The 71,607-nt window shown below is 40.6% G+C and overlaps 3 protein-coding genes across 6 annotated transcripts; all 3 read left to right on the forward strand.

Moving 5' to 3' along the window:
* Window positions 1–563: 563 nt before the first annotated feature.
* On the forward strand, window positions 564–4,744 carry LOC138834624 (procathepsin L-like). 2 transcript variants are annotated; one of them, XM_070033122.1, is made up of 7 exons: window positions 564–689; window positions 958–1,080; window positions 1,179–1,328; window positions 1,526–1,747; window positions 2,211–2,373; window positions 3,466–3,583; window positions 4,645–4,744. In XM_070033122.1, exons 1-7 carry the CDS (start codon window positions 564–566, stop codon window positions 4,742–4,744), a joined length of 1,002 nt encoding a protein of 333 aa, XP_069889223.1. The 2 variants fall into 2 exon arrangements, with proteins under 2 accessions (XP_069889223.1, XP_069889224.1); XM_070033123.1 differs by lacking the exons at window positions 958–1,080; window positions 1,179–1,328.
* An 18,828-nt stretch (window positions 4,745–23,572) lies between these two features.
* Window positions 23,573–27,732, forward strand: LOC138834625 (procathepsin L-like). Of its 2 annotated transcripts, XM_070033124.1 has the most exons (7): window positions 23,573–23,698; window positions 23,974–24,096; window positions 24,195–24,344; window positions 24,530–24,751; window positions 25,212–25,374; window positions 26,476–26,593; window positions 27,633–27,732. In XM_070033124.1, the coding sequence occupies exons 1-7, from the start codon at window positions 23,573–23,575 to the stop codon at window positions 27,730–27,732; spliced, it is 1,002 nt and encodes a 333-aa protein (XP_069889225.1). The 2 variants fall into 2 exon arrangements, with proteins under 2 accessions (XP_069889225.1, XP_069889226.1); XM_070033125.1 differs by lacking the exons at window positions 23,974–24,096; window positions 24,195–24,344.
* Window positions 27,733–53,185: 25,453 nt separating this feature from the next.
* Window positions 53,186–57,186, forward strand: LOC138834626 (procathepsin L-like). 2 transcript variants are annotated; one of them, XM_070033126.1, is made up of 7 exons: window positions 53,186–53,311; window positions 53,855–53,977; window positions 54,075–54,215; window positions 54,402–54,626; window positions 55,078–55,240; window positions 56,182–56,296; window positions 57,087–57,186. In XM_070033126.1, the coding sequence occupies exons 1-7, from the start codon at window positions 53,186–53,188 to the stop codon at window positions 57,184–57,186; spliced, it is 993 nt and encodes a 330-aa protein (XP_069889227.1). The 2 variants fall into 2 exon arrangements, with proteins under 2 accessions (XP_069889227.1, XP_069889228.1); XM_070033127.1 differs by lacking the exons at window positions 53,855–53,977; window positions 54,075–54,215.
* The last annotated feature ends 14,421 nt before the right edge of the window (window positions 57,187–71,607 follow it).

Raw genomic sequence — 71,607 nt, forward strand, 5'->3', positions numbered from 1 at the left:
GACCTTGGACTTCTAGCTTGCACTCTGTGCAGTACATGACCAAGGGCATGAATGTGACAACAGGTTGTGACATTGGAAGCTGAGGTGTAAAAGCGAGAATGTGGGGTGTTGTCTTCCTAGTTTGTCTAGGAAGGGTATTCCGGAGGGTTTCACCCAAGAAGGGGAGAAGCAGTGCATGACTCATCCATCTTCTACTCTGCATTGGCTAAGGAGATGTCAGTGGACTCTGAGCTTTGGGGGATATCATTGCTCCTAGCTGAGATCAGATATCCCATTGGGTGAGATTTTAGCTGGAATCCTAACATTTAAACCAACCATTAACCTTGCACACGTTGCTTCAACTCCAAGAGCTCCGGGCAGGATAATGTTCATGCCAGTTGATTGACCACATACCTCCACTTTGATGTTTTAACCCAAGTATATCCTTAAGCCTTAACATAGCTCTGGACAAATACTGGAAAGTCTTATTTTAATATCTAAATGGTAGCTAAGACTAAGCAGACTGCTGACATGCATGAGTCACTGGAAATCCCGGCTTCATTTCCCTTTCTAGGCTTTCCAATATGGATCCTTCTCTGTTGCTGGCCATCCTTTGCTTGGGAATGGCCTCAGCTGCTCCAGTATTGGATCCCAGTTTGGATGCACAGTGGACAAAGTGGAAGACAGAATACGGCAAAAGCTACCATTTGGTGGGTAATATGGAAAGTGTTCTGAAGGACCCCACAGACGAGATCCTTGCTGATTTAACTTTATCCAAGCCAGGTCTCCAAGACAGTCAGCTAATACCAGTCATATAAGCAGGATGTGGGCAGATAGCCTGCTCTTCTCTGAGAACAGCTTCCCAAAATGCACAACATCCTGGACAGAGTCTCTCTCCATCTTTGTCAGCAATTCCATTCAGTGAACCAGGGTTGGGTTTAAGTAGGCAGAGCACTCATCCCTTGTGCCTATTACTAGGATGAAGAGGGATGGAGGAGAGCAATATGGGAGGAGAACTGGAAAATGATTGAAATGCACAATGAGGAAGAGCGCCAAGGGAAACATACCTACACCCTGGAAATGAACGCCTTTGGAGACATGGTAAGTGTCCTGTGAATTGTTTACAATGGAGCTTGCTCTCCTTACTTCTCCACAAAATGACCCTGCTTTTGAAATATCTTCTTTACTCTTTCCTGAAGACTGATGAAGAATTGCAGCAGGGGGAAACTGAGTTTCAGCCTGTTAGGCCCAATGAGGAGGAACAAATATATCCAGATCTTCTATTTGGTGACCTGCCTGCCTCTGTGGACTGGAGAGAGAAAGGCTATGTGACCCCTGTGAAGGATCAGGTATGACAGTGTCACTGTGGACCCTTTCACTGCCCAGAGCAAAGCCAGGAGTAGTTGTCACTTCCTTTGGCAGACTCTGCAGGACAGGGCGCTGTCCTGGAGTTCGTGGTTCTTTTGGAAGGCTGTTCACACACAGGAGCTGATGTCCATGTCTTGGTATTTGCTTTGTGTATGAGGGAATTTTCTTCTCTTATCAGGGTCAATGTAATTCGTGTTGGGCTTTTTGCGCAAATGGTGCACTAGAAGGACAGATGTTCAAGAAAACGGGCAAACTGGTCTCCCTCAGTGAGCAGAACCTAGTGGACTGTTCTCGTCCCCAAAACAACGGCTGCGGTGGTGGCCTACCACATCTTGCTTATCAATATGTTAAGAACAACAGAGGCCTGGCTTCAGAGGAATCCTACCCCTATGAAGCAAAGGTAATTGCAGCTCTGTACCTTGTTGTCACTCCTGCCTGCTTTGCAGACAGTCCACCAACTCCAGAGATAAGACTTGCTCTTCCCAATTCACACTTCAGATGATAGGATCTTTTTCTGTCAACTCTCTGTTTCTGTCACTTTCATCATTAGCTGGGTCAGAGTTCTGTAGACTGGAGAACATAGATGGGTAACAATCCCGTGATTTTTGTATTGCTTTGTGACACAGAGTATATGTATGCTATTCTGTAGCCAAGGATCTGTCCATGGTGAACACCTTGGATGAAGAGATAGAGATATACTGATTGGTTCAACAGAGCAGAGAAGATTTTCCTTCTCAAATTAGCTAGGAACAGAATTTCACCTTCTGGGTTCCAACAGTGCTGACTTAGAAACCCTAAGTTGCAAAGTGAAACTTCAGAGCTGGATGGCTCTAATCACGTCTGTTCCTTCTTTCCCTTCAAAGAATGGAGCCTGCAGGTACAAACCTGAGAATTCTGCTGCTAATGTCACTGGATACGTTATTCTACCTCCCAGTGAGCAGGCCCTTATGAGGGCTGTGGCCACGGTGGGTCCCATTGCTACTGGGATTCATTCGGCCCATTCATCCTTCAAGTACTATAAAGGAGGTAAGTGTGTTCTTTGTAGAAATAGATGCAGGACAAATGATGAAAGGGTCCTAACACTTGACTGATTTTTTGGTGTGCAAAGGTCAGGGAACATAGATATTTTGGTGTAGGAATGGCACTTGGTTTTTCAATATGTACATACAATTCTTTTGAACTTTATTTTCCCATTGGATATTAATATTATTATTATTATTGTTCTGTGGGGGGTATGGTCGTGGGGCCTGAGCTCTGGGTCTGGGCGCTGTCCCTCAGCTCTTCAGCTCAAGGGTAGCGCTCTACTACTTGAGCCACAGTGCCACTACTGGCTTTATTCTTTTTGCTTATGTGGTGCTGAGGAATCGAACCCAGGGCCTCATGCATGCAAGGCAAGCGCTCTACCACTCAGCCACTTTCCCAGCCCCCCATTAGATATTATTTCAAGCCTGTCTCCATATCCCTATTAAAATTTGTCGAAGTAGTTGTATCATGAAGTATAGGTACTACAATTGAAATTTTATTCAATTATGGAATATTTATAAATGGCCCAAAATTTTAATAGATTATATATTTTTTTGTTCACATATTCATTGATTTCTATCAATGCTGGAAGTTGAACATAGGCCCTCTGCTTTAGCCTGGCTTTTTTCACTCAAAGCTGATAGTGTCCCATTTGAGACCCTTTTCTTCATTGAGCTTTTTGCTGGTTAATTAGAGATGAGAGGCTCATGGAATTTCCTGCCCAGCTTGGCTTGGAACTGCAAGTCTGTAATCTCAGCTTCCTTCTAGTATTATAGATAGGAACTAGTGCACCTGGAAAACATTCCTTGGTTCAAGGAACTTTGAATTTTATACAGTGTCCTTGAAATAAAATGCCCAGATTTCATACACTGGTCTCCTCTACTATTAGACAAGCCTTTTTACCAAAGTATAAATGCTAACATGTATTTCTGTCAGTTTTCAGCCTAATTCTCTAGCTTTGATCATGTAGTTCTGAAGGCTTACCTGGACTTTACATAATTTTGGTGAATATAGAAATACTTCCCTTATTGTTCCTCAGAGTGGGGTGCTGTCAGGTTCCTGGAGCGTCCTATGTGGTTTGGTTTTCTTTTTTAGGTATTCATTATAATCCAACCTGCCCCAAGTACCTGACTCATGGCGTTGTGGTGGTTGGCTATGGATATGAAGGAGAAGAAGAAACAGAAAACAACAAATACTGGCTGATCAAGAACAGGTAAGAAATGGCCAAAATATGCAGCTTTCCAGGTTCATAACTGTAATGCTACTAAACACAAGGCTGAGCTCTGAGGTTCAAGGTTCAGATCCAGCCAGGCAGGAATGTCCATGAGACCCTTATCTTCAGTTCATCACCAAAATATCAGAAGTCATGCTGTGACTCAAGGGGTAGAGGACCAGCCTGGAGCAAAAAGAACAGCACCCAGGTTCTGAGTTCAAGTGCTAGCACAATCGTTAAAAAAAAAAAAAGAAAAAGGAAGGAAGCAAGCAAGCAGGCAAGGAGGCAGGCAAGCAAGCAAGGAAGCAAGCAAACAAGGAAAAAAGAAAGTTGGGAAGTGAAGGATGGAGCAATAAATTGCCTAACCTACTCGTAGTAAAAAGTCCAAAGAGAATTTAATGTGGAGAGTCAGTATTGGTATATAGGCTCTACAAATTTTTATTCTACTGACCTATGAATGTGGGACTATAGAACTAGATTCTGACATCAGCTCTCTAGGGACAAGGTTTTAATATGATATTTTTTACCATTTCATATACATTCCGAAAGTTTTGAAACAGAATGTCCTTTCTCTCTCTACTTTATATTTTATTTATCTTTTGTTGGTCATGGGTCTGGAACTCGGGGCCTGCACACTGTGCATTAGGTCTTCAGCAAAAGGCTAGTGCTCCTCCACTTGAGCCACAGTGCTACATATGGTTTTCTGAGTTGTTTTTTTTTTTTTTTTTTTTTTTTTTGAGATAAGAGTCTCCCAGTCTTTCCTGCCTGGGTTGGCTTTGAACTGGGACCCTCAGATCTCAGCCTCCTGAGTAGCTAAGATTAGAGGTTTGAGCACCAGGACCATCTACCTCTACTTTTGTAATCCCGTGTGAACTCGTTACATTGGACATGGACAAGAGGTTATGAGTAGATTTAGATCAAGGAAGGGTGAAAGACATTGGCCCATCTCAATTCTCTCTGCTGACTGTGTTGTGTTTAGCACAGTTTTGATTGCATGTGACTGTTCCTAAAGCCTTTGCAGTTTATGTTATGTATTAAAACTAACACTTGCTCTTCTTCAGCTATGGCACAAACTGGGGAATAAACGGCTATGCAAAGGTGGCCCGAGACCGAAACAACCACTGTGGAATTGCCTCCTTTTCCCTCTATCCCACTGTGTGAGATATTAGATGGAGATAAGTCTGGGACAGCCTTCTGTGAAGGGGGCATTGTCTTCACCGCAACCCCGTCCTACTATGTAGGACCAAATCCTTGATGATCCAAGTTGTGATGTACATTTTAAGATCTTTTTCTACTTGTAAGATGATACCACGCGTATGATTGCTACCATAAATTGATGTATATTACTGATTCACTTAATAATGTGCTGACTCAAATGACTAATTTGTTTTAAGTTTTCTGTTTTATTTCATTGTGTGTATGTGTGTGTGTAATCAAGTTTGCAATTAGTTCTGTCAGAAACATAGACATGAAGAGACTAATCATCCACTAGAAGAAGTGGGTGGTCTGGTCTTCCAGTCATGCAGATCTCTGGAATCAGCTTCCCAGGGCTGTGTCTAAGGCAATCATTGACTGGAGTCAAATTAGACAAATATTGATAAAGGAAAATAGTTTTAATAAATAAAAAAAGATCACAAAAGAAATGAGAAGCGTGCATTATTTTACTACTACAAAATGATCTGAGGAAATACATGCATTACATTCAAGATGGAGGCAGTCGAGTTGACGTATGGCACCAAAGACTCAGACCTAGCCCTTAGAGCATCTTCTCCAACTACTGGTGAAGACCTCTGGCCATCTTGCAATGAAGCAAAACAGGACACTGGTAGATTGCCCGTGTGAAATAGGACACAAGGGAATTAAGGGAGAAAGACCTGGTTTTGAGACTTGTTGGGAATCATAGTTCCAGAACTTGGAAGGTAAATCCTAGAGGGAAAATCCTAAGTGAGAATGAGAGCTTCCTTATGCCCAAGCTAGATACAATCCTTACATTATGAAAAAGTTACACAGAAATGACTTCCAGACATTATTAGAATGCAATAAGGAGGTTCATCATCCATGTGTTTTTAAAAGCTTTAAGTGTCCCAGATAAGCATAAAGGAATGCTAGAAGTAGTTAGTGAAATAATTTCATCCTCCCTGAGGGGATAGTAAAATAAAAAACTGGATCCAGCCCACAGAGCCTACAGCACACTCCATCCTCATCCCTCTAGACTGGGCGCTATGTGGTGTTCGATTCTCTTTTGGCTTTCCCTACTACTTGAGATACTGTTTGTTTTTTAACAAAAGGACAAATGTCACACCAGAAGTGAAGCTCCTTGGGTTTTGAATACCAGCAGGCAGTGTAGTAGGGAGACTTGGGAGAGTCACCCTGCCTCTGCAGGATGGGACCCAGATCTGATAGAACTGAAATGTGCATAGCACCCACTGAGTACCAGGCATCACCACTGTGGAACACAGTCCTAACCTCAGTGCGCAGGTGCTGCTCTACTCAGGGCTTGAGGTGGGAGGAAGGCATCAGCCAGAATAGTGGTCAGTGGGAATAAAAGACCATCTTAGCAGAGACCACAGGTCAAAACCCTTGAGACAAGAGATGTGGTTAGAGCCCTTGAGGAAGATACAGGGTTCAGATGTGCAGGATGATACTGGTGATGGGTGGGTTTGGGACACAGAGGCTCCAGCGTGGCATGGAGTACAAGAACATTCCAGTCTCTTCTAGGAAAACAATTACCTAAAACCCAGCAGCCTGAAAAATAACAATGTCCCCCTTTTCTGGCTACACTCAACTTCCTAGTTTGTCACTTAGAGTTCTTTCTTCATGCTGGAAAAACCTGGAGGTTATGCTGGGTTGAACATCCATAACATTTATTCATTGAGTAGCTGAATAAACTGAGAAAACAACCCACATCATTACGTAGATGACAAGCAAAGAGGAATTGGAAAGGACTCACTGATTGTTCCTTCTGCTTCCTCCAGCTGTAATTGCCCCAGAGCAAGGAAGTATCTGGATTTTGAATAACTTCCAAAAACAGTAAGTGAAGAAGTAGCAAATTGCCCAGATGCCAGTGGCTCACACTTGTAATCCTCACTAGAAAGGATGCTGAGACCTTAGGCTCACAGCTCAAAGCCAGCTTGAAGAGGAAGTTCCTGAGAATGTAAACTATAACTACCACCAGCCAGGAGTAAAGCTGTGGCTCAAATTGTAAAGCACTAGCCTTGTGTGGAAAAGGTAAAGGATAGTGTGCAGGCCCTGAGTTGATGACCCAGTTACCAGCACAACCACCAATATGTATAGACACATTAGTTTGTGTATATATGGACAAAGACCCATTCTAAATAGAAGACAGGCAGAAAGGTTGCTCTGCCCTTTTCAGGGTTTCCTAGGACCAAGATAAACTGTTGAATCTTACTACATTCCAGCTGTGAATGACTGGTAAAATCTAGGCAAAAAAACAGCATCAATATAGTGGGTTTTTTTGTTGTTGTTGGTCATGGGGCCTGAGCTCTGGGCCTGGGCACTGTCCCTCAGCTCTTCAGCTCCAGGCCAGAGCTCTAACACTTGAGCCACAGTGCCACTTCCGGTTTTTCTGCACCATATGGTGCTGAGAAATCGAACCCAAGGCCTCATGCATGCAAGGCAAGCACTCTACCACTGAATCTTCTTCCCAGACCCAATATAGAGTTTTTTAGAATCTACTGCAGTACTAATATGCCTTTGATGAAAAGTCATTTCTCGAGTATACATATAGTTCAAATGAAAAATCAGCACATGACTGGTTACACCAGAACTTTCTTGTCTCATTAAATTCTCAGAACAATTCTGTGTGGCCACTGGTGTTATCCACTTTTTATACTAGATACGATCAACATGCCTAATAAATGTACGATCATGCCTAATAAATGTACGATCATGCCTAATAAATGTAATGAAAATGATTTACAATTGAAAACCATATAATCAAGTAGATTTGGGTCAAGCTGCCTGGACATGAACTGCTTTACTCATGGCAGTTTTTAAATTCATTACATATAAATGTAGACATGAGTATGGAGCTTAAAATTTATTTAAGTAGAAGCTTCTTGATGTTGGGTAACTTTGGTTATCAATGTTTAGAATATTCAGTAAACATGTTCTTATTTAACAACTCTAACAAACATCAATAAAATTAACAAAGGAAGCAGAAAAAGCATACATATTCTCACCACTCTGACAATCCACATTGAATAACGAAAAGATCAAACTGAAATAAAAATTCAGACAAGTCTCCAATGACCTTCTCATCCATGATGTGGCTGAAAATTAAAGTGAAAACAGGACAGTTTAGCTACTGTAGAAATAGTCTGGCAGTTTCCAGAAAGTTATGCAAATGATTACTATCCTGGGTATTCAAAGGGAAATGAAAAAGTCCTTTCCTGAAAGTCTGTTCACAAATGTTGGTTGCATTGTCACATTATTGAAGAGAGTGGGAACAAACAGTTGTGCAGAGGTCACTCTGTGCCCATTTTACATGTGAGGTTGGTCAAGGCAGAGAGGAATGCAGAGGTAAGTCTGGTAAGTGTTGGGGGCAGGCGGCACATGTAATTCTAGCTGTAATTCTAGCTACCAAGGAGTCTAAGATCTGAGGGATCATGGTTCAAAGCCAGCTGGTTGAGGAAAGTCTGTGAGATTTTTTTTATCTTTACCAACCAGCAAGCTAGAAGAGGATCTGTAACTCAAGTGGTAGAGTGTCATCCTGCAACATGGCCAAAACCTGAGTTTCTGCACTAGTTCTGGGGCACAAAATCAGAAGGGTGATGAGGGTCAAATCCCTTCTAAAACTCAGAAATAACTCTAGTGTAAGCCAGCAAATGGGGTTTAGTAGAGGAAGCTCAGGTTTTGCACTTTTCTTCTCTATACAGCTCCATTCACCATCTACTTTATGCCAGCAGAAATGGAATGCAATGTTCAGGACATTGAGGTAAAGCCTCAAGGCTCTTAGGGGCCAGCATCAAGACTTTGGTGCAGATGTGGGTTCACCTATTGTCCTGCTGAAGAGGAAAAGCAGGCGTATAGCTGTTAGTCCCAGGGCAATAATGATAGGCCCAAGCTTCTATCATCCTAGCTACTTGGAAGGTAGAGATTGTGGTATCAAACTTCAAGACTAGCCCGGGCATACAAGTTAGACAGACTACTTAGTAATGACTGGGCAAGGTGTCAGGTCCTTGTTATCTTCCTATCACACTGGGAAGCAAATAGTAGGAGGGAAATTCATGCCAGTCTGGCATAAAGCAAGGAACCAAGGCCAAGAGGTGGCTGGAGGCATGGCACAGGGCCCTGAATTTAATACTCAGCACAACAAAAACCATGAAATAAAATAATAACATGAGCTATAGAATGACACTTGTCAAAGCACAGCTAGGAATATTTGTTTAAAGGCTTTGGGACAGGTATTCCTGTATTACTACTGTATTGGGTTCCTGTAGGAAGGGATAGAGATTTGCCTGAACCCCTAATGCAGCATGGGCAAGATCTAGTGGGAATTCATTTCCACTCAACAGCAAAGGGTCAGGAGGGAAACACCTCATGGAAAAAGAACAGTGGGTGACTCTGTCTCAACAGTCCTGACACAATTCTTGACAATGGCTGGCCAGAGTGGTCAGACATCACAGGTGCATGGTGGAAGAGGAATCTGAACCGATGTGAAGGATGATCAAATATGAAGAACAGGATCTTTTTGTCAGGTGCAGTTGGTCAAACCTGCAAGTCTAGCTAATCTGAAGGAGAATGGTTGGATGCTAACAAAGGAAAGAAAGAGGGAAGACACTAGCTGAAAAACAACTAGAGCAAACCAGGTTGACAGTGTGACTCAGGTGGTTGCAGAAATTGCGTAACAAGTACAAGACCCCAAATTGAAGTCCCAATTCTGCAAATATAGAAAGAAAGCTAGCCAAAAAGAATGTAAGAAGGAAAGAAAATTAAAGAAAGAAAGAATGAAAGGATGAAATAAAGAGAAAAAGAAAGAAAACCAGGACTAAAATATGATTCGGAAGTGTGATCAGTGTAACCGTTACCAAAATGTGAAGAGTTGTTTGTAGAGAGGATGGGGATTCCACACCTGTCTGGCTCAAGGGCCCAATATGCCACTTGCCTCATGACTGATTCGACCCTTGCTGCTTTTTAGGATCCAAGAGCTCAGCCCCTTGCTAGATTCAATTAGCTGCATGCCTTTAAGTCTAAATCAAGCATAAATGGTTCAGTTCAAGGTAAAGGTATTAAAAACATGCTGTTCAGCATTATTTACTATAGCTAAGATATGGAACCAACCCAGATGCCCCTCAGTAGATGAATGGATCAAGAAAATGTGGTATATATACACAATGGAATTCTATGCCTCCATCAGAAAGAGTGGCATTGCCCCATTTGTTAGGAAATGGAAAGGCTTGGGAAAAATTCTATTAAGTGAAGTAAGCCAGGCTCAAAGAAACATAGGTCCCATGGTTTCCCTTATTTTCAATATCTAGTATATGTCTGAGTCAAGCAGAAAAGGTCAGATAAGTTGATGTTAGGGAAATGAACCCTAAGATATGTATTCAAATGGTTTTTTTCTTTCATGTGATTGTTTCTAACACATTTTTAAGATTATTTCTTTGTTGCTTTGTATGTCCCTCCCCCTCAGTGTAACCCCTGCTTTCACTATATTTGATGTCAATATAACTTGTGGAGGAGAAGTGGAAAAACAAATCGTTTAACTAGGTATACAAGTGGACCCATTGCAACGATGAGATGTACAAGTCGTTATGTCGAAAAGGAACTTTCCAACTTTGGAACTTTACAACTTTGGTACAGGGGAGCGGGGAGGATTGGGTGAGGGGAGGGAGAAGATGGGATGGGAAGGGGAAAAAAAGGAGGAGGCTACAATGCTTGATAAGAAATGTACTCAATGGGGCTGGGAAGATGGCTCAGTGTTAGAGCTCTTGCCTTGCATGCATGAGGCCCTGGGTTCCATCCGCAGCACCACATAAGCAAAAAGAAAAAAGCCGGAAGTGGTACTGTGGCTCAGGTGGTAAAGCGCTAGCCTTGAGCTGAAGAACTGAGGGACAGTGCCCAGGCCCAGAGTTCAGGCCCACTATTGGACCCCCCCCCAACAAAGATATGAACTCATTATCTTGACCATGTAATTGTATAGTATTTTCACAATAAAAAAAAAAAGAAAAACATGTTGCTCATTCATTCACCAAGTCTAAAAACACATATAAATCGCTTTCTATCTTACAAGATCAAGAAAAAATAATAGAATCTGGTAATGCAGAGCTTCAATTTCCTTCATGATTCTCATACAACCAAAGTCTGCACAATATAAGTTCTGTAAGTTTGACCCACCAGTGACTTCCCTTGGTTTCTGCTTTCCCTGGGACCAGTCTCCCTTGCACACCTGCTCATTTTGGTGGCTGCTGCCTCTGCCTTGATGGAACTGTCCTCACATCACTCCTGGAGCTGTGCTCCACAGTGCTATCCTCAACTGCAAATGAGTCACTGAAAAGCCAGTTTCTGTTTGGAGAGTGAAGCCAGCCTCTGAGTATGGTATCTGGTGTTTATCTGGGTGGCTGCTAAGAAGCCAGATGCACTAAGAAGCAAGAACTCACTATAGAATGCTTAATTCTGCGTTCAGGGAGTGACCATTTTAATATGCATTTTCTATTTTTTATTCTTTGATTCTATTGGATGGTTCATTGTGTTTAATTTAGGACCTAGGTGCTGTCCCAGAGGCTTTTTGTGATCAAAGTAAATGTCCTACCATTTGATCACCACAATATCATTTTCAGATTTTTCTCAGTGAAAATAAGAGTAAGGTGGTCATCTCAGATCTAAGATGGAGAGGCTGAGGTCTGCAGAAGCTGATAGGAAAGGCAAACATGGATGGAATCTAAGGAAAAGTTCAACCTACAAGTCAGGGACTATGAGAAGAAAGTGATACCTTCATTATGTCTATTGTTCCTCTGTGTGTGTGTGTGTGTGTGTGTGTCTGTGTGTGTGTGTGTGTGAGTGTGTGTGTGTGTGTGTGTGTGTGTGTGTGTGTGTGTGTGTGTGTGTGTGTGAAGGTGGTCTGGGGCTTGAATTCTGGGCCTGGGTGTAGTCACAGTTTTTGTTGCTCTAGACTAGCGCTCTACCATCTGAGCCACCTTTTACTTTGTGATGTTTGGTGGTTAATTGGAGATAGGATTCTCATGCACTTTGCTACCTGTGCTGGCTGCTCAGATCTACAATCATCAGATCTCAGTTTGCCAAGTCCCTAGGTTACAGGCTTCAGACACAGGCACCAAGCTATCTTCATTAGTTATGGTTATTATTTTTATTATTATCACCATCATCATTCTTATACTTCTTTTGTATTGTGAAAATACCAGACAGAGGGGTTACAATTACATGGGCAAGAAAATGAGTACATTTCTTATCAAGCATTGTTGCCTCCTCCTTTGTTTCCCCTTCCCATGCCTTCCCACTCCACCCTCTTTCCTCCCTCCCTTTTTTTTTTAATTTAATTTTATTTTATTTGTGAACATACTGTAGAGAGGGGTTACAATTACATGGGCAGCACCGATTGGGAGAAGATCTTTACTAGCCATACAACGGACAAGGGTCTCATATCTAAAATATACTTGGAACTCAAAAAATTAAACCACCCAACAACAAATCCTCAAAGAAACAACTGCCCAATAAATAAGTGGGCGAAAGACTTAAAGAGAAGCTTCTCTGAAGAAGAAAGAAGGATGGCCAATAGACACATGAAGAAATGTTCAACATCCCTAGCCATAAAAGAAATGCAAATCAAAACAACATTGAGATATCACCTCACTCCAGTTAGAACAGCAAAAATCAAGAACTCTAACAACAACAGATGCTGGAGGGGATGTGGACACAAAGGAACCTTACTTCATTGTTGGTGGGAATGTAAACTTGTTCAACCACTTTGGAAAGCAGTATGGAGGTTCCTCAAAAGACTTCACATAGATCTCCCCTATGATCCAGCAATCCCACTTTTGGGCATTTACCCAAATGTATACAAACAAGACCACACTAAAGCTACCAGCACAACTATGTTTATTGCAGCATTATTTACCATAGCTAAGATATGGAACCAACCCAGATGCCCCTCAGTAGATGAATGGATCAAGAAAATGTGGTATATATACACAATGGAATTCTATGCCTCCATCAGAAAGAATGACATTTCCCCATTTGTTAGGAAATGGAAAAACTTGGAAAAAATTATATTAAGTGAAGTAAGCCAGGCCCAAAGAAACATAGGTCCCATGGTTTCCCTTATTTGCAATATCTAGTATAGGTATGAGTCAAGCGGAAAAGGTCAGATAATGTGATGTTAGGAAAACGAACCCTTAAATATGTATTTTAATGTTTTCGTTTCTTTCATGCATGTGTTTCTAAGGCATTTATAAGATTATTTCTTTGTTGCTTTGTATGTCCCTCCCCCACAGTGTAACCCCGCTTTCACTTTATTTGATGTCAGTATAACATGTGGAGGAGATGGGGACAAACAAGTCGTTTAAGGATTCAGGTGGACCTGTTGCAACAAGGAGAATTACAAAATGTCATGTCAAAGCAAGCTTTACAATGTCGGTGTGGGGGGGGGGGAGGGGGGTATGTTTGGGTGGGGGGGGAGGGGGGAGGCTGGGAAGGGAGGTGAAGGGTAAACAAAGGAGGAGGCTGCAATGCTTGGTAAGAAATGTATGCAAGCCGGGCACTGGTGGCTCACGCCTGTAATCCTAGCTACTCAGGAGGCTGAGATCTGAGGATCGCGGTTCAAAGCCAGCCCGGGCAGGAGAGACCGTGAGACTCCTATCTCCAATAAACCACCAGAAAACCGGAAGTGGCGCTGTAGCTCAAGTGGTAGAGCGCTCGTCTTGAGCTGAAGAGCTGAGGGGCAGTGCCCAGGCCCAGAGTTCAAGCCCCACGACCGACAAAAAAAAAAAAAAAAAAAAAAAAAAATGTATGCATTATCCTGCCCATGTAATTGTAACCCCTCTGTACAGTGTGTTCTCAAATAAAATAAAATAAAATTTAAAAAAAAAAACAATTACATGGGCAGGATAATGCGTACATTTCTTACCAAGCATTGCAGCCTCCTCCTTTGGTTTACCCTTCACATCCCTTCCCAGCCTCCCCCCTCCCCCCCAATCCCAATCCTTTTCCTTTCCCCCCTCCCCCCTCCCCCCCCCCCCCCCGCACCGACGGTGTAAAGCTCATTTTGGACATGACAACTTGTACTTCTCATTGTTGCAACAGGTCCACCTGTATCCTTAAACAACTGGTTTTTCCCCATCTCCTCCACAAGTTATACTGACATCAAATATAGTGAAAGCAGGTGTTATACTGTGGAGGAGGGACATACAAAGCAACAAAGAGATAATCTTATAAATGCATTAGAAACACATGCATGAAAGAAAAAAACATTAAAATACATATCTAAGGGTTCATTTTCCTGACATCACATTATCTGACCTTTTCTGCTTGACTCATACATATACTAGATTTTGCAAATAAGGGAAACCATGGGACCTATGTTTCTTTGGGCTTGGCTTACTTCACTTAATATAATTTTTTCCAAGTTTTTCCATTTCCTAACAAATGGGGCAATGTCATTCTTTCTATGGAGGCATAGAATTCCATTGTGTATATATACCACATTTTCTTGATCCATTCATCTACTGAGGGGCATCTGGGTTGGTTCCATATCTTAACTATGGTAAATAATGCTGCAATAAACATAGTTGTGCTGGTAGCTTTAGTGTGGTCTTGTTTGTAAACATTTGGGTAAATGCCCAAAAGTGGGATTGCTGGGTCATAGGGGAGTTCTATGTGAAGTCGTTTGAGGAACCTCCATACTGCTTTCCAAAGTGGTTGAACAAGTTTACATTCCCACCAACAATGAAGTAAGGTTCCTTTCTGTCCACATCCCCTCCAGCATCTGTTGTTGTTAGAGTTCTTGATTTTTGCCGTTCTAACTGGGGTGAGGTGATATCTCAATGTTGTTTTGATTTGCATTTCTTTTATGGCTAGGGATGTTGAACATTTCTTCTTGTGTCTATTGGCCATCCTTCTTTCTTCTTCAGAGAAGTTTCTCTTTACCTCACTCCCTTTTGATAGGAATTCTCAGGCTTGAACTGGAAGTCTGGAGAATACCTTGGAGCTTTTGTTCTAAAAGGCTAGCAATCTACCACTTGAGCCACAGTTCTACTTCCAGCACTTTGATATTTAATTGGCTGAGTCAAATGGATTTTTCTGCCCAGGCTGGCATTGAAACTTGATCCTCAGATCTTATTTTCTACATAGTTAAGATTACAGAATTGAGACACAGATGTTTGGTAGAGTTTCATGAATTCTTGATGGTGGACTTATTTACCTATTCAGTTAATTTTCTGATGACTTTATTCTCCAGAAATTGGAAGGCACAAACACTCAGAAATTGTTGGTACTCACTAATTTCTCATGTGTATAATCTTCCGTGCTCTGGAGGTTGAAATCTGAGAATCATGGTTGGAAGCCAGTTGGGGCAGAAAAATTCTCAAGACCTATCTCCAATTAACCAGTAAAACTTGGAAGAAGCGGTTTGGCTCATGTGGTACTGCATCGGCCTGGCGTAAAAAAGCCCACTGAGAATTCAAGACTTTGAATTCAAGTGTTAGTTAGTTCCTGCATAAAAAAACCCAAAAAGTTCTCTGAAGTAAAATTATTTCATGAGTCATAGGAATATCAATTAACTAACATTTTTCCATAGAAAATATTTATTATGGTGTGTGTGTGTGTGTGTGTGTGTGTGTGTGTGTGTGTGTGTGTGTGTGTGTGTGTGTGTGTGTGTGTGTGTGTGTGTGTGTATGTATGTATTACCTTGCAAGAAAAGTTATATTGGCTAATGCTGACAATGCTGACTTTTTGGCTAATCCAGTTATTTTAAATTTCTGATCTCAGGTTGTTCCACTGTGGAGAAGTGTTAAGTGATAACAGGCGTCTGCTTCCCATTTGATTTGTCACTTTTTTTTGTTGTTGTTGTTGCTCAGGACGTCCTGGGCTGGAGAGAAAATCTTAATGTGAAAAAGAACTTCAGCAGATGCAAGGAGAACATACTTTCACAGATACTGCACTTTACATAGGAACTGGGAAGATACAGGGTGGGTTTGTGGCTAATATGTGTGCATCAGCCACCATCAGAAGGATTTTACCATGTCATGGGGGTGGGGAGTAGAAGGGTTGGAAGGGAAGAAATGACTAGAACCCCACTTTCCTATGTGCTTTGTTGAGGAGATTTTGTCTAAACAGAAACTGGTGCCAACAAGACCTAGGGTTTCTCCTATTCCATCCTGTAATGTTTTCACAGTGTCTGCTTTGACGCCGAAGTCTTTGATCCCTTTGGAGTTGATTCTGGTGCAGAGTGATATATAAAGATCTAGCTTTAGTTTTCTACAAGTATTTAACCAATTTTTCCAGCACCATTTACTGAAGAGGCTGTCTTTCTTCCATTCTAGATGCTGGAGGGATTGTGGACAGAAGGGAACCTTGTTGCATTGTTGGTGGGAGTGTAAACGTTTTCAACACCTTTGGAAAGCAGTATGGAGGTTCCTCAAAAAACTCCACATAGAGCTCCCCTATGACCCAGCAATCCCACTTTTGGACATTTACCCATGTTCACAAAGAAGACCACACTATAGCTACCAGCACCAGTATGTTTATTACAGCATTATTTACTATAGCTAAGATAGGGAACCAAGCCAGATGCCCCTCAGTAGATGAATGGATCAAGAAAATGAGGTATATATACATAATGGAATTCTATGCCTCCATCAGAAAGAAAAACATTGCCCCATTTGTTAGGAAATGGAAAGGCTTGGAAACAATTATATTAAGTGAAGTAAGCCAGGCCCAAAGAAACATAGGTCCCATGGTTTCCCTTATGTTCAATATCTAGTATATGTCTGAGTCAAGCAGAAAATGTTGCTGTTAGGGAAATGAACCATAAGATATGTATTCAAATGTTTTTCTTCTTTCATGCGATTGTTTCTAACACATTTATAAGATTATTTTTTGTTGCTTTGTATGTCCCTCCCCCACAGTATAACCCCTGCTTTCACTTCATTTCATGTCGGTATAATTTGTGTACGGGAAGGGGAAAAACAAATTGATAAATAGGGATACAGGTGGACCCATTGCAACAATGAGATGTACAAGTTGTTATGTTGAAAACAAACTTTACAACTTTGGTGGGTGAGGGGAGAAGGAGTGGGGGGGGAAGGATTGGGTGGTGGTGCGGCAGGCAGATGGGAAGGGGTGGGAAGGGGAAACAAAGGAAGAGGCTACAATGCTTGATAAGAAATGAACTCATTATCTTGCCCATGTAATTACAACCCCGCTGTACAGTATTTTCACAATAAAAAATAATAATAAAAAGAAACTGGTATTGTCTAGACAGACACTGATAACTTGCAGTGCTCATGTGTTCTAGTTTCATGTGAACACTGCCTTCTCTCTATTTCTCCTGCAGCTAGAGACTTCTTGGCATACTTCTAGTTGGGCTCACTTGGTAGAAAATGAGTCCACATTCTGTACTCTAGGTTTAGGTTGCTTTCCAAGGAACCAAGAGGCAGAGCAGCAGCTGCCACTCAGCCTGGCCAACCTCCATGGGTGGGTGGGGCCAAGGCAGTCACAAGGTTTTCTCCCTTAACCTCCTGCAGAGGAAGCCCAAGGGCAACTGTAAAACCTGCACTATAGAATTCTAATATAGATATTTGGAATGAGTCTGTTGAATTCCAGGAAGTATTTCCAAAGAACAGACAATCAATAAATCTCCTTCCAGTCACTAACAATATAGTATAGTTTCACAATCACTTGTGAAACTGGACATGGAAAGAAGGATTCCTAGTTCTTCAGAATCTGAGAATGGAATCTTGGAAAATTGAGTTTAAAATCCTTAAGGGAGAGGGTAAAAGTTATCTCCTACGGAAAGGAGATTATTTTCAACAATGATTAGAAAACCATCTTTTCATAGTTGATGTGAGTATAGAAATTAATCAAATGAATCAAACATTTAAAGATAAAAGTAAAGATGATCAAAGAAGTTAACAAAAAAGCATAGGGTAAAATCTTTATGACTTAGAACTTGGCAATGATTTTCGCATGTAGTAAAAGTAATTATAGGAAAATTAGATAAGCAAGCTGTCTTCATAATGAAATCATTTTTGCATTCAAAGGCTCCAAAATAGAAGGGAAAAGAAATCCAGAGAAAATATTTGCAAATCACACCGGGAATAAGGAATAAAATCAAGAAATTATAAAGAGCTTCAAAATAAAACTCATCACCACCACGACTAACACAATAACTGCATTGAATACGGTCCAAAAGGAGACTTGAGGACAAATAAGCGCATGAAGATATGTTTCATATTGTATGTATTACTCATGTGGGAAAGGCAAATCAGAATCATAATGAACTACCAGCTCCCAGGCATGAGGAGAAGCATTGAAAGGAAGGAGAAAGAGGAGAAAAATAGAGTGGAGAAAAGTCAGAAAGGAGAAAGAAAGAAAGGAGGGAAAGAGGAAGACAGCAAAGAAAAATGGAAGAAAGGAAGAAAACAAGGAAGGAAGAAAGGAAGAAGAGAAGGAAAGAGGAAGGAAGGAAAAATAGAAGATGTGATTAGAATTGGAAACCATTGTACTCTACTGGTGTTAATGAATATGGCACATATATTATGGAAATACAGGGAAAATCAAGCATACAATTACTGATCTAGCAATTCCAGTTTTAAGTACATACACAAATGTATCAAGAGCAAGGATTGAATGGATATTTCTACATCCATTTTGATAACCTAAATCTAGCAAAATGCTTCCATGAAAGCTAAAGGTAACATAAACATGCAGTTCATTCATTCACCTATTCTAAAAATGCATACAAATCAAATTTTTTGTCCATATTGGGGTGTGAACTCTGTGCTTGGCCACTATTGGTCAACTCTTCAGCTCAAGGGTATCACTCAACCACTTGAGTCACAGCACCACTTCCAGTTTTCTGGTGGTTTATAGGAGATAAGAGTCACCTGGTCTGTCCTGTTCGGGCTGATGACTAATTCTCTAAAAAAAAAAAACAAGGCATAAACAACCAGAATTGGTGGGTGCTCAGTAGTTTATCATGTCTATAATCTTCCCTACTCTGGAGTTTGAAGTCAATCCAGATGCCCTTGGTAGATGAATGGATCAAGAAAATGTGATATGTGTGTGTGTGTGAGATTCTGTGTGTGTGTATGTGTGTGTGTGTGTGTGTGTGTGTGTGTGTGTGTGTGTGTATAATTGAATCCTATGCTTCCAATATAAAGAATGACATTGTGCCATTTGTTAGGAAATGGAAGACTTGGAAAAAATTATATTAAGTGAAGTAAGCCAGGCTCAAAGAAACATAGGTCCCGGTTTCCTTTATTTGCAATAACTAGTATATGTCTAGGACAAGCAAAATAGTTCAAAAGCTATGTACATATGACCATATAAGATGATGCTAAGTGAAATGAAACCCAAGGTAGGCACACAAGGGGTTTTACCTTTTTTGCTCTTGTTTATTTTTAATGTATTTGCTATGTAGTATATGATTTTTTTTGTTTCTTTTTATATGTTTTTCCTCCATGGTATAACCCCTGTTTTTACTGTATTTTATTCCAGTGCCCTGCATCTTGCTTATACATTTTTCTAATTGTGGGAGGGGAAGGTAAATAATGAAATGCTGAAATAAGGGTACAGGATAACCCATGGCATCAAAGAGATGCACAAGGCACTATGTTGAAAACTTTACAATTTCAGGGATGGGGGGAGTTGGGGAGGTGGGGGAGGGAAGGGATGGTAGGGGAAAAACAAAGGAGGAGGTAACAATGCTTGATAGGAAATGTACTCATTGCCTTCCTCATGTAATTGTGCCCCCTCTGTTCAGTATCTTTACAATAAATATATATATAACTAAAAACTAAAAGAAATCTCAGAATCATGGTTGGAAGCCAGTTGGAGCAGAAAATTCTCAAGATCTATCTCCAATTGGCCAGCAAACTTTGGAAGAAGAGATTTGGCTCAAGTGATACAGCACTGGCCTAGGTGAAAAAGAATTTGGGACTGAATTCAAGTCTCAGTACCTGCACAAAAACAAAACAAAAATCTTCAGACATACAATTATTTCAAGAGCCATATAAATACCAATTGACTAACACTTTTCCATATAACTTTAGTACATATTGTGATATATATGTATCATCTTGCAATTAAATTTTTATAGGACAATGCTGACAATGCTGACTCATTGCCTAATCCAGTTATTTTAAACTCACAACCTTGGGTTGGTCCAATGGGGAGAATTGTTAAGTGACATCACAGTGTCTGGTTTACATGAGATTTGCCAGGTATTTTGTAGCTAAGAACATCCTGGGTGGGAGAGGGAATCCTGTCCTGCTTCCTTAATGTGAAAAAGGACCTTGGCAGATGCGGAGAAGAACATACTTTCACAAATATGCACTTATCGTAGGAACTGGGAAGCTCTGCCAACCTGGGTTTTGATTAAAGATGCAGCGTTGGTGATATGGTTAAATGCTTCCATCAGCCCCCAGCCAAGGGATTATAGCATGATGTGTGAAGGGGGGTGTTTGCAAGACTTGGGATGCAAAAGAAAAGCTAGAACCCTCCTTTGCTTGGTGCATTGTTGAGGAGATTTTGTATAAATAGACACTGGTATTGTATAAACAGACATTGGTAAGTGGGAGTGCTGATGTCTTGTAGTTTCTTTTGAACACAGCCTTCTCTCTGTTCCTCCTGCAGCTAGAGAAGTGTTAGTTTAATGAGGCCCTGGTTTAATTTCTTTCAGGCTCCCTTGATAGAAAATGAGTCCATAGTGTGTACCCTAGCTTGAGGTTGCTTTCCAAGGAACCAAGAGGCTGCTGTTCACAGTAGCAGCTGCCACTCAGCCTGGTCAAGTTCAATGGGTGGGTGGGGCTTAGGCAGTCACAAGATTTCACCCTTAATCTCCTGGAGAGGAAGCCCAAAGGCAACTGTAAAACCTCGATTTTAGAATTCTGTGCAGTCATTTTGAATGACTCTGTTGAATTCCATGGATTATTTCCAAAGAACAGATAATCAACAATCTCCTTCCAGTCACTAGCAATATAGTAGACAATCAACAATCTCATTCCAGTTACTAGCAATATAGTAGACAATCAACAATCTCATTCCAGTCACTAGCAATATAGTTTAGTTTCACAATCAGCTGTGCTTCAGCCCCTGGGTATGGAAAGGAAAGTTCTTAGTTCTTCAAAGGTCTTAGAATGCTTGATAAGAAATGTACTCGTTATCTTGCCCATGTAATTGTAACTCCTCTGTACAGTATTCTCACAATTAAAAAAATTGCATAAAAAAGGTCTTAGAATGGAATCTGCAGAAATTGAGTTTTAGAAAAATCTTAAGGGAGAGGGATAAGGTTATCTCTTAGGGAAAGAAGATTATTTTTCTACAACAATGTTAGAAATCCATCTTTGCTCATGTAAAACAGGTACAGAAATTAATTAAGTGAATCAACCATTTAAACATAAAGGGAAAGACAATGAGGAAAGAAGTAAAAACAGCATGGGATGGAACTTGGCAATGACTTTTAAATATAGTAAAATGATCATAGAAACAATATGTAATTGGATCTTATCATGATGAAAACCTTTTGAGCATTCTTGGGTCCTATATTAGAGTGCAAATGAATCCACAGAAAATATTTGCAAAGCATAGAAGTAATGAGGAATTAAATCTAGAAAATCTAAAAAGCTCCTAAGTAAAACTCATGCTCACCAGGAATAACAAATTATTTCCATTGAATAATGTCAAAAAGGAGACTGGAGTATATATTCTTCTCCTGAATATATACATAAAGCAAAGAAGCATATGAAAATATGTTTTATTTTGTATTTCTCATGAGAGAAATACAGGCATTAGTGGAAGTATTGAAAGGAAGGAGAAAGAAAAGAAGGAGTGGAGAAAAAAAGAAATGGGAAATGAGGAAAAGGAGAGAAGAAAGAAGGGAAAAAGAAACATCAAGGAAGCAAGGAAGGAAGTCAGAATAGAAGGAAAGAAGGAAGGCAAAATAGAAACAAGGAAGGTAGGAAGGAAGGAAGGAAGGAAGGAAGGAAAAAAGAAAGGAAGTAAAGCACAGTGAAGAAGTAATTATAAGTGGAAACCATTGGACATGGCTCTTGTTAATGAAAATGGGACATGTGCTGTGGTAAATACAGAGGAAAACTCAAGCACACAATTACTCACCTAGCAATTCCAGTTTTAAGTACATATACAAAAGAATCTAAAGCAAGGAATGTAAACCTACATTTGTACATCCGTGTGGATAGGAATATTTCTAAAATGCCCAAATAACTCAGACACTCAAATAATCAAAATATTCTGTCTACATAGAATAAAATATTACTCAGGTTCAAAAGACAGGATACTATGACACATGTTACAACATAGAGCAACCTTGCTAAGACTATGCTAAGTGAACTGTCCAGAGACAAAGACAGATACTGTGTGGTTCTACTTGTGCAGGACCTAGTCTATTACATGTGGCCATTGTGGAATTCAACAGATTTTGTAATGGATCATAGGAAATTGATGGCAAGTGGATGAGGAATGTGAGAAGTTCAATATCAAGATGCCAGCATCTAGGAAGGGCCCTCTGGCTGGCTTATGCCATGGCAGAAGGCATTATATGGCAGAGGAACAGAGGATGAATAAAGGAAAAAGAAGTGGAGCTGACCTTGCCAGAAGGCTGAACAGGTCATGCCCTGGGGCAGCAGAAGCCAATCACAGTTCAGGAAGTGGGGAGGACTGCAGGCCAGTGAGTGTCCTGAGACTTTAAAACCTGATCTCAGGGCCAGGTGCTTTTAGGACAGCTGTCTTTGGAGAGTTGCAGTACAGAGGGCTCCTGCACAGCTTCAGGTTCAGGTGAGCATCCCAGCCCACAGAGGCATGGTGGGAACAGGGGTGGAATAGAAGGCCTTTCAGGGGCAAGGGCCAAAGCAGATCAACTTCCATTTCTGCCACAATATGGACACTGGGGGCCAGCTGAGAAGGGTGGTGGGAATGGCATAGGGCGTGGAGTGAAACCCAATGGTGGCTACTCCATCAGCCAGAAGATCTCAGGTAGTGCAGTTTGGTCAGACTCGGGATCTGTCCAGGTTGCATAAGGCAGCTGGATGCCTGCAAACTGCACTGTAATGCTCTCCCATTCTTGAACCATCAGGTAATACGCTCTTGTGCATCACTACCAGGTAACGTGCAGTGGGCAGAAACATGGGCTAATCCAAACCTAAGCACGGAGCCCAATGAGCTACCTGCTTCTGCCCAGGGGCTCGACCTTGGAGTTCTATCTTGCACTCTGTGCAGTACATGACCAAGTTCATGAATGCGACAGCAGGTTGTGACATTGGAAGCTGATGTGTAAAAGCGAGAATGTGGGGTGTTGTTTTCCTAGTTTGTCTAGGAAGTATATTCCAGAAGGTTTCACCCAAGAAGGGGAGAAGGCAGTGCACGACTCATCCATCTTCTACTCTGCATTGGCTAAGGAGATGTCAGTGGACTCTGAGCTTTGGGGGATATCATTGCTCCTAGCTGAGATCAGATATCCCATTGGGTGAGATTTTAGCTCGAATCCTAAAATTTATACCAACCACTAATCTTGCACACTTTTCTTCAACTCAAAGAGCTCTGGGCAGGATAATGTTCATGCCCCTTGCTTGAACACATAACTCTACTTTGATGTTTTAACCCAAGTATTTCCTTAAGCCTTAACACAACTGTGGACAAATATTTTAAAATCTTATTTTAATATCTAAATGGTCATGGTGGCATTAATTCTTTTGTAGCTAAGACTAAGCAGACTGCTGACATGCATGAGTCACTGGAAATCCCGGCTTCATTTCCCTTTCTAGGCTTTCCAATATGGATCCTTCTCTGTTGCTGGCCATCCTTTGCTTGGGAATGGCCTCAGCTGCTCCAGTATTGGATCCCAGTTTGGATGCACAGTGGACAAAGTGGAAGACAGAATACGGCAAAAGCTACCATTCGGTGGGTAATATGGAAAGTGTTCTGAAGGACCCCACAGACGAGATCCTTGCTGATTTAACTTTATCCAAGCCAGGTCTCCAAGACAGTCAGCTAATACCAGTCATATAAGCAGGATGTGGGCAGATAGCCTGCTCTTCTCTGACTCCAGAGAACAGCTTCCCAAAATGCACAACATCCTAGACAGAGTCTCTCTCCATCTTTGTCAGCAATTCCATTCAGTGAACCAGGGTTGGGTTTAAGTAGGCAGAGCACTCATCCCTTGTGCCTATTACTAGGATGAAGAGGGATGGAGGAGAGCAATATGGGAGGAGAACTGGAAAATGATTGAAGTGCACAATGAGGAAGAGCGCCAAGGGAAACATACCTACACCCTGGAAATGAACGCCTTTGGAGACATGGTAAGTGTCCTGTGAATTGTTTACAATGGAGCTTGCTCTCCTTACTTCTCCACAAAATGACCCTGCTTTTGAAATATCTTCTTTACTCTTTCCTGAAGACTGATGAAGAATTGCAGCAGGGGGAAACTGAGTTTCAGCCTGTTAGGCCCAATGAGGAGGAACAAATATATCCAGATCTTCTATTTGGTGACCTGCCTGCCTCTGTGGACTGGAGAGAGAAAGGCTATGTGACCCCTGTGAAGGATCAGGTATGACAGTGTCACTGTGGACCCTTTCACTGCCCAGAGCAAAGCCAGGAGTAGTTGTCACTTCCTTTGGCAGATTCTGCAGTGTCCTGGAGTTCGTGGTTCTTTTGGAAGGCTGTTCACACACACAGTGATGTCCATGTCTTGCTATTTGCTTTGTGTATGAGAGAATTTTCTTCTCTTATCAGGGACGTTGTAATTCGTGTTGGGCTTTTTGCGCAAATGGTGCACTAGAAGGACAGATGTTCAAGAAAACGGGCAAACTGGTCTCCCTCAGTGAGCAGAACCTAGTGGACTGTTCTCGTCCCCAAAACTACGGCTGCAGTGGTGGCCTACCAAATCTTGCTTATCAATATGTTAAGAATAACGGAGGCTTGGACTCAGAGGAATCCTACCCCTATGAAGTAAAGGTAATTGCAGCTCTGTACCTTGTTGTCACTCCTGCCTGCATTGCAGACAGTTGTCCAACTTCAGAGATAAGACATGCTCTTCCCAATTCACACTTCAGATGATAGGATCTTTTTCTGTCAACTCTCCGTTTCTGTCACTGTCATCATTAGCTGGGTCAGAGTTCTGTGGACTGGAGAACATAGATGGGTAACAATCCGGTGATCTTATTGCAGTGTGACACAGTGTATATTTATGCTATTCTGTAGCCAAGGATCTGTCCATGGTGAACAACTGGTATGAAGAGATAGAGGTAGCTTGATTGGTTAAAGAGATGAGAGAAGATATTCCATTTCAAATCAGCTAGGATTAGAATTTCACCTTCTGGGTTCCAACAGTGCTGACTTAGAAACCCTAAGTTGCAAAATGAAACTTCAGAGCTGGATGGCTCTAATCATATCTGTTCCCTCTTTCCCTTCAAAGGATGGACCCTGCAGGTACAAACCAGAGAATTCTTCTGCTAATGTCACTGGATACGTTATGCTACCTCCCAGTGAGCAGGCCCTTATGAGGGCTGTGGCCACGGTGGGTCCCATCGCTACTGGGTTTCATGGGTCCCATTCATCCTTCAAGTACTATAGAGGAGGTAAGTGTGTTCTTTGTAGAAATAGATGCAGGACAAATGACGAAAGGGTCCTAACACTTGACTGATTCTTTGGTATGCAAGGGTCAGGGAACATAGATATTTTGGTGTAGGAATGGCACCTGGTTTCTCAATATGTACATACAATTCTTTTGAACTTTATTTTCCCATTGGATATTATTATTATTATTATTATTATTATTATTATTGTTTTGTGGGGGGTATGGTCGTGGGACCTGATCTCTGGGCCTAGGCACTGTCTCTCAGCTCTTCAGCTCAAGGCTAGTGCTCTACCACTTGAGCCACAGTGCCACTACTGGCTTTTTTCTTGTTGCTTATGTGGTGCTGAGGAATCGAACCCAGGGCCTCATGCATGCAAGGCAAGCGCTCTACCACTGAGCCACCTTCCCAGCCCCCCATTAGATATTATTTCAAGCCTGTCTCCATATTCCTATTAAAATTTGTCGAAGTAGTTGCATCATGAAGTATTGGTAGAACAATTGAAATTTTATTCAATTATGGAATATTTATAAATGGCCCAAGATTTTAATAGTTTATATTTTTTTTTGTAGACATATTAATTGATTTCTGTCAATGCTGAAAGTTGAACACAGGCCCTGTGCTTTAGCCTGGCTTTTTTCACTCAAAGCTGATAGTGTCCTATTTGAGACCCTCTTCCTCATTGAGCTTTGTGCTGGTTAATTAGAGATGAGTCTCATGGAATTTCCTGCCCATTTTTGCTTGGTACTGCAAGTCTGTGATTTCAGCATCCTGGCAGTATTACAGATAGGAACCATTGCACTTGGAAAACCTTCTTGGTTCAAGGCATTTTGAATTTTACGCAGTGTCCTTGAAATAAAATGCCCAGATTTCACACACTGGTCTCCTCTACTATTAGACAAGCCTTTTTACCAAGGCATATGTGCTAACATGTATTTCTGTCAGTTTTCAGCCTAATTCTCTAGCTTTGATCATGTAGTTCTGAAGGCTCACCTGGACTTTACATAATTTTGGTGAATGTAGAAATACTTTCCTTATTGTTCCTCAGAGTGGGGTGCTGTCAGGTTCCTGGAGCGTCCTATGTGGTTTGGTTTTCTTTTTTAGGTATTCATTATAATCCAAACTGCCCCAAGTCCCTGACTCATTGCGTTGTGGTGGTTGGCTATGGATATGAAGGAGAAGAAGAAACAGAAAACAACAAATACTGGCTGATCAAGAACAGGTAAGAAATGGCCAAAATATGCAGCTTTCCAGGTTCATAACTGTAATGCTACTAACCACAAGGCTGAGCTCTGAGGTTCAAGGTTCAGAGCCAGCCAGGCAGGAATGTCCATGAGACCCTCATCTTCAGTTAATCACCAAAAGATCAGAAGTGATGCTGTGGCTCAAGGGGTAGAGGACCAACCTTGAGCAAAAAGAACAGCACCCAGCTTCTGAGTTCAAGTTCTAGCACAATAGTAAAAATAAAAGAAAGAAGGAAGCAAGCAAGCAGGCAAGGAGGCAGGCAAGCAAGCAAGGAAACAAGCAAACAAGGAAAAATGTAAGTTGGGAAGTGAGGGAGGGAGCAATAAATTACCTAACCTACTTGTAGTAAAAAGTCCAAAGAGAATTTAATGTCGCAAGTCAGTATTGGTATATAGGCTCTACAAATTTTTATTCTACTGACTTATGAATGTGGGAATATAGAACTAGATTCTGACAAACGCTCTCTAGGGACAAACTTTTAATATGGTATTTATTCCCATTTCCTGATCATTCTGAAAGTTTTAAAACAGGATGTCCTTTATGTCTCTACTCAATATTTTATTTACCTTTTGTTGGTCATGGGGCTGGAATTCTGGGCCTGCACACTGTCCATTAGGTCTTCAGCAAAAGGCTAGTGCTCCTCCACTTGAGCCACAGTGCTACATATGGTTTTCTGAGTTGTTTTTTTTAATTGAGATAAGAGTCTCCCAGTCTTTCCTTCCTGGCTGTCTTTGAAGTGGGACCCTAAGATCTCAGCCTCCTGAGTAGCTAAGATTAGAGGTGTGAGCACCAGGAACTTCTATCTCTACTTTTGTAATCCTGTGTGAACTCATTACATTGGACATGGACAAGAGGCTATGAGCAGATTTAGATCAAGGAAGGGTGAAGGACATTGGACCATCTCAATTCTCTCTGCTGACTGTATTGTGTTTAGCACAGTTTTGATTGCATGTGACTGTTCCTAAAGCCCTTGTAGTTTATGTTATGTATTAAAACTAACACTTGCTCTTCTTCAGCTATGGCGCAAACTGGGGCATAAACGGCTATGCAAAGGTGGCCCGAGACCGAAACAACCACTGTGGAATTGCCTCCTTTTCCCTCTATCCCACTGTGTGAGATATTGAATGGAGATAAGTCTGGGACAGCCTTCTATGAAGGGGGCATTGTCTTCACCGCAACCCCGTCCTACTATGTAGGACCAAATCCTTGATGATCCAAGTTGTGATGTACATTTTAAGATCTTTTTCTACTTGTAAGATGATACCACGCGTATGACTGCTACCATAAATGGATGCATATTACTGATTCACTTATTAATTTGTTGAAAAAAATGGTGATTTGTTTTAAGTTTTCTGTTTTATTTCATTGTGTGTATGTGTGTGTGTAATCAAGATTGCAATTAGGTCTGTCAGAAACATAGACATGAAGAGACTAATCATTCACTAGAAGAAGTGGGTGGTCTGGTCTTCCAGTCATGCAGATCTCTGGAATCAGCTTCCCAGGGGTGTGTCTAAGGCAATCATTGACTGGAGTCAAATTAGACAAATATTGATAAAGGAAAATAGTTTTAATAAATAAAAAAAGATCACAAAAGAAATGAGAAGCGTGCATTATTTTACTACTACAAAATGATCTGAGGAAATACATGGATTACATTCAAGATGGAGACAGTCCAGTTGAGGTATGGCACCAAAGACTCAGAGCTAGCCCCTAGACCATCTTCTCCAACTACTGGTAAAGATCTCTGGCCATCTTTCAGTGAACAAAACCAGGACACTGGTAGGTTGCCCGTGTGAAATAGGACACAAAGAAATTAAGGGAGAAAGACCTGGTTTTGAGACTTGTTGGGAAAAATAGTTCCAGACCTTGGGAGGTGAATCCTAGAGGGAAAATCCTAAGTGAGAACAAGAGCTTCCTTATGCCCAAGCTGGATACAATCCTTACATTACAAAAAAGTTACACAGAAACGACTCCCAGACATTATTAGTATACAATAAAGAGGTTCATCCTCCATGTGATTTTAAAAGCTTTAAGTGTCCCAGATAAGCATAAAGGAAGGCTAGAAGTAGTTAGTGAAATAATTTCATCCTCCCTGAGGGGATAGTAAGATAGAAAACTGAACCCAGCCCACAGAGCCTACAGCACACTCCATCCTCATCCCTCTAGACTGGGCGCTATGTGGTGTTCGATTCTCTTTTGGCTTTCCCTACTACTTGAGATACTGTTTGTTTTTTAACAAAAGGACAAATGTCACACCAGAAGTGAAGCTCCTTGGGTTTTGAATACCAGCAGGCAGTGTGGTAGGGAGACTTGGGAGAGTCACCCTGCCTCTGCAGGATGGGACCCAGATCTTGATAGAACTGAAATGTGCATAGCACCCCCTGAGTACCAGCCATCACCACTGTGGAAGACAGTCCTGACCTCAGTGCGCAGGTGCTGCTCTACTCAGGGCGTGAGGTGGGAGGAAGGCATCAGCTAGAATAGCGGTCAGTGGGAATAAAAGAGCATCTTAGCAGAGACCAGAGGTCAAAACCCTTGAGACAAGGGATGTGGTTAGAGCCCTTGAGGAAGATACAGGGTTCAGATGTGCAGGATGATACTGGTGATGGGTGGGTTTGGGACACAGAGGCTCCAGCGTGGCATGGAGTACAAGAACATTCCAGGCAGTCTCTTCTAGGAACAATGACCTAAAACCCAGCAGCCTGAAAAATAACAATGTCCCCCTTTTCTGGCTACACTCAACTTCCTAGTTTGTCATTTAGAGTTCTTTCTTCATGCTGGAAAATCCTGGAGGTTATGCTGGGTTGAACATCCATAACATTTATTCATTGAGTAGCTGAATAAACTGAGAAAACAACCCACATCATTACGTAGATGACAAGCAAAGAGGAATTGGAAAGGACTCACTGATTGTTCCTTCTGCTTCCTCCAGCTGTAATTGCCCCAGAGCAAGGAATTAGCTGGATTTTTAAGAACTTCCAGAAACAGTAAGTTAAGAAGTAGCAAATTGCCCAGATGCCAGTGGCTCACACTTGTAATCCTGACTAGAAAGGATGCTGAAATCTTAGGCTCACAGCTCAAAGCCAACTTGAAGAGGAAGTTCCTGAGAATGTAAACTATAACTACCACCAGCCAGGAGTAAAGCTGTGGCTCAAATTGTAAAGCACTAGCCTTGTGTGGAAAAGCTCAAGGATAGTGTGCAGACCCTGAGTTGATGACCCAGTTACCAGCACAACCACCAATATGTATATATGTGTATATATGGACAAAGACCCATTCTAAATAGAAGACAGGCAGAAAGGTTGCTCTGTCCTTTTCAGGGTTTCCTAGGACCAAGATAAACTCTTGAAACTTACTACATTCCAGATGTGAATAACTGGTAAGCTCTAGGCAATAAACAGCATCAATATAGAGTATCTTATAATGTACTGTAGTACCAATATGCCTTTGATGAAATGTCCTTTCTCAGGTATACATAGAGTTCAAATGAAAAATCAGTACATGACTGGTTACACCAGCACTGTCTTGTCTCATTAAATTCTCAACACCATTCTCTGTAGTCACTGGTGTTTTCCACTTTTTGGGGATGGTAAATTATTTCCCTAAATTCATGCCTAATAAATGTAATGAAAATGATTTACAATTGAAAACCATATAATTGAAAACCATAATCGGTCAAGCTGCCTGGACATGCGCTGCTTAACTAATGGCAATTTTTTAATTCATTACATATAAATGTAGACATGAGTATAGAGCTTAAAATTTATTTAAGTAGAAGCTTCTTGATGTTGGGCAACTTGAGTTATCAATGTTTAGAATTTTCAGTAAACATGTTCTTATTTAACAACTCTAACAAACATCAATAAAATTAACAAAGGAAGCAGAAAAAGCATACATATTCTCACCACTCTGACAATCCAGATTGAATAACAAAAAGATCAAACTGAATTAAAAATTCAGACAAGTCTCCAATGACCTTCTTCTCATCCATGGTGTGGCTGAAAATTAAAGTGAAAACAGGACAGTTTAGCTACTGTAGAAATAGTCTGGCAGTTTCCAGAAAGTTATGCATATGATTAGTATCCTGGGTATTCAAAGGGAAAAGAAAAAGTACTTTCCTGCAAGTTGTTCACAAATGTTGGTTGCATTGTCACATTATTGAAGAGAGTGGGAACAAACAGTTGTGCAGAGGTCACTCTGTGCCCATTTTACATGTGAGGTTGGTCAAGGCAGAGAGGAATGCAGAGGTAAGCCTGGTAAGTGTTGGGGGCAAGTGGCACATGTAATTCTAGCTGTAATTCTAGCTACCAAGGAGTCTGAGATCTGAGGGATCATGGTTCAAAGTCAGCTGGTTGAGAAAAATCTGTGAGTTTTTTTTATCTTTAGCAACCAGCAAGCTAGAAGAAGATCTGTAACTCAAGTGGTAGAATGCTATCCTGCAACATGGCCAAACTGTGAGTTTCTGCACTAGTTCTGGGGCACAAAATCAGAAGAGTGATGAGTGTCAAATCCCTTCTAAAACTCAGAAATAACTCTAGTGTAAGCCAGCAAATGGGGTTTAGTAGAGGAAGCTCAGGTTTTGCACTTTCCTTCACCATCTACTTTATGCCAGCAGAAATGGAATGCAATGTTCAGGACATTGAGGTAAAGCCTCAAGGCTCTTAGGGGCCAGCATCAAGACTTTGGTGCAGATGTGGGTTCACCTATTGTCCTGCTGAAGAGGAAAAGCAGGTGTATAGCTGTTAGTCCCCAGGCAATAATGATAGGCCCAAGCTTCTATCATCCTAGCTACTTGGAAAGTAGAGATCGTGGTATGGAAATTCAAGACTAGCCTGGGCATACAAGTTAGACAGACTACTTAGTGATGACTGGGCAAGGTGTCAGGTCCTTGTTATCTTCCTATGATACTGGGAAGAAAATAGTAGGAGGGAAATTCATGCCAGTCTGGCATAAAGCAAGGAACCAAGGCCAAGAGGTGGCTGGAGGCATGGCACAGGGCCCTGAATTTAATTCCCAGCACAACAAAAACCATGAAATAAAGTAGTGACATGAGCTATAGAATGACACTAGTCAAAGCACAGCTAGGAATATGTGTTTAAAGGCTTTGGGACAGGTATTCCTGTATTACTACTGTATTGGGTTCCTGCAGGAAGGGACAGAGATTTGCCTGAACCCCTAATGCAGCATGGGCAAGATCTAGTGGGAATTTACTTCCACTCAACAGCAAAGGGTCAGGAGGGAAACACCTCATGGAAAAAGAACAGTGGGTGACTCTGTCTCAACAGTCATGACACAATTCTTGATAATGACTGGCCAGCGGTCAGACATCACAGGTGCATGGTGGAAGAGGAATCTGATCAGATATGAAGAACAGGATCATTTTGTCAGGTTCAGTGGGTTAAACCTGTAAGATAAACTGATCTGAAGGAGAATGGTTGGATGCTAGCACAGGAAAGAAAGAGGAATGACACTAGTTGAAATATAACCAGAGCAAACCAATTTGACAGTGTGACTCAGGTGGTTGCAGGAATTGTTTAGACAAAAAAATGTAAGAAGGAAAGAAAATTAAAGATGAAAGAATGAAATGATGAAAGACAGAGAGAAAGAAAGAAAAGCAGGATTCTTTCCTAGAACTAGAAGTATGTAGACAGGACTAAAAGATGATTCATGAATGTGATCAGAGTTTGTGCATGCAGGTAAGCTTCCTCACAATGTGAAGGAACATTCTGTAGATAGGACTGGGACACCACAGCTTTCTGCCTCCAGCACTGAAGATGCCACTTGCCCTGTGCCTCATGACTGAGTCCTCCCTTGGTGATTTTTAGGAGCCAAGAGCTCAGCCCCTTGCTAGAATCATTTAACTGCTTGCCTTTAAGTCTAAATCAAGCATAAATTCTTCAGTTCAAGGTAAATGCAGTAAAAACATGCTGTTCATTCACCAAGTCTAAAAACACATACAAATCCCTTTCTATCTTACAAGATCAGGAAAAAGTAATAGAATCTGGTAATGAAGATCTTCAATTTCCCTCATGATTCTCATACGAAGTCTGCACAATATAAGGTCTGTAAGGTTTGACTCACCAGTGACTTCCCTTGGTTTCTGCTTTCCCTGGGACCAGTCTCCCTTGCACACCTGCTCATTTTGGTGTCTGCTGCCTCTGCCTTGATGGAACTGTCCTCACATCACTCCTGGAGCTGTGCTCCACAGTGCTATCCTCAACTGCAAATGAGTCACTGAAAAGCCAGTTTCTTTTTGGAGAGTGAAGCCAGCCTCTGAGTATGGTATCCGGTGTTTTTTCTGGATGGCTGCTAAGAAGCCAGATGCACTAAGAAGCAAGAGCTCACTGTGGAATATTTAGTTCTATGTTCAGGGAGTGACAATTTTGATATGCATTTTCTATTTTTTATTCTTTGTTTCTTTTGCATGGTCCAGTGTTTTGAATTTAGGGCCTAGGTGCTGTCCCAGAGGCTTTTTGTGATCAAAGTAAATGTCCTACCATTTGATCATCACAATATCATTTTCAGATTTTTCTCAGTGAAAATAAGAGTAAGGTGGTCATCTTAGATCTAAGATGGAGAGGCTGAGGCCTGGAGAAGCTGATAGGAAAGGCACACATGGATGGAATCTAAGGAAAAGTTCAACCTACAAGTCAGGGACTATGAGAAGAAAGTGATACCTTCATTATGTCTATTGTTCCTCTGTTTGTGTGTGTGTGTGTGTGTGTGTGTGTGTGTGTGTGTGTGTGTGTGTGAAGGTGGTCTGGAGTTTGAATTCTGGGCCTGTTTGCAGTTACAGTTTTTGTTGCTCTAGACTAGCGTTCTACCAGCTGAGCCACCTTTTACTTTGTGATGTTTGGTGGTTAATTGGAGATGGGATTCTCATGCACTTTGCTACCTGTGCTGGCTGCTCAGATCTATAATTATCATATCTCAGTTTGCCAAGTTGCTAGATTATGGGCTTCAGACACAGGCACCAAGCTATCTTCATTAGTTATTGTTATTATTTTTATTATTATCACCATGATCATTCTTATACTACTTTTTTATTGTGAAAATACCAGACAGAGGGGTTCCAATTACATGGGCAAGAAAATGAGTACATTTCTTATCAAGCATTGTTGCCTCCTCCTTTGTTTTCCCTTCCCATGCCTTCCCACTCCACCCTCTTTCCTCCCTTCCCGCCGTGCCCCCCCTTTTGATGACAATTCTCAGGCTTGAACTCAAGGTCTGGGGACTGCCTCTGAGCTTTTGTTCTAAAAGGCTGGCAATCTACCACTTGAGCCATAGCTCTACTTCAGCACTTTGATATTTAATTGGCTGAGTCACATGGAGTTTTCTGCCCAGGCTGGCATAGAACCTTGATCCTCAGATCTTACTTTCTCCATAGTTAAGATTACAGAATTGAGATTCAGATGCCTGGTAGAGTTTCATGAATTCTTGATGGTGGACTCATTTACCTATTCAGTTAATTGGCTGATGATTTTATTCTCCAGAAAATGGAAAGCACAAACACTCAGAAATTGCTGGTGCTCACTAGTTTCTCATGTCTATAATCTTCTGTGCTCTGGAGGTTGAAATCTGAGAATCATGGCTGTAAGCCAGTTGGGGCAGAAAAATTCTCAAGACCTATCTCCAATTAACCAGTAAAACTTGGAAGAAGCGGTTTGGCTCATGTGGTACTGCATTTGCCTGGAGTGAAAAAGCCCACTGAGAATTCAATACTCTGAATTCAAGTGTTAGTTAGTTCCTGCCCAAACACAAACCAAGAAAATCTCTGAAGTAAAATGATTTCATGAGTCATATGAATATCAATTAACTAACTTTTCCATATAATTATTGTATATGGTATGAGATATATATGCATATATATATGTATATATATATATATATATATATATATATAAAATCAACTTGCAAGAAAAGTTATATTGGCTAATGCTGACAATGCTGACTTTTTGGCTAATCCAGTTATTTTAAATTTCTGATCTCAGGTAGTTCCACTGGGGAGAAGTGTTAAGTGATAACTGGTGTCTGCTCCCCATGGGATTTGTCACTTATTTTTTTGTAGCTCAGGATATCCTGGGCTGGAGAGAAAATCTTAATGTGAAAAAGAACTTCGGCAGATGCACAGAAGAACATACTTTCACAGACACTGCACTTTACATAGGAACTGGGAAGATACAGGGTGGGTTTGTGCCTAATATGTGTGCATCAGCCATCATCAAAAGGATTTTACCATGGCATGGGGGGGGGGGAGTCGAAGAGTTGGAAGTGAAAGAAATGGCTAGAACCCCACTTTCCTATATACATTGTTGAGGAGATTTTGTCTAAATAGAAACTGGTATTGTCTAGACAGACACTGATAACTTGCAGTGCTCATATGTTCTAGTTTCATGTGAACACTGCCTTCTCTCTATTTCTCCTGCAGCTAGGGACTTCTTGGCATACTTCTAGTTGGGCTCACTTGGTAGAAAATGAGTCCACATTCTGTACTCTAGGTTTAGGTTGCTTTCCAAGGAACCAAGAGGCAGAGCAGCAGCTGCCACTCAGCCTAGCCAACCTCCATGGGTGGGTGGGGCCAAGGCAGTCACAAGGTTTTCTCCCTTAACCTCCTGCAGAGGAAGCCCAAGGGCAACTGTAAAGCCTGGACTTTAGAATTCTAATATAGATATTTGGAATGATTCTGTTGAATTCCAGGAAGTATTTCCAAACAACAGACAATCAATAATCTCCTTCCAGTCACTAACAATACAGTATAGTTTCACAATCACCTGTGCTTCAGCCCCTGGACATGGAAAGAATGATTCCTAGTTCTTCAAAGTCTTAGAATGGAATCTTGGAAAATTGAGTTTTAAAAATCTTAAGGAAAAAAAAAATCTTAAGGGAGAGGGTAAAAATTATCTCCTAGGGAAAGGAGATTGTTTTCAACAACAATGATTGGAAAACCATCTTTTCATATTTAATGGGGGTATAGAAATTAATCAAATGAATCAAACATTTAAAGATAAAAGTAAAGATGACCAAAGAAATTAACAAATAATCATAGGGTAAAAGCTTTATGACTTGGAACTTGGCAATGATTTTCACATTGTAGTAAAAGTAATTATAAGAAAAATAGATAAGCAAGATGTCTTCATAATGAAATCACTTTGCATTCAAAGGCTCTAGAATAGAAGGGAAAACCAATCCAGAGAAAACATTGGCAAATCATAGAGGGAATGAGGAATTAAAACCAAGAAAATATAAAGAGCTCCCAAATAAAACTCACCACCACCACGACTAACACAATAACTGCATTGAATAGGATTTAAAAGGAGACTTGAGGACAAATAAGCGCATGAAGATATGTTTCATATTGTATGTATTGCTTATGTGGGAAAGACAAATCAGAATCACAATGAGATACCAGCTCACAGGCATTAGGAGAAGCATTGAAAGGAAGGAGAAAGAGGAGAAAAATAGAGTGGAGAAAAATCAGAAAGGAGAAAGAAAGGAAAAGAGGGAAGAAAGAAGGGAAAGAAGAAGACAGGAAAGAAAAAAAGGAAGGAAGGAAACAAGCAAGGAAGGAAGAAAAGAAAGAAGGAAGGAAGGAAGGAAAAAATAGAAGATGTGATTAGAATTGGAAACCATCGTACTCGACTGGTGTTAATGAATATGGCACAAATATTATGGAAATACAGGAAAAAATCAAGCATACAATTACTTATCTAGCAATTCCAGTTTTAAGTACATATACAAAAGTTTCAAGAGCAAGGATGTGAACGGATATTTGTATATCTATTTTGATAACCTAAATCAAGCAAAATGTTTCAGTTAAACCCGAGTATATTAAAAACATGCAGTTCATTTATTCACCAAGTCTAAAAATACATACAAAGCAATTTTTTTTTCAGTAGTGGGGCATGAACTCTGGGCCTGGACACTAAACCGTCAACTCCTCAGCTCAAGGGTGGCGCCCTACCACTTGAGCCACAGTGCCACTTCTGGTTTTCTTTTGGCTTATTGGAGATAAGTGTCTCATGGACTTTTCTACCTGGGATAGCTTTGAACCGTAATCCTCAGATCTCAGCCTTCTGAGTAGCTAGGATTACAGGCATGAGCCACTGGTGCCCGAAACAAATCGTTTTCTAATTTGTTAGATCAGGAAAAAGAAAGAGAATCAGGTTATCCTGAGTTCAAGTTCTAGTACCATCATAAAAATAAAGGGAAAGAAAGAAGGGAGGAAGCAAGAAAAGGGACAGGCATGCAAGCAAGCAAGGAAGGAAGGAAGGAAGGAAAGTTGTAAGGAAAAAAGGAACAAAGAAAGTAAGCAAGGAAGAAAAAAATGTTGGGAAATGAGGGAGGGAGAAATAAATTGCCTATTTGTAGTAAAAATTCAGAGATAATTTAATGTGGAGAGTCAGTATTTGGATACAGGCTCCACAAATCTTTATTCCATTGACCTATTAACGTGTGAATATAGAACTAGATTCTGATACTAGCTTTCTTGGGCTAAGCTATTAATATGGTCTTTTCACCATTCTATTTCAAAATTCTGAACGTTTTGAAACAGATGTGTTCTTTCTGTGTCTGCTTTTTTGCTTTTTGCTTTTTTGTTGTTGTTGTTTTTGTTAGTGGTGGAGCTTGAAATCTGGGTCAGGGTGCTGTCCCTAAGCTCTTCAGCTCAAGGCTAGTGCTCCTCCACTTGAGCCACAGTGCTACTCCCAGTTTTCTGAGTTTTTTTTTTTTTTGTTTTTTTTTTTTTTATTGGAGAGAAGAGTCTCACAGCCTTTCCTGCCCTGGTTGGCTTTGAACCGGGATCCTCAGATCTTTGCGCCTTGAGTAGATAGGATTACAGGAATGAGGCACCACACCCAGCCAAGTAAAGTCATTACTTTGGACATGAGAGGTTATGAGCAGATTTAGACGAAGAAAGGATGAAGAGCACCTACCCACCTCAATTCTCTCTGCTGACTGTGTTGTGTTTAGCACAGTTTTGATTGCATGTGACTGTTCCTAAAGCCCTTGCAGTTTATGTTATGTATTAAAACTAACACTTGCTCTTCTTCAGCTATGGCACAAACTGGGGCACAAACAGCTATGCAAAGGTGGCCCGAGACCGAAACAACCACTGTGGAATTGCCTCCTTTTCCCTCTATCCCACTGTGTGAGATATTGGATAGAGATAAGTCTGGGACAGCCTTCTCTGAAGGGGGCATTGTCTTCACCGCAACCCCGTCCTACTATGTAGGACCAAATCCTTGATGATCCAAGTTGTGATATAAATTTTAAGATCTTTATCTATTGTAAGATGATACCACAACTGTAATTGCTACCAAAAATGGATGCATATTTTACTGATTCCCTTAATAATGTGTTGACTCAAATGACTAATTTGTTTTAAGTTTTCTAAACACTGATCTGTTTTAATGCACCTAATTTTATTTGTGGGTATATATGTGTATAATCAAAACTGCAATTAGATCTGAAACAGACATTAATGGATTAATCATCCACTAGAAGAAGTGGGTAGTCTGGCTTTCCAGTCATACGATCTCTTGAATCAGCTTCCCCGGGCTGTGTCTAAGGCAATCATTGACTGAAGCAAAATTAGACAAACATTGGTAAGAGAAAATAGTTTTAATAAAGAAATGACCAGAAAAGTAATGAGACACACGCATTATTTTACTACTTGAAAATGATCTGGGGAAATATGTTCATTACCTTCAAGATGGAGGCAGTCTAGTCAAGGTATGGCACCCAAGTCTCAGAGCTAGTCTCTGGAGCAGCTTTTTCAACTGCTGGTGAAGACCTCTGGCCATCTTGCAGAGAAGAAAAGACAGGACACTAGTAGATTTCCCTGGCCAAATATCACACAAGGGTTAAGAGATAAAGTCATGATTTTGAGACTTGTTGCGAAAAAAATAGTTCCAGACCTTGGGAGGTGAATCCTAGAGGGAAAATCCTAAGTGAGAACGACAGCTTCCTTACAACCAAGCTAGATATAATCCTTACATTATGAAAAAGTTACACAGAAATGACTCCCAGACATTATTAGTATATAGCAAGTAGGTTCATCATCCATGTGTTTTCAAAAGCCTTAAGTTCCCCAGGTAAGTATAGAGGCTAGAAGTAGTTAGTGAAATAATTTCATCCTCCCTGAGGGGATAGTAAGATAGAAAACTGAACCCAGCCCACAGAGCCTACAGCACACACCATCCACATCCCTCTAGACTGGGTGCTATGTGGTGTTCGATTCTCTTTTGGCTTTCCCTACTACTTGTGATACTGTTTATTTTTTAACAAAAGGACAAATGTCACACCAGAAGTGAAGCTCCTTGGGTTTTGAATACCAGCAGGCAGTGTGGTAGGGAGACTTGGGAGAGTCACCCTGCCTCTGCAGGATGGGACCCAGATCTGATAGAACTGAACTGTGCATAGCACCCACTGAGTACCAGCCATCACCACTGTGGAAGACAGTCCTGACCTCAGTGCGCAGGTGCTGCTCTGCTTAGGGAGTGTGGTGAGAGGAAGGCATCAGCCAGAGTAGTGCTGTGTGAGAATAGAAGAGGTGAGCAACTTAGCAGAGACCACAAGTCAAAACCCCTGAGATAAGGGATGTGGTTAGACCTTGAGGAAGATATTGGGTTGAGATGTGGAGAGAGGATATTGGTGATTGGTGGGTTTAGGACACAGAGGTACCACTGGGACATGGAGTAGAAGAACATTCCAGGCATTCTCTTCTAAAACCCAACAGCCTGAAAAATAACTATGTCCCCCTTTTCTGGCTAGACTCAACTTCTAGGTTTGTCATGTAGAGTTCTTCATGATGGAAACATCTGGAGTTTATGCTGGCTGGAAATTCACAAAATTTATTCACTGAGTAGCTGAATAAACTGAGAAAACAGCCCACATGATTACATAGATGGGGCGACACGAGGTATTGGAAAAGACTCACTGATTCCTCCTTCTACATCCTCTGGCTGTAACTGCCCAAGAGCAAGGAAGTAGCAGGGTTTGGAAGAGCTTCCACAAACAGTAAGTTAAAAAGTAGCAAATTGTCCAGCTGCCAGTGGTTCACACTCCTAATCCTGACTAGAAAAGATGCAAAGAATTTAGGATCACAGCTCAAAGCCAGCTTGAACAGGAAGTTCCTGAGAATCTAAACTGTAACCACCAACAAGCTAGAAGTAGAGCTATGGCTCAAGTTGTAAAGCACTAGCCTTGTGTGAAAAAGCTAAAGGATAGTGTGCAGGCCCTGAGTTGATGCCCCAGTTACCAGCACAAGAACAATTATGTGTGTGTAAACACTTACATATGTGTGTGTGTGTGTGTGTGTGTGTGTGTGTGTGTGTGTGTAAATATATGGACAAAGACCCATCCTAAATAGGAGATAGCAGAAAGGTTGCTCTGTCATTTTTATGGTTTCCCAGGATCAAGAGAAACAGTTGAATCTTACTACATTCCAGATGTGAAAGATGGCTTAGCTCCAGGCAATAAACAGCATCAATATAGAGTTTCTTAGTCCTAATATGCTTTTGATGAGGTGTCATTTTTCAACCATACATAGAGTTCAAATGAGAAATAAGTAGATGATTATTTATACTACCCCTGTCTTCTCTCATTTAATTCTCAACAAATTCTGTGTGGTCACTGGTGTTATCCACTTTTTATACTAGATGTGATCAACATTTGGGGATGGTAAATCATTTCCCCAAAATTTACGCCCAATAAATGGAAAGAAAATGATTTACAACTGAAAGCCAGAAAATCAAGGAGAATTGGATCAAAGGGGATTGGAAATGCACTGCTTAACTCATGGCATTTTTTTATTCATTACATAAAAATGTAGACATGTGTATAAAGCAGAAACATTTATATGAAGCTTCTCAAAGTTGTGTAACTTGGGTTATCCAAGTTTAGTATTTGCAGTAAACATGTTCTTTTTTTTTTTAACAACTCTAACATGCATCAATAAAAATAACAAAGATAGCAGAAAAAACATACATATTCTCACCACTGTTACAATCAGAATTAATACCAAAAAGATCAAATTGAAATAAAAATTCAGACAAGTCTCCAATTACCCTCTTCTCATCCCTTATGTGGATGAAAAATAAAGCCAAAACAGGATAGTTTAGCTATTGTAGAACTAGTCCGGCAGTTTTCCAGAAAGTTAGGCATATCTATAGTATTCTATGTATTCAAAGGGAAATGAAAACATACATTCATGCAAGAGTGTTCACAAATATTGGTCACATTATTACAGTAGTCAACATAGTGTGAACAAACAGTTGTGCAGAGATGGCTGTCACTCTGTGCCCATTTTACATGTGATATTGGTCAAGGCAGAGAGGAATGCAGAGGTAAGCCTTGTAAGTGTTGGGGGCAGGCGGCACATGCCTGTAATTCTAGCTACCAAAGAGTCTGAGATCTGAGGGATCATGGTTCAAAGCCAGCTGGTTGAGAAAAGCCTGTGAGACTCTTTTCATCTTTAGCAACCAGAAAGCTAGAAGTAGATCTGTAACTCAAGTGTTAGAGTGCCATCCTGCAACAAAGAGAAAGCCCCAAATTTCAGCACTAGTTCTGGTGCACAAAATCAGGAGAGTGATGAGTGTCAAATCCCTTCTAAAACTCAGAAATAACTGTAGTGCAAGTCAGGAAATGGGGTTTAGGAGAGGAACCTCAGGTTATGCACTTTACTTCTCTACACACTCTTATTCTCCATCTTCTTGGAATGCCATGCTGAGGCCATTGGAAGTAAAGCCTCAAGGCTCCTAGGGGCCACCATCAAGACTGACGCAGATGTGGGTTCACCTACTGTCTTGCTGGAATAGAAAAGACAGGTGTATCACTTTAGTCCCAGGGCAACAATGATAGGCCCAAGCTTATATCATCCTAGCTACTTGGCAGGTAGAGATTGTGGTATCACAGTTCAAGTCCAGCCTGGGCATACAAGTTAGACAGATTATTTAATGATGGCAGGGCAAGGTGACACCTGCCTGTTTTCCTCCTATGAAACTGGGAAGCATAATAGGAAGAGGGACATTCATGCCAGTCTGGGCATAAAGCAAGCAACTCTCTTGAAATTATCCAAGGCCAAGAGATGGCTGGAAGAATGGCTCATAGGGTAAAACACCTAAGTTACAGCAAGCACAGCTCTGAATTTAATCCCCAGCACAACAAAAACAATGAAATACAATAATGATATACAGCTGTTAAATGATACTTGTCAAAGCACAGCTAGGAGTATTTTTTCAAAGACGTTGGGAAAGGTACAAGGACCTCTGTAATGGGTTCCTGCACTAAGGGATGGAGATTTGACTCAACCCCTAATGCAGCATGGGCAAGATCTAGCAGGAATTCATTTCCACTCAACAGCAAAAGGTCAGGAGGGAAATGCCTCAAGGAAAAAGAATACTGGGTGACTCTGTCTCAACAGTCCTGACAAAATTCTTGATAGTGACTGGCCAGAGTGGTCAGATATCACTGAAGCATGGTGGAGGAGGAATCTGATCAGATGATGATCAGATATGAAGAACAGGATCTTTTTGTCAGGTGCAGTGGGTCATACCCGTAAGACTAGCTATTCTGAAGGAGAGTGGTTGGAGGATAGCACTAGAAAGAAATAAGGAAGTCAGTATTTGAAAAATAACTAAAGCAAACCAGGTTGATGGTGTGACTCAGGTGGTTGCACGAATTCTTAGCAAGCACAAGACCTTAAATTCAAGTCCCAATTCTGGAAAGGCAGAAAGGACAATAGAGCCAGAGAGAGAGAGAGAGACAGAGACAGAGAGAGAGAGACAGAGAGAGAGAGAGAGACAGACAGAGACAGACAGAGTCAGAGACAGAGAGACAGGAGACAGAGAGACAGAGACAGAGAGAGACAGAGAGAGACAGAGAGAGAGAGGAAGGAAGGAAGGAAGGAAGGAAGGAAGGAAGGAAGGAAGGAAGGAAGGAAGGAAGGAAGGAAGGAAGGAAGAAAACCAGGATACTTTGCTAGAACTAGAAGTATGTTGACAGGACCAGAGATGATTCAGGAGCATGATCAGAGTTTGTCCATGAAGGTATCCTGTATCACAATGTGAAGCAATGTTCTGTAGACAGGACTAGAGCTCTACAGCTTTCTGCCTCCAGCTCTCACGATGCCACTTGCCCTGCGCCTCATCACTGAGTCCTCCCTTGGTGATTTTTAGGAGCCAAGAGCTCAGCCTCTTGCTAGAATCATTTAACTGCATGCTTTTAAGCCTAAATCAAGCATAAATGCTTCAGTTAAAGGTTAAGGTATTAAATACATGCAGTTCATTCGTTTACAAATTCTAAAAACACATAAAAATATCTTTCTAACTTAGAAGATCAAAAAAATAACAAAATCAGGTAATCAAGATCTTCAATCTCCTCCATGATTCTCATACAACCAAAGTCTGCACAATATAAGGTCTGTAAGTTTTGACTCACCAGTGACTTCCCTTGGGTTCTGCTTTCTCTGGGACCAGTCTCCCTTGCACCCCCTGCTCATTTTGGTGTCTGCTGCCTCTGCCTTGATGTAACTGTCTTCACATCACTCCTGGAGCTATGGTTCCTCAGCACAATCCTTAACCGGAAAGGATTCACTAAGGAGCCAGTTTCTGTTTGAAGCCAGCCTCTGAGTATGGTACCTGGTGTTTATCTGGGCTCCTGTTAAGAGGCCAGATACACTAAGAAGCAAGAGCTCAATATGGAATGCTTGGTTCTAATTTCAGGGAGTGACCATTTTATAGCATTTCCTATTCTTTATTATTGATTTATTCATTTTTACCAATCCTTCGTCTTAAGCTCAGGGCCTGAGTGCTGTCAGTGAGCCTCTTTGTGAACCAGGTTAGGATTCTACCACTTGTGCAACACAGCACCACAGCACCATTTCTGGCCTTTTCTGAGTAGTTTATTGGAGTCTCATGGACTTTTCTGCCCAGGCTGACTTTGAAATGTCGTCCTCAGATCTTAGCCTCCTGAGTAGCTGGGATTACAGGTGTGACCTACTGGTGCCTAGCTTGCATTTCCTACACTTTACATGCATTTTCATTTTCCTGCTGCCCAAGAGTCAGGGGGAGTCAGGAGGCTCAAATTATACCTGAGGAACAGAACCCCTGACCTCTAGAGTATATTAGGGATCATACATCCAGAATGGGTATGAAGAATGTAGGGCAAGTCCCCCAGGTAATTCCCCATAATCTTCTGCCCCAGTTCCAACAAAAAAGTCAAAGACTATGAGAAGAAAGTGATACCTTCATTAATTCTATTGTGCCTTTGTGTATACATGTGTATGTGTGAGTGTGTATGTGTGTGTACATATGTGTGTGTGTGTGTGTGTGTGTGTGAAGGTGGTCCTGGGGTTTGAATTCTGGGCCTGGGTATTGTCCATGAGGTTTTTTTCTCCACACAGGTGCTTTACCACTTGAGCCACACCATGCATTGAGTGTTTTTGTGGTTAATTTGAAATAAGAGTATCATGGACTTTGTTATCCGTACTGATTGCTCGGATCTGTAATCATCAGTTCTCAGCCTCCTGAGTAGTTAGGATTATAGGCTGTGACACAGGTGCCTGGCTACCTTCATTAATTAATATTATTATTGGTATTATTAAACTTAGTGCCAGTTCTGTGGTTTTATCCCAGTTACAATTCACTGTCCTGGAGCTGTGGTGCAAAATGGCCAGCAATCTATCACTTGAGCCACAGCTCTACTTCTAGGTGTTTGGTAGTTAATTGGAAGAGTCTCTTGGATTTTCCTGCCCAGGCTGACTTTGAACCTGGATCCTCAGATCTTACTTCCTCCATAGATAAGATTGCAGATTGAGACACAGTTGCCTGGTAGAGTTTCATGAATTCTTGATGGTGGATTCATTTACTTACTCAGTTAATTGGCTGATGATTCACTCTCTAGGAAGAGCAAGGCACAAACAATCAGAAGTTGCTGGGTGCTTACTAGATTCTCATGTCTTTTTTTTTTTTTTTTTTTTTTAAGATTCTCATGTCTTTAATCTTCCCTACTCTGGAGGTTGAAATCTGAGAATCATGGTTAGAAGCCAGTTGGGGCAGAAAAAAATCTCCAATTAACCAGCAAAAACTTGGAAGCAGATGTGTGCCTCCAGTGGTGTATCATTGTCCTTGAGTGAAAACACCCGCTGAGAATTTGAGACTCTGAATTCAAGTCTCAATACCTGCAGAAAATCAGAACAAAAATTCTCAGAAATAAAGTTATTTCATGATTCATATGAATACCAATTCACTGTTTTTTCATAGAATTATAGTATATATTATGGTACATATATATTTATCACCTTGCAAATAAGTGTTATTGGAAGATGCTGACAATGCTGACTTACCGGATAATCCAATTATTTTAAACTAATAATCTCTGTTGTTCCACTGGGGAGAAGTGTTAAGTGATATCAGGGTGTCTGGTTCATATTTGATTTGTCAGGTTTTTTTAGAGCTCAGGCCCTGCTGGGCTTGAGAGAGAATCTTAATATGAAAAAGATCCTCAGCAGATACACAGAAGAACATACTTTCACAGGTACTGCACTTTACGTTGGAACTGGGAAAATACAGGTTTGGTCCTATACCTAATATGTGTGAATCAGCCACCATCAAAAGGATTTTACCATAACGTGGGAGGTTGAAGAGTTGGAAGTGAAAGAAGTGACTAGAACCTCACTTTCCTATGTGCATTGTTGAGGAGATTTTGTATAAATAGACACTGGTATTGTATAAACAGACACTGATAAGTTGCAGTGATCATGTCTTCTAGTTTCTTGTGAACACCACCTTCTAATTCTACTGCAGCTAAGGACTTCTTGGATTAATTCTAGTCAGGCTCATTTGGTAGAAAATGAGTCCACAATCTGTACCCTAGGTTTAGGTTTCTTTCCAAGGAACCAAGAGGCTGCTGTTTAGAGCAGCAGCTGCCACTCAGCTAGGTCAAGCTCCATGGGTGGGTTGGGTGGGGCCAGGGCAGTCACAAGGTTTCCTCCCTTAAACTCCTGCAGAGGAAGCCCAAGGGCAACTGTAAAACCTTGACTTTAGAATTCTAATATAGATATTTGGAATGATTCTGTTGAATTCCAGGAAGTACTTCAAAAGAACAGACAATCAACAATCTCTTTCCAGTCACTAGCAATATAGTATAGTTTCAAAATCACCTGTGCTTTAGCCCCTGGATACGGAAAGAAGAGTTCCTAGTTCTTCAAAAAATCTTAGAATGGAATCTTGGAAAACTGAATTTTAAAAATCTTAAGAGAGAGGGTAAAAGTTATCTCCTAGGGAAAGAAGATTCTTTTCAACAACAATGCTTGGAAAACCATTTTTTCACACATAATGTGGATACAGAAATTATTCAAATGAGTCAAACATTTAAAGATAAAGGTAAAGACGAGAAAAGAAGTTAACAGAAAAGCATAGGGTAAAAACTTTATAACATGGAACTTTGCAATGATTTTCTCATGTAGTAAAAGTAATAAATAAGATATCATAATGAAAATATTTTGTGCATTCAATGGCTCTAGAATAGAAGGGAAAATGAATTCACAGAAAACATTTGCAAATCACAGAGGTAATGAGGAATTAAAACCTAGAAAAGATAAGAGCTTTTAAATAAAACTCACTACCAACATAACTCCATTGAATACTGTCCAAAAGGAGACTGGAGGACATATTCTTCTCTGGAATATATAAAAATAACAAATAAGCACATGAAGGTATTTTCCATATTGTGTGCATTGCTCATCAGGGAAAGACAAATCAGAATCACAGTGAGATGCCAGCTCACAGGCATTAGAAGTATTGAAAAGAAGAAGAAAGAAGAAAAAGTGAGTGGAGCAAAACAAGAAAGGGGAAATACAGGAAGGGAGGGGAAATACAGGAAGGGAGAGAAGAAAGAAGGGAGCGAGGAAGCTAGGAAAGAACGAGGGAAGGAAGAAAAGAAGGAAAGAAAAAAGTGAAGATGTGATTAGAATTGGAAACCATTGTACACTATTGGTATTAATGCAAATGGTAGATCTAGTATGAGAAATACAGGGAAAAATCAAGCATATAATTTCTTATCTAGCACCTCCAGTTTTAAGTACATACACAAAAGAATCAAGAGCAAGGATGTGAACAGGTATTTGTACCTCTTTGTTTATAGGCCTAAATCAACAAAATGTATCAGTTAAAACTGAATTATTAAAAATATGCAGTTCATTCATTCATCTACTCTAAAAACATATACAAATCATTTTCTAATTCACAAGATCAGGAAAAAGAAAGAGAACCAGGTAATCAAGATCTTCCATTTCCTCTATGATTCTCATTAAACGAAAGTCTTCACAATATAAGCTCTGTAAGGTTTGACACACCAGTGACTTCCCTTGGTTTCCTCTTTCCCTAGGACCTTTGCACAACTGCTCATTTTGGTGTTTGTTACGTCTGCCTTGCTGTAATTGTCCTCACATCACTTCTGGAAATCAGGTACCTGGCTCCATCCTCAGTTGCAAAAGACTCACTGAGGAGCCAGTTTCTGGAGAGTGAACCCAGCCTCAGAGTATGGTACCTGGTGTTTATCTGGGTTGTTACTAAGAGGCCAGATGCATTAAGAAGCAAGAGCTCAGTACGGAATGCTTGGTTCTAAGTTCAGGGAACAACAATTTTAAATTTCATTTTGTATCCTTTATTCTTTCTTTCTTTTTTGACGCTCCTGTGTCATGAATTCAGGGCCTGGGTTCTGTCCCTCAGCCTTTTTGTTATCAAGAAAAACATTTTACCATTTGAGCAGCACAGTCCCATTTCTGGCTTTTTCTTTTTTTTTTTTTAATTTAATTTTATTTTATTTGAGAACATACTGTACAGAGGTGCTACAATTACATGGGCAGGATAATGCATACATTTCTTACCAAGCATTGCAGCCTCCTCCTTTGTTTACCCTTCACCTCCCTTCCCCGCCTCCCCCCTCCCCCCACCCAATTATACCCCCCTCCCCCCCCCCCCACACCGACATTGTTAAGCTGGTTTTGACATGACATTTTGTACTTCTCATTTTTGCAACCGGTCCACCTGAATCCTTAAACGACTTGTTTGTCCCCATCTCCTCCACATGTTATACTGACATCAAATATAGTGAAAGCGGGGGTTACACTGTGGGGGAGGGACATACAAAGCAACAAAGAAACAATCTTATAAATGCGTTAGAAACACATGCATGAAAGAAATGAAAACATTAAAATACATATTTAAGGGTTCATTTTCCTAACATCACATTATCTGACCTTTTCCGCTTGCCATTTCTGGCTTTTTCTGAGTAGCTTATTGGAGATAATAGTCTTATGGAGTTTTTGGCCCAGGCTGGCTACAAAATGCCATCCTCAGATCTCAGCCTTCTGAGTAACTAGGATTACAGGTATGAGCCACTGGTACCTGGCTTACATATTCTATTCTTTTTTTTTTTTTTTGTCTTGTTTAGTCATGGGGTTTTAATTTAGGGCTTGAGAATGTTCTCTGAGCTTCTTTTGCTAAAGGCTACTACTAAACTACTTGAGCCATAGATTCGCGTCCAGATTTTTCTATTTATGTGGTACTAAGGAATCAAACTCAGGGCTTCATGAATAATAGGCAAGCACTCTAACACTAGGCCAACATTCCCTATTCTTCACATGCATTTTCATATTCCTACTGCAGAAGAGTCAAGGGGTGTCAAGAGGCTCAAATCAGACCTGAGGAACAGAATCTGTGACCTCTCGAGGATGTTAGGGACCACACATCTAGAATGAGTGTGCTGAGTATGGGATTACTCCCTGAAGATAATTCTGTTACCTCCTGCACCAACCACGATGCTTGGTCATCATTTCATTTCAACACAATTGCCATGTTCTGTGCCTATCTCAGAGATAATAAGAGTAATGTGGTCATCTCAGATCTAAGATGGAGAGGCTGAGGCTAGGAGAAGATGATAAGAAAGGCACACATGGATGGATTCTAAGGAAAAGTTCAAACTTCAAGTCAAGGACTATGAGAAGAAAGTGATAGCTTCATTATGGTTATTGTTCGTGTGTGTGTGTGTGTGTGTGTGTGTGTGTGTGTGTGTGTGTGTGTGTGTGTGTGTGTGTGTGTGTGTGTGTGTGAAGGTGGTGCTGGGGCTTGAATTCAGGGCCTGCTTTTTGTCATTTTTTTTCCCTCTAGGCTAGTGCTCTACCACCTGAGCCACCTTTTGCTTTGAGATGTTTTGTGATTAATTGGAGATGGGATTCTCATGTACTTTACTACCTGTGCTGACAACTCAGATCTGCAATCATCAGATCTCAGCCTGTCAAGTAGCTAGGATTACAGGCTTGAGACACACAAACCAAGCTATCTTCATTAGTTACTGTTATTATTATTATTATCATCATCATTATTATACTTATTTAATGACAGTTCTCAGGCTTGAACTCAAGGTCTGGGGGCTGCTGCTGAGCTTTTGTTCTAAAAGGCTAGCAATCTATCACTTGAGCCATAGCTCTGGCTTCCAGCAGTTTGATATTTAACTGGCTGAGTCACATGGATTTTTTCTGCCCAGGCTGGCATTGAACCTTGATCGTGAGATCTTACTTCTTTACTTCCTACATAGCTAAGATTGCAGATTGAAACACAGATCCTTGTAGTGTTTCATGAATTCTTGATGGTGGATTCATTTACCTACTCAGTTAATTGGCTGATTATTAATTCTCTAGAAAAAAAGCAAGGCACAAACAACCAGAAATTTCTGGGTGCTCACTAGTTTCTCATATCTATAATCTTCCCCGCTCTGGAGGTTGAAATCTGAGAATCATGGTTGGAAGCCAGTTGGAGCAGACAAAAATTCTCAAGACCTGTCTCCAATCAACTGGAAAAAGTTGGAAGTGGAAGTGGTTCAAATGGTATAGCATTGGCCTTGAGTGAAAAAGCCCACTGAGAATTTGAGATTCTGAATTCAAGTCTCAATACCTGCACAAAAACAAAATAAAAACCTCAGTATTAACTTATTTCATGAATCATATGAATATTAATTGACTAAACTTTTCCCTATAATTATAACATATTTTATGGTATGTATATATGTATGTATCATGTTGTAAATAAATTTTTATGGATAATTCTGACAATGGGGGCTTATCGGTTAATCCATTTATTTTAAACTAACAATCGCAGGTTGTTCCACTGGGGAGAAGTGGTAATTGATATCAGGATGTCTGGTTCACATGAGATTTGTCAGGTTATTTTATAGCTCAGAACACCATGGGATGGGGAGAGAATGCTGTCCCGCTTCCTCTATGTGAAAAAGAACCTCAGCAGATGCAGAGAAGAACTTTCACAAATACTGCACTTTACATAGGAACTGGAAAGTGCTCTGCCAACCTGGGTTTTGATTAAAGATGAAGAGTTGGTTCATGTGATGAAATGTGTCCTCCAGCCACCATCAAAGGGATGGTACCATGAAGTGGGAGGTGGAAGAGTAGGGAGGCAAAAGAAATGGCTAGAACCCCACTTTCCTTTGTGCATTGTTGAGGAGATTTTGTATAAATAGACACTGGTATTATATAAGTAGACACAACTTGCAGTGCTCATGTCTTCTAATTTCTTGTGAACACTGCCTTCTTTCTATTTCTACTGCAGCTAGGGACTTCTTGGATTAATTCTAGTCAGGCTCACTTGGTAGAAAATGAGTCCACAGTCTATCCTAGGTTTAGGTTTCTTTTCAAGGAACCACGAGACTGCTGTTCAGAGTAGCAGCTGCCACTCAGCCTGGTCCAGCTCCTTGGGTGGGTGGGGCCAGGGCAATCACAAGATTTTCTCCCTTAATCTCCTGGAGAGGAAGCCCAAGGGCAACTGTAAAACTTGGACTTTAGAATTCTAATATAGATATTTGGAATGATTCTGTTGAATTCCATGAACTATTTCCAAAGAACAATCAACAATCTCCTTCCAGTCACTAGCAATGTTGAAAGAAGTGTTCTGGGTTCTTTAAAAATCTTAGAATGGAATCTGCCTAAATTGAGTTTTATAATAGTTTAAGGGAGAGTGAAAAGGTTATCTCTTAGAGAAAGACGATTCTTTTTCACACAATGCTAGGAAAGCCATCTTTTCACATGTAACATGGGTACAGAAATTAATCAAGTGACTCAAATACTTAAACGTAAGTGGAAAGATGACAAAAGAAGTAAAAACAGCATAGATGGGACTTTGCAATGGTTTTCAAATATATGAAAATAATAATAATAGAAAAAAATAGATAAATTGGATCTCATCATGTTGAAACCTTTTGAGCAATCTTTGCCTCTAGATTAGAGTACGAAGTGAATCCACAGTATATATTTCCCTATCATAGAGGTGAAAAGGAATTAAAACCTACAAAATATAAACAGTTCCTAAATAAAACACACTACCACCAGGACTAACAAAACAATGCCATTGAATATTGTCTGAAAGGAGACTTGAGTAAATATTCTTCTCTTGAATATATACAAATAGCAAATAAGTATATGAAAATATGTTTTGTATTATATGTATTTCTCCTGAGAGAAATATTCAAATCAGAATCACAGTGAGATACCAGCTCACAGGCATTAGGGGAAGTATTGAAAGGAAGGAGAAAGAGAAGAAAAGGAATGGAGACAAAAGACAAATGGGAAAGATGGAAAGGGAGAGAAGAATGAAGGGAAAAAGAAACACCAAGGAAGCAAGGAAGGAAGGCAGAATAGAAGGAAAGAAACAAGGAAGAAAGGAATGAAGGAAAATATAGTGAAGAGGAGATTATAATTGGAAACAATTGGGTACTGCTGGTGTTAATGAGAATGGGACATGTGCTATGGAAAATACAGGGGAAAAATCAAGCATACAATTACTTATTTAACGATTCCAGTTTTACATACATATACAAAAGAATCAAAGCAAGGCCGTGAACAGACATTTGTACATCCGTGTGGATAGGAATATTTCTATAATGCCCAAATAACTCAGATTCCAATAATCAAAATATAGTGTCTACACAGAATAAAATACTAGTCAGGTACAAAAGAAAGGATACTCTGTCTAATGTTACAACATAGACGAGCCTTGCTAATACTATGCTAAGTGAACTATCCAGACAAATAGATACTGTGTGGTTCTACTTGTGCAGTACTAGGCTATTATAAGTAGCTGTAGTAGAATTCAACAGATTGTGTAATTGATCATGAGAGATTGATTCCTTTGCAGATGAGGAGTGTGAGAAGTTCAATATCAAGGTGCCAGTATCTGGTAAGGCCCTTCTTGCTGGCTTATGCCCTGGCAGAAGGCATCATATGGCAGAGGAACAGAGGATGAATCCAGGAGAAAGAAGTAGAGCTGACCTTGCCAGAAGGCTGAACAGGTCGTGCCCTGGGGCAGCAGGAAACAATCACAGTTCAGGAAGTGGGGAGGACTGCAGGCCAGTGAGTGTCCTGAGACTTTAAAACCTGATCTCAGGGCCAGGTGCTTTTAGGACAGCTGTCTTTGGAGAGTTGCAGTGCAGAGGGCTCCTGCACAGCTTCAGGTTCAGGTGAGCATCCCAGCCCACAGAGGCATGGTGGGAACAGGTGTGGAATAGAAGGCCTTTCAGGGGCAAGGGCCCAAGCAGATCAACTTCCATTTCTGCCTCAACATGGACATTGGGGGCCAGCTGAGAAGGGTGGTGGGGATGGCATAGGGCGCTGGAGTGAAACCCAAGGGTGGCTACTCCATCAGCCAGAAGATCTCAGGTCATGCAGTTTGGTCAAACTCGGGATCTGTCCAGGTTGCATAAGGCAGCTGGATGCCTGCAAACTGCACTGTAATGCTCTCCCATTCTTGAACCATTAGGCAATATGCTCTTGTGCATCACTACCAGGTAATAACCCCTAACTCCAAGAAAACATGCAGAGGGCAAATACAGACAGCATGTCCTTGGACACTCATTATCTGGAGTCCTACATGGGCTGACACAAACCTAACCATGGAGCCCCATGAGCTACCTGCTCCTGCCCACAGGCTCATCCTTGGGGTTCTGGCTTGCACTCTGTTCATGATCAAGTACATGAACATGACAGCATGTTGTGACATTGAAGGCTGATGTGCAAAACTGTGAGAATGTGGGGTGTTGTCTTCCTAGTTTGTCTAAATGGTTTTACCCAAAAAGGGGAGAATCCAATGCACAACTCATCCAGTTCTACTGTGCATTGGCTAAAGAGATGTCAGTGGTCTCTGAACTTTTGGAGATATCATTGCCCCTAGCTGAAATCAGACATCCCATGTAGTGAGATGTTTGCTGGAATCCTAAAGTTTAAACCTACCATTATCCTTGCAAACTTTGCTTTAACTCCTAGAGCTCAGGGGAGGATACTCTTCATGCCCGTTGCTTGACAACATACCTCTACTTGGCTGTTTTAAGCCAACTACATTCTTAAACCTTTACATATCTCTGGACAAATATTTGAAAGCCCTATTTTAATATCTAAATCACCAGGGTAGCCTTAATCCTTTTCCAGATAAGACTATTAAAAAGAAGACTATTAAAAAGCATGAGTCATTTAAGATCCAGCTTCATTTCCCTTTCTAGGCTTTCCAATATGGATCCTTCTCTGTTGCTGGCCATCCTTTGCTTGGGAATGGCTTTAGCTGCTCCAATATTGGATCACAGTTTGGACACACAGTGGATAGAGTGGAAGACAAAATATGGCAAAAGCTACAGCTTGGTAGGTCACATGGAAAGTGTTCAGAGGGACCCCACAGACGAGATCCTTGCTGATTTAACTTTATCCAAGCCAGGTCTCCAAGGCAGTCAGCTAATGCCAGTCATATGAGCAGGATATGGGCAGATACCCTGTTCTTCTCTGACTCCAGAGAACAGCTATGCACAGTATCCTGGACAGAGTCTCTCTCCATCTGTTTTTTTGTTTTTTTTTTTTGTCAGTCATAGGGTTTGAACTCTCCCCTTAGGTGATGTCCATGAGCTCTTTAGCTCAAAGAGAGCACTCTACTGCTTGAGGCACAATGCTACTTCTGGTTTTCTAGTGGTTTATTGGAGATAAGGATCTCCCTATCTCCAAGAAAGCAAGTCCTTTCTTGCCCGGGTGGCTTTGAACCATGATCCTCAGGTCTCAGCCTTCTTAGTAGCTAGGATAACAGGCGTGAGCCACTGGTGCCCAGCTTTTCTCCATCTTTGTCAGCAGTTCCATTTAGTAAACCGGGGTTGGGTTTAAGTAGACAGAGTGCTCATCCCTTGTGCTTATTCCTAGGATGAAGAGGGACGGAGAAGAGTAATATGGGAGGAGAACTGGAAAATGATTGAAGTGCACAATGAGGAAGAGCGCCAAGGGAAACATGGCTACACCATGGAAATGAATGCATTTGGAGACATGGTAAGTGTCCTGTGCATCAATTGCAACTGGGTTTGCTCTCTTCAGTTCTCTGCAAATGACCCTGCTTTTGAAATACCGTTTCTACCTTTTATTGAAGACCATTGAAGACTTCCATGGAACTGAGTTTCAGCCCGATACGCACAATGAACAACAAATGTATCCAGACCGTCAAATTGGTGAGCTGCCCCCATCTGTGGACTGGAGTGAGAAAGGCTATGTGACCCCTGTGAAGGATCAGGTATGACAGTGTCACTGTCGACCCTTTCACTGCCCATAGCAGAGCCAAGAGTAGTTGTCACTTCCTTTGGCAGACTCTGGAATGTCATGGAATTCTTGGTTCTTTTTGAAGCCTGTTCACACATAGGAGCTGATGTCAGTGTCTTGCTATTTGCTTTGTGTATGACAGACTTTATTCTCTTATCAGGGTGAATGTAATTCTTGTTGGGCTTTTGGCACAACTGGTACTCTAGAGGGACAGATGTTCAAGAAAACTGGCAGACTGGTCTCCCTCAGTGAGCAGAACCTAGTGGACTGTTCTCGTCCTCAACGAAACGCCGGCTGCAGTGGTGGGCGACCAGATGCTGCTTTCCAATATGTTGAGATCAACGGAGGCCTGGCCTCAGAGGAATCCTACCCCTATGAAGCAACGGTAATTGCAGCTCTGTACCTTGTCACTCCTGCCTGCATTGCAGACAGTCGACCAACTTCGGAGATAAGACTTGCTCTTCCCAATTCACACTTCAGATGATAGGATCTTTTTTTGTCAACTCTGTTTCTGTCACTTTCATCATTAGGTTGGACAGAGTTCTGTGGACTGGAGAACATAGATGGGTAACAATCCGGTGATCTTATTGCTGTGTGACACAGTGTATATGTATGCTATTCTGTAGCCAAGGATCTGTCCACGGTGAACAATTATATGGAGAGATAGAGGTAGCCTGATTCATTAAAGAGACGTGAGAAGATTTTCAGTTTCAAATGAGATAGTAATAGAATTTTACCTTCTGGGTTCCAAAGCACTGACTTAGAAATCCTATGATGTAAACTGCATTCTGAGCTGGATGGCTCTAATCAAGTCTCTTCCCCCTTTACCTTCAAAGGATGGACCCTGCAGATACAAACCTGAGAATTCTGCTGCTAATGTCACTGGATATGTAACTCTTCCCCCAAATGAGCAGGCCCTTATGAGTGCTGTGGCCACTGTGGGTCCCATTGCTGCTGCTATTCACTCAAGCCATAGTTCCTTCAAGTTTTATAAAGGAGGTAATTGTGTTCTTTGTGGTAATAGATGCAGACACATTGCAAAAGTGTGCTAACACTTGACTGACTCTGGTATGCAAGCGTCAGGGAATGTAGATATTTTGGTGTAGGAATGGAACCTTGTTCCTCAATCTGTACATACAATTCTTTTGTAGTTCAGGTTCCCATTTGATATAATTTCAGCCCTGTCTCCATATCCGTACTGAAATTTTTTTAAGTAGTTGCATCATTAAATGTATGTAGTATGATTGTAATTTTATTCAATTATGGAATATTTATAAATTGCCCAAGATTTTAATTTTTCATATTTTTATTCATTGATTTCTGCCAATGCTGGGACTTGAACTCATGCCTTTTTTCCCCCACTCTAAGCTGATAGTGTCCCATTTGAGATACTCCTCTTCTTTGAGCTTTTTGCTGGTTAATTAGAGATGAGTCTCATGGAATTTCCTGCTCAGGTGGCTTGGAGCTGCAAGTCTCTGATCTCAGCTTCCTGCTAGTATTAGAGATAAGAGCCACTGAACCTGGATAACCTTTCTTGGTTCAAGGAACTCTGAACTTTATGCAACCTCCTAGAAATAAAACAACCAGATTTTATGCACGGTCTCTTACACTATGACAAGCTTTTTACCAAGGCATATCTGCTAATATGTATTTCTGTCAGTTTTCAGCCTAATTCCCTAACTTTAATTATATAGTTCTGAAGGTTTACTTGGAGCTTATACCATTTTGGTGAATGTAGAAATACTTTCCTTATTGTCCCTCAGAGTGGGGTGCTGTCAGGTTCCTGTGGCCTCTTTTTTTTAAAAATTTTATTTATTTTTATTGTGAAAATACTGTACAGAGGGGTTAGATGGGCAAGATAATGAGTACATTTCTTATCAAGCATTGTAGCCTCTTCCTTTGTCCTGTGGCCTCTTATGGGCTTTGGTTTTCTTTTCTAGGCATTTATCATCATCCAAACTGCAGCAAGGCCCTGAATCATGCTGTTCTTGTGGTTGGTTATGGATATGAAGGAGAAGAATCAGAAAACAACAAATACTGGCTGGTCAAGAACAGGTAAGAAATGGCCAAAACATGCAGCTTTCCAGGTTCTTGACTGTAATCCTACTCACCAGAAGGCTGAGCTCTGAGGTTCAAGGTTCAAAGCCAGCCCAGACTGGAATGTCTGTGAGACCCTTATCTTCAGTTAACCACCAAAAGATCAGAAGTGATGCTGTGGCTCAAGTGGTAAGAGTGTCAGCCTTGAGCAAAAGCAATAGCACTCAGGTCCTGAGTTTAAATCTCAGCACCATCATAAAAATAAATGGAAAGAATTAGGATAGAAGCAAGTATGGAAGCAAGCAAGCAAGGAAGGGAGGAAGGGAGGAAGGAGGGAAAGGAGGAAGAAAGGAGGAAATGGAGGGAGGGAGCAATAAATTGCCTAACCTATTTGTAGTAAAAATTCAAAAGAGAATTTAATGTGGAGAGTCAGTATTCAGATACAGGCTCCACATACCTTTATTTCACTGGCCTATTAATTTTTCACTACAGAACTAGATTCTGCCACAAGCTTTCTAGGGATAAGCCATTAATATGGTATTTTTACCATTCTGTTTCTAAATTCTGAAAATCTTATACCAGATGTGTCCCTTCTGCCTTCACTTTTGTAATCCTATGTAAAGTCATTACTTTGGACATAGGCAAGATGTTATGAACAGATTTAGATGAAGAAAGGATGAAAAACATCTGCCCATCTCAAGTCTCTCTGCTAAGTCTGTTGTCTCCCACAGTTTTAATTGAATGAGACTGTTGCTAAAGCTACTGTGCTTTATTTTATCTATTAAAATGAAAACTTGCTCTTCTTCAGCTATGGCAAAGACTGGGGCATGAACGGCTATGTAAAGATGGCCCGAGACAGAAACAACCAGTGTGGAATTGCCTCCTGGACTCTCTATCCTGTTGTGTGAGATATTGGATGGAGATAAGTCTGGGACAGCCTGTACAAGAGGAGGCATTGTCTTCAATACAACCACTTCCTACTATGTAGGATCTAACCCCAAATCATTGATGATCCAAGTTGGGATGTAAATTTTAAGATAGTTTTCTACTTGTAAGATGATACCACAACTGTAATTATTACCATAAATGATTGTATATGTAACTGATTCACTTAATAATGTGTTGACTGGAATGATTAATAAAATTTTAGAGTTTTATAAATATCTTTCTGTTTTAATGTACCTACTTTTATTTGTGTGTGTGTGTGTGTGTGTGTGTATGTCTATGATCATAATTGCATTGGTTTGACATATCAAGATGAATGTACTATTCGTTCACTAGGGGAAGTAAATGGCCTTCTGGCCTTCCAGTCATGCAGATCTCTTGAATCAGCTTCCCAGGCCCGTGTCTAAGGCAATAATTGGTTAGAGTCAAATTTGACATAAATTGATAAGGGAAAATAGTTTTAATAAAGAAAAAAGTGTTCAGAGAAGTAACGAGAAGTATGCATTGTTTTACTACTAGAAAATGATCTGGTGGAATATGTTCATTACATCCAAAATGGAGGCAGTCCAGTCGTGGTATGGCACCAAAGGCTCAGAGCTAATCTCTGGAGCACCTTCTTCAACTGCTGGTGAAGACCTCTGGCCATCTTGCACTAGAGTGCTGGTAGGTTACCCTGGCCAAATATCACACAAGGGTTAAGAGGTAAAGTCCTGATTTTGAAGCTTGTTGGGAAAAATAGTTCCATGAGCTCAGGATGTGAAACATAGAGGGAAACTCCTAAGTGAGACGAGAGCTTCCTTATGACCAAGCTGGATACAATCCTTACATTATGAGAAAGTTACGCAGAAATGACTCCCAGACATCATTAGTATAGAGCGAATAGGTTCATCATCCATGTGTTTTCAAAAGCCTTAAGTGTCCTAAGTAAGCCTAAAGAGAGGCTAGAAGTAGTTAGTGAAATAATTTCATCCTCCCTGAGGGGATAGTAAGGTAGAAAACTGGACCCAGCCCACAGAGCCTATAGCACACTCCATCCACATCTCTCTAGACTAGGCACTGTGTGGTACTCGATTCTCTTTTGGCTTTCCCTACTACTTGAGATACTGTTTACATTGCAACAAGGACCAGGAGTAAAGTTCCTTTGAATACCAGCAGGCAGTGTGGTAGGGAGACTTGGGAGAGTCACCCTGCCTCTGCAGGATGGGACCCAGATCTTGATAGAACTGAAATGTGCATAGCACCCACTGAGTACCAGCCATCACCACTGTGGAACACAGTCCTGACCTCAGTGCGCACGTGCTGCTCTACTCAGGGCATGAGGTGGGAGGAAGGAATCAGCCAGAGTCGCAGTCAATGGGAATAAGAGGTAAGCAACTTAGCAGAGACCACAGGTCAAAACCTCTGAGACAAGGGATGTGGTTGGAGACTTTGTGGAAATGATTTATTGAGATCTGAAAAGATATTGTTCACGAGAGGTGAGTTTGTGACACATAGTGCCACTGAAGCATGGATTAGAGGACCATTGCAGGCAGTCTTTTCTAGGAAAACAATGACCTAAAACCCATCAGCCTGAAAAATAACAATGTCCCCCTTTTCTGGCTAGACTCATCTTCCTAGTTTGTCAGTTAGAGTTCTTTCTTCATGCTGGAAATATCTGGAGTTTAGGTTGGGCTGGACATCCATAACACTTAATCACTGAGTAGCTAAAGACCTTTTGACTGAGCCTTCAGCTGCCTGTTGACCAAAACACATGCAGGGGCCTCTTTGTCCCTTCATCTACCCATAGCATGAACTATGGGTAGTGTAGATATGGTGAAAGTCCAAACTATTGAACAATAAATTTCACAAACTGTCACATGCGTCTGTAGTCCATATGGAAGTCATAATGACATAAGTTCATAAGGAAAACTACTACCTACATGCATGGTCTCTCTTCTACAGTAACACACTTTAAAACTCTCATAATACATGTATTTAAAGGGCTCGTTTTTATTATTGCATATACACATTTATTTACGGGGTTGGGAAGGTGGCTCAGTGGTAGAGTGCTTGCCTTGCATGCCTGAGGCCCTGGGTTCGATTCCTCAGCACCACATAAGCAAAAAGAAAAAAGCCAGAAGTGGCGTTGTGGCTCAAGTGGTAGAGCGCTAACCTTGAGCTGAAGAGCTGAGGGACAGTACCCAGGCCCAGAGTTCAGGCCCAACGACCAGACCCCCCCCCAAAAAAAAAAAAAAAAAAGAAAAAGAAAAAGACTTATTTGGCACCTACTATGAGATGGATCTTTGCTGGGCTTAAGGATAGACAAGTGAAGCAAGCATTGGGCCTCCCTCCATTTGGAACTGACACCGTCTATCTAGCTCCTCACAACAGTCCAGGAGTGCAAGGTGCAGGTCACATGGGCTGTCAAAGGGCAGCATGGGGGACCTCGAGCATGTGTAAGGGGACTTAGTGCCCTCTAGGGGTCATGGAAGACATGAACAACTACTATCTGATCCAGACTTTGGGACTTCTGTGTCAGGTGGGAACAAGCCATGAAGAGGATGTTTTACTCTGTACTGTTTATGTCAGTTTGTGTGTGTGTGTGTGTGTGTGTGTGTGTGTGTGTGTGTGTGTGTGTGTGTGTGTGCGCGCGCGCGCAGTCCTGGGATTTGAAATCAGGGCCTAGGTGCTGTTCCAGAGCTTTTTTGCTCAACACTTGTGCTCTACCACTTGAGTCACAGCTCCACTCTGGCTTTTTAAAGATAAGAGTCTCAAGGAGGTAGCATGGGGTGGTGCTGGCATGTATTTCATTTTCTGTCCAGGCTGGCTTTGAACTGCAATCCTCAGATCTCAGCCTTCTTAATAGCTAGGATTATGAGCATGGGCTACCAGCACCCAACACATTTTACATTTTTGAACAATAAATTATCTTCATTTTCATGAAGTATATGTGCATAAGCATATCATTTTAGAAAAAATGTGAAAGAAGTGAAGGACCTCTATGATGAAAACTTTAAAAACTTGAAAAAGGAAATCAAAACAGAACTTAGAAAATGGGAAAAACTCCCATGCTCCTGGATTGGAAAGATTGACATCGTAAAAATGGCAATACTTCCCAAGGCTATCTACAAATTCAATGCGATACCTATCAAAATTCCAACTTCATTCTTCAAGGAAATAGAAGAGGCAATCCAAAAATTCACATGGAACAATAAAAGACCCCAAATAGCAAAAACGCTCCTCAACGGAAAGAACACTGCTGGAGGAATATCAATACCAAATTTCAAACTCTACTATAAAGCCATAGTAATCAAAACAGCTTGGTACTGGCAGAAGAACAGACCTCAGGACCAATGGAATAGAATTGAAAACCCAGAAATGAACCTACAGACCTATAGCCATCTAATCTTTGATAAGGGAGCTAAAACAATAGAATGGAAGAAAGACAGCCTCTTCAGTAAATGGTGCTGGCAAAATTGGTTAACTACTTGTAGAAAACTAAAGCTAGATCCTTATATATCACCCTGCACCAGAATCAACTCCAAATGGACAAAGACCTCAGAGTCAAAGCAGACACTCTGAAAACATTACAGGATGGAATAGGAGAAACCCTAGGTCTCCTTGGCTCAGGCCGAAATTTTCTTAATAGAGACCTGGAAACAAAACGAATCAAAGAAAGGTTGGACAAATGGGATTGCATGAAGTTGCAGAGATTCTGCATGGCAAAGGGCATAGCTAGCAAGATCAATAGCAAGCCTACGGACTGGGAGAAGATCTTCACTAGCCATACAATGGACAAGGGTCTCATATCTAAAATATACTTGGAACTCAAAAAATTAAATCCCCAACAACAAATCCTCAAAGAAACAACTGCCCAATAAATAAGTGGACTAATGACTTAAAGAGAAACTTCTCTGAAGAAGAAAGAAGGATGGCCAATAGACACATGAAGAAATGCTCAACCTCCCTAGTCATAAAAGAAATGCAAATCAAAACAACATTGAGATACCATCCAGTTGGAATGGCAAAAATCAAGAACTCTAATAACAACAGATGCTGGAGGGGATGTGGACAGAAGGGAACCTTACTTCATTGTTGGTGGGAGTGTAAACTTGTTCAACCACTTTGGAAAGTAGTATGGAGGTTCCTCAAAAGATTCCACATGGAGCTCCCCTATGACCCAGCAATCTTACTTTTGGGCATTTACCCAAATGTATACAAACAAGACCACACTAAAGCTACCAGCACAACTATGTTTATTGCAGCATTATTTACCATAGCTAAGATATGGAATCAACCCAGATGCCCCACAGTAGATGAATGGATCAAGAAAATGTGGTATATATACACAATGGACTTCTATGCCTCCATCAGAAAGAATGACATTGCCCCCATTTGTTAGGAAATGGAAAGACTTGGAAAAAATTATATTAAGTGAAGTAGGCCAAGCCCAAAGAAACATAGGTCCCATGGTTTCACTTATTTGCAATATATAGTATATGTATGAGTCAAGCAGAAAAGGTCAGATAAGGTGATGTTAGGAAAATGAATCCTAAGACATGTATTTAAATGTTTTTTTTCTTTCATGCATTTGTTTCTTTTTTTTTTTTTTTTTTTGTCGGTCGTGGGGCTTGAACTCTGGGCCTGGGCGCTGTCCCTCAGCTCTTCAGCTCAAGGCGAGCGCTCTACCACTTGAGCTACAGCGCCACTTCCGGTTTTCTGGTGGTTTATTGGAGATAGGAGTCTCACAGTCTCTCCTGCCCGGGCTGGCTTTGAACCACGATCCTCAGATCTCAGCCTCCTGAGTAGCTAGGATTACAGGCGTGAGCCACCAGCACCCGGCTCTTTCATGCATTTGTTTCTAACGCATTTATAAGATTATTTCTTTGTTGCTTTGTATGTCCCTCCCCCACAGTATAACCCCTGCTTTCACTGTATTTGATGTCGGTATAATTTGTGGAGGGGAAGGGGAAAAACAAGTCGTTTAAATAAGGATACAGGTGGACCCATTGCAACAATTAGTACAAGTTGTCATGTTGAAAACAAACTTTACAACTTTGGTGGGGGGGGGGGAGATTGGGTGGGGGGTGGGGGAATCTGGGAAGGGATGTGAAGGGTAAACAAAGGAGGAGGCTACAATGCTTGATAAGAAATGTACTCACTATCTTGCCCATGTAATTGTAACCCCTCTGTACAGTATTTTCACAATAAAAAAATGAAAAAAAAAAGAAAAAATGTGAGAAGCCGGGTGCTGGTGGCTCCTGCCTATAATCTTAGCTACTCAGGAGGCTGAGATCTGAGGATCACGGCTTAAAGCCAGCCCAGGCAAGAAATCCATGAGACTCTTGTCTCAATAAACTACCAGAAAACTGGAAGTGGTGCTGTGGTTCAAGTGGTAGAGCACTAGCCTTGAGCTGAAGAGCTGAGGGACAGCGCCCAGACCCATATTTCAAGCCCCACGACCGACACAACAGCAGCAAACAAATAAACAAAAACCCATGAGAATTAATAAACCACAATGAAGAGGTCAGTCTCAGGGTGAGCAATGGAAGGAACTGCCCCTGGCCAGGTGGAATCCAGTGCAGACACCAGAGCCTCAGTAGTGTAGAACTCTTCTGAGGACAGCAGCCTGGCCTGTTTTCTTCAGCTTACTTTTTCTGGTCATGAAAAATAGACTCTTCACTAAGAGCTGTTGGATAAAAAGGCAAAGAGTAAATGTACCAGGGGATAATGCTCTAAAAGGGATGCACTACTGAGAACACATGCTGTGTCTGGGAAGAATTCTAGAACATTTGTTCCATGAAGCTATCTCTTTCCCTGTGCTGCCAACATACATAATTGCCGTATCTCACAAGTTTTCACTCTATTGTGGTATTAAGAGAAGTGTCTTTTCTGCTAGTCTTTTACATTCTTTGTTCTTCTTTCACCTTCAGGAATATGGACCTGGCTCAGAATATTCACAGGAATAGCAATATAGGGAAAAGCAAAGAAAAAAATGAAACCTTGGCTTTGGGTTCTCAATTCAGCTCCTAAAAAACCATAGCAGAGACTTCCTGCTTGCATTACAGGATGTAAGTAATTTCAATGTTGTAACTATTTAATAGTGGGTAAAAACTGACTATCCAAAAAACAGTAACTTTTCTTAAACCTATTGGGCAAGTGAAGTCATAGAGTTGTGGTTCATTGCCCATAAGTTGGAGAGGCAGATGACCACAAATAAACGTATCACATAGCCAGAGTAATTCATGAGCAGATATCTTAATGGGAATAAGCACCTGGCAGAACATCTGAACTGTAAAGGTCAAGTTGCTGGAGGCTCGATGTGGAAAAATTTGAGGGTTAAAAGTATGGCATCCCACATCCCACATATATTGGGCAGATTTTTTTTTTTTTGTTGGTAGTGAGGCTTGACGTTGGGACCTGGGCACTGTTCCTGATCTCTTTTGCTCAAGGCTAATACTCTAACATTTTTGAGCCACAGTGCCAGTTCTGGTTTTTGAGTTGTTAATTGGAGATAAAAGTCTCACAAGGACTGTTCTTCCACAGCTGGCTTTGAACCATGATCCTCAGATCTCAGCCTCCTGAGTAGCTAGGATTACAGGTGTGAACCACTGGCTTCTGGCTAAGAATTTTGTAAAACTCTAGTAGGTCTATGAAATTATGCAGGGAAAAATCTGAGAATAACATCCTTATGATTAGAGCAGGGAGAATCAAAAGGAAACATTTCAAAATGTTTCTTAAGGTGCATGCTTCCAAAAAACAACAGTTTGCATATCCTTAACCTCTTAGGGTTTCATCAAAACCTGCTGACGTGGGGTTAAGAGTAATGCCCAATTCCGACCTTGTTTAGTCTTTCTTGTGGAGAAGGGTAACATCTGCCCCACCAAAGGCAGAGTGTATAGCTCTGAGGCAGACCACTTGCCTGGTGTACATTAGGTTGGGAGTTTTATCTTCAGCACTGCAAAACAAAGCAAAATAGAGAAAAAGCAAAATCCACAACCAGGAGAGCAGAGAATGCACAGAACCAGAATCAGAATGCCATCAATGTTGGAAATGCTACCCCAGGACCATAAAATTACTATAATTAATATGCTAAGAATAAGTGGGGGGAAATGAAAGAATATGGTATGTGATTAATATACTGAGGATGAGTGGGGAAGTGGGGAAGAAGAGATAGAGACTGTAAGAAGAGAGATGAAAATCAAAAGAAAGAAAGAAAGAAAGAAAGGTAGGAAGGAAGGAAGGAAGAAAGAAGTAAAGGAAGGAGGGAAAGGAAGGAAGAAATAAAAGAAAAAGAAGAAAAAAAGAGAAGAAAAGAAAGGAAGGAAGGAAGGAAGGAAGGAAGGAAGGAAGGAAGGAAGGAAGGAAGGAAGGAAGGGAGGGAGGGAAGGAAGGCCAAACTTCAGCAAATTAAGAATAGAGGAGCACTTCTTTAACTTGATAAATTGCATCTGTAACAACTCTACTGAAAATATCATACAATGGTAGAAACTAGTGTCCTGATAACTAAAATAAGGATCAAAGGAATAATGTTTCTTTTCTCCCCCCCCCCATAACACAATACTAGAGAGGTCCTAGCTGATGCAATAGACTCATAAATAAAGTTACACAAACTAAGAAAGAGCAAAGAAAACTGTCTTTGTTCACAATCACATGGTTGTCCACATAGAGAATCCAAAGGAATCATCAACAACAGTAAAAATCTGGAACTTAAGCAATTAATTATAGCCAGCTTACAGAATATAATTTTAATAGATCACAATGAGCAAATGGAATTTAAAGTAAAGTCACATGTATTAGTGTCAAGATAAATAAAATACCAAGGAATTTATATTCACAAAATATGTATATATGTGTATATATATATATATATATATATATATATATACAAAATATGTATAGTGTCTCTAAGATGAAAATAGAAAACTCTGGTAGAAACATTAAAGAACTAAATAAATGGAAGATGTTCCTTATTAGTGGATAAGAAAAGTGATTAATAGCAAGACAGAAATTCTACCTATTTCATGTATAAATGCAATATAATCCCAACCAAAATCCTTGCAAGACATTTTGCAGATTTTGGTAAGAAAGAAGATTTAGAAAGAGGCAAGGACCTAGACTGGCCAACACAATACTCAAAAAGAGCAATGTATAAAGATACACCCTAAACAAGTTTCAAGATTTTTTTACAATGCTAGTGTAATAAAGGACATATGATACTAGTGATCAAATTGACAAGCCATCAGTGGCATAGAGTTCAGAAGAGACCCACATAAACATAGTTCAATATTCTCCCACATGACAGCTGAGGAAATATAGAGGAGAAGCGATGATTACTTCAATAAATGCTGTAGAACAACTGGGCTTGCACATGGAAAAAATAAACCTAGACACAGTCCTCACTCTCCTCCTAAAAGCAAACTTGTGATGAGTCATTTGCTCAAATAAAAAGTGCAAAACTATGGATCTCTCAGAAGATCACCCAGAAGAAAAACTACATGACCTTATGAAGGAGGGTATAGTTTTAAATATAGTAACAAAGGTATGTTCCATGAAAGCAATCATTGATAAGCTGGATGTCACTAAACTTAAAATATCATTAATGAGATGACTGGTAGAAAGTATTTTCAGAGTAAATATCTGATAAGCATTTCATAATGCCAAAGAAATGTTCAAATTTCAACAGAACAAACTTCTTAAAAACCCAAACATTTCACCAAAAATAGACAGGTAGATAAACATATGATAAGATGTTTAACTACACAATGAGACATCACTACATGCTTACCATAATGATCAAAGTTCAACATACTGAAAAAACCACATACTGGCAAATAGAGCAACAGGCACTCTCATTCATCATTGGTTAGAGAAAAAAATGAATATCTACTTTATAAGATAGTTCAGCTGCTGTTTTTTGTTTTGCTTTGTTGTTGCTGTTGTCTTGTGTCAGGTTTGAAATCAAGGCCTGAGACCTTGTTCCTTAGCTAACTCAAGGTTAGAGCTCTGCTACTTGAACTAGAGCTCCACTTCTGAGTTTGTGGTGGTTTAACTGCAGATAAGAGTCTTAGTCTCCCAGTTCAAGATTACTTGGAACTTGATCCTCAGATCTCAACCTACTGAGTAGCTAGGATCACAGGCCTGAGCCACTGCTACACCGCTGATAAAACAATTTTTTATACAAAGCACTCTTAGCATGCAATCTAGCAATTGAGTTTCTTACTATTTACCCAAATTAACTGATGGTCATGTCCATACAAGGACATGCATATAGACATTTATATCAATGGTATTTATAACATTTTTATTTGTAATTGCGTGAATTTGGAAGCAACTAACAAGTTCTTCAGGAGATGACTGGGTCAATAAACTATAATATGCAGAGACAGTAGAGAGTATTATTTAGCAGTAATAAAGAAATAGGCTCTCAAGTCATGAAAACTCCAAGAGAATGAAGTGTGCCTTACTAATGAAATAATACAATCTGAAATTGTTATATAAGGCACCCATCCAACTATATGATTTCTTGGAAAAGCAAAACTAGGGAAAGAATAAGTTGATAAATACCCACCAGGGTATTTATCAAATGTATGTAAGCAATAGATTTTTAGGGTAGCAAACTCTTCTACAGTATAACAGTAAAAATTTGTTATGAATTTGTCAAAACTTGCTACAATATGAGTGAAACCTATTGGAAGCTATAAACTTTTGGTGATGGCTACATGTCAGTTTAGACTCAGGTGCAAGTTGTTGATTATGGGAGAGTTTTTGGTGAAAAGAGTATGTTGAAATGTTCTAGTGTCTGTTCAGTTTCAAAGTCAAGCTAACAATCAAGCAGATTATCTTAAGACAGGATAAAAATCTAAGTTTTTATAAAACAATCCGGTATCATTAAAGAATTGTGAAATTAAAGTATGGTATATTATCCCCAAATAAAATCATAGCAGTGCATTAGACAGAGATGGGCTATGACAGAACTTGCTGGAACAATGGTGAGATTGTTTATCATGGTGGGAATGTGGGTTTTAAAGAATATATATATATATATATATATATATGTATATTTATGAAAACTCAGCATTTCATTCTATATAAACTTTATAATAAAACTAGAGTTTGAAGGTAAATAGTAAACCCTAGTAAATGATATCATAGTAAAAATTTTAAGGAAATATTAAGGACTGTTGGCTAATGCCTATAATCTTAGCTACTCAGAAGGCTGGGATCTGAGGTTTGCAGTTAGAAGACAAGCCCAGGCTGGATTAACTACCAAAGAGCTGGAAGTGGAGCAATAGCTCAAGTAGTAGAGTGCTAGTCTTGAGCAAAACAGCTCAGGAACAGGACCTAGGCCTGAGTTCAAGCCCCAGGACTGAAATGCTCACGTGCATGTTCACATGCACACACACACACACACACACACACACACACACACACACACACACACACTAAGGAAAAAGTGCTGGAATTTCAAGGCAAGTTAAATAGGTGAAAAGATCTGAGCTAAACAATTATTAAATGCTAATCATAGAATCTTGGAGGGCAGCATATGGGTGGTTATCATAAATTGCTTTCAATTTTGTTGTTCAAGTAAGTGATTTTCTTGTGGTACTGGGGCTTGAACTCAGGGCCTTATGCTTTCTAGACCGTCACTCTACCACTTGAGTCATACCTTCAGTTACTTTTTGGGACAGGGTTTTTCACTGATGACCTGGTTAGCTTGAACTGCCATCCTTCTATTTGTGCTTCTGGCAGAGCTAGAGTGACACCCACATGCCAGGAAAGCAAGGTGCTGGTTAAGATGGGGTCTTTGCCAGGGCTGGCCTCAAACCATGGAACTCCAGATCTCAGCTTTGTAGATAGCTAGGATTTTAATCCTAGTGGCATAAAATACTTCGCTTGTTTCACCATCAGTTTTGAATGGCAATAAACTACTCTGCAAATGGACAGTTTGCTGGATAACTTTTTATGTTGTTTAAATGAGAATCATTCTGAAGTCCATAAACATAGTATACTGAAAAGATTTAATGTTTAGCATAGAGCTCTCCTATGACCCAGCAATCCCACTTCTGAGAATTTACCCAAATGACCACAAACAAGGCCATACTAAAGCTACCAACACGATGATGATGTTCATCGCAGCATTATTTACATAGCTAAGATATGGAACTCAGATGCCCCTCAGTAAACGTTGAAAAGATCAAGAGGATGTGATACATATACATAATGGAATTCTATGCTTCCAGCAGAAAGAATAACATTGCTCCATTCATAAGGAAATGGAAAGATTTAGAAAAAATTATATTAGGTGAAGTAAGCCAGACTCAAAGAAAAGTGGACCGCAGGATTTCCCTCATTTGTCAGAACTAGAATATGTCTATGATATTCTTAACAGGGGATCCCAATAACCCAACCGATTAGTGCATAGGATCATATATAATGAACTCTGTATATAATGAACACCAATATACAGAAACAAGAGGTTCTTAATTAGATCCTGTATGTAGTTTGTTTTTTTTCCCTACTGTTGTATTTTTTCTTCACCTCTCTTAGCTTTTTGTACCTCATGTTTTGCATGGAAGATCCTTCAATATGTGGAAAGGAAAGAAAATCACAGAAACAGCAGGACAAAGGATGAACCAAAGCAACACTGATACTCACTTGATGCTATGTTGGATATGAACATTACAACTTGGAGCGGGGTTTAGGGAGGTGTAAGTGGGAGATAATGAGGGATGGGGTAACAATGACTAACAACAAACATACTCATTTCCTTACTTATATAACTGTAACTCCCCTGCTCATCATCTATTCAATAAAAATTTAATATTTAGGAGAGGTATATCAAGTAACTTAGACATTTCACTCTAAACCAGTCAATTTTCCTGTGGTTTAATCTTCCAGAAACTTGGCAACAAATTATATCTGTCATGTAAAGAACGAAAATCCAGGAAGATGCACAGGGGATGAATACAAAGCTTCAATGGGATGCTTAACTGTGCTGTCAACTTGACTAGGATATAGTGCCCAGGTGTGTTCAAACTTTCTGAAAACTTCTGTCATAGTATTTTTAGATGAGATAACTGAACTTTCAGTGAACTTAAAGTAGAAAAGGTTGGGCTGGGAAGGTTGCTCAGTGGTAGAGTGCTTGCCTTGCATGCATGAGGCCCTGGGTTCAATTCCTCAGCACCACATAAGGTGAAAAAGCAGAAAGTGGCGCTGTGGCTCAAGTAGTAGAGTGCTAGCCTTGAGCTGAAGAGCTGAGGGACAGCATCCAGGCCCAGAGTTTAGGCCCCATGACTGACCGAAAAGAAAAAAAAAAGGTAGAGAAGGTTGCATTACAAAACATTAATTCATACTTAGAACATTTTAAAATGTTTAAAATGTAGGTTTGCTGTCTGGGCACTAGTGTTCTCCTAGTGCTTCTAAACATAGGTACTCAGGAGACTAAGATCTGAGAATCCTGGTTCAAAGCCAGCCCTGGCAGGAAAGTCTGCAAGACTCATATCCAATTAACTACTCAAATGTCAGAAGCAGAGGTGTGGCTCAAGTGCCAGAGAGATAGCTTTGGGTGAAAAAGCAAAGGGACAGTAACCAGGCCTGAATTTAAGATTCAGTGCCAGCCACCAGCATCTATATGTGGAGGTTCAAGTGCATGTGCCCTGTGTACACACACACACACACACACACACACACACACACACACACACACACACACACAAAATGGGGGTATGAAGTTAAAAACATAGAAATATGTCATACCTTAGCAAAATTTTAAATTTTATTAATCAAATAAATCAATACAATACTAAGCAGACTCAATAATACAGTGGTATTCATGTAGAGTCTCCAAATTACTTGTATAATGTCCCATCATTCCCATCACTACTTGGATTATCAACAATTCTACGGCTTTCTTTGCATAGCAGGATCTGGTCACTGTGAAGAGGAAGCCCCTCCTTCGCGCTGTCTCACTAGCAGCTCACAGTGCGATTGAGGTCCATCAAGGCAATTACACAGTAGTTGTTTTGGTCGCAGGAAATCTTTATGTAGCCATCCATGCCCTAGTGTTCACTCCACTAAAGAGCAAGTTTTACATTTATACACTGAACCAAGCACAATGATAGGATTAAGAGAAACACCTGATTAAAAGGCTGTGCCAGAGGCACAAGACTCAGCAGGAAGAGCTGAGAGAGGCAGATGTGCCAGCTCATCTCTATAAATGGATCTGTCTACATCTGCTCCTAACTTATAGCCTGACTCCCAAATAATGACCGTACGTAGAACTGCAAAATCAAAGACAGAAAATTAGCTAGGATGTCTTCCCAGCTACATGTGGTAGAGAAGTGAGAGCTTTTCTGGAATTGGAAATGTAATGTTACAAATATCATATGAATATCCCTAGGAAGTTTGTGACATAATCTAATGTTATAATCACACTTTAGGAATTCTGTATTCATGAAAGCTAAGTAAGATAACTATTTCTTGGAGGTATATATAAATGCTGATTACAAGAAAGAAATCTATTTTGAATTTCCAGTATAAGTGCTTTTGGCATTTTCTACTTGCTTTTATTTATTTATTTTTTGGTCGGTTGTGGGGCTTGAACTCTGGGGCTGGGCACTGTCCCTGGACTCTTCAGTTCAAGGCAAGCACTCTACCACTTGAGCCACAGCACTTTTTTAGTTTTCTGGTGACTAATTGGAGATAAAAGTCTCATAGACTTTCCTTCCTGGGCTGGCTTTGAACCACAATCCTCAGACCTCAGCCTACAGAGTAACTAGGATTATAGGCATGAGCCACCAGCAGTCTGGCTCTACCTGTTATTCTGCTCCATCAAATCCATAGCCAGCCATCAAGACAGCATGATTCTGACAGTCACAACATGGATCATAATAAATGCCTGCAGAATAAAATGAATGTAAGGTAGAGGCTCTGCTTGACTACCCTTCTCTAAATTTATTGAAATGACATAATTCTAAAAAAAAGCCCTTAAAATTATCTATTGCTATCAAGGCTGGGGATTTAAACTGAGATTTAAACATGGCAGTAACACAAGTTGCCACATATCTTTGTGTAAAAGGCGTGCCTAGAAATGCAAAAGACAACTCTTTCATATTTATTTACTAATGAAGTTGGTCCTATTTTGTTGTTTGACTAGGTTCAAACTCTTGGCTCTAAGTGATACTTTTGCTTCAATCTCTAGAGTAACTGTGTATGTTCTACCCTAAACAACCTCAAGACCACTATTTTGTTTTTATTTTTTAGAGGAGTAGTTAGGGGATTAGAACTCATGGCTTTGTGCTAGCTAGGCAGGTGTTTACTAGAATCACACTACCAACCTCTTTTTGCATTGTTTATTTTGAGAGAGTGTCTTACTTTATGCCTGGGCTGGCTTAGATTACAAT

Source organism: Dipodomys merriami, unplaced genomic scaffold, assembly GCF_024711535.1.
Source record: "Dipodomys merriami isolate MVZ:Mamm:240054 unplaced genomic scaffold, mDipMer1.0.p SCAF_22, whole genome shotgun sequence".
NCBI lineage: Eukaryota > Metazoa > Chordata > Mammalia > Rodentia > Heteromyidae > Dipodomys > Dipodomys merriami.

Bases quoted from the DNA above. Each gene is read 5' to 3' on its own strand.
- LOC138834625 (XM_070033124.1), top strand. From the start codon at position 23,573: ATGGATCCTTCTCTGTTGCTGGCCATCCTTTGCTTGGGAATGGCCTCA. The intron at 23,699-23,973 runs GTGGGTAATATG...GCCTATTACTAG, and splicing joins ACGGCAAAAGCTACCATTCG to GATGAAGAGGGATGGAGGAG. The intron at 26,594-27,632 runs GTAAGAAATGGC...GCTCTTCTTCAG, and splicing joins TACTGGCTGATCAAGAACAG to CTATGGCGCAAACTGGGGCA.
- LOC138834624 (XM_070033122.1), top strand. From the start codon at position 564: ATGGATCCTTCTCTGTTGCTGGCCATCCTTTGCTTGGGAATGGCCTCA. The intron at 1,081-1,178 runs GTAAGTGTCCTG...TCTTTCCTGAAG, and splicing joins TGAACGCCTTTGGAGACATG to ACTGATGAAGAATTGCAGCA. The intron at 3,584-4,644 runs GTAAGAAATGGC...GCTCTTCTTCAG, and splicing joins TACTGGCTGATCAAGAACAG to CTATGGCACAAACTGGGGAA.
- LOC138834626 (XM_070033126.1), top strand. From the start codon at position 53,186: ATGGATCCTTCTCTGTTGCTGGCCATCCTTTGCTTGGGAATGGCTTTA. The intron at 53,312-53,854 runs GTAGGTCACATG...GCTTATTCCTAG, and splicing joins ATGGCAAAAGCTACAGCTTG to GATGAAGAGGGACGGAGAAG. The intron at 53,978-54,074 runs GTAAGTGTCCTG...CTTTTATTGAAG, and splicing joins TGAATGCATTTGGAGACATG to ACCATTGAAGACTTCCATGG.